Source organism: Oncorhynchus keta, chromosome 35 (genome assembly GCF_023373465.1).
Source record: "Oncorhynchus keta strain PuntledgeMale-10-30-2019 chromosome 35, Oket_V2, whole genome shotgun sequence".
Taxonomy (NCBI): domain Eukaryota; kingdom Metazoa; phylum Chordata; class Actinopteri; order Salmoniformes; family Salmonidae; genus Oncorhynchus; species Oncorhynchus keta.
The window spans coordinates 79591448-79661447 of record NC_068455.1 but is presented as its reverse complement, the minus strand read 5'-3'; the positions used below and the strand labels follow the sequence as shown (position 1 = coordinate 79661447).

Genomic DNA, 70000 nt, shown 5'->3' with positions numbered 1-70000 from the left:
GATGAGAGAGAGAGGAGTCAGGAAGAACAAAGGCGAAGGGAGAAAACAGATTAATTTGGCAGAAAGAACAGAGTCCAGATATCATGTCATTATGTTCCTATCAAACACACGTCTTCATGACCACCATTAGGAACATCCAGGGAGGAACTGATATTCACACCGCCTGGAATACAGACACCAAGCCAAGGAAAAATGACTCAGTCTGTGGTCACATTTGAAAAAGATGACACATACGATTCAAAAATAAAACTTCTCCGCGGGAATGTGACACCTCAGTGACGCTACGAGGCTGGTGTCTCATGAACTACCGAACAACGGATAATGTTGTACTCTCTCTACCTTGTGGTGTCGTGGAGTCAGTCCAAGCTTTTCCAACACTGATATCTGTTGTCTCCCGTTTCCCCTCCAGACTCTGGTTCTCAGGGGGGTTCGTCTGCCTCTCCTGCCCTGCTGAGGAGGCCTCCAGGCTGGGTTGGTCTGCCGGGGTATCAGCCTTCCTCTCTTTCTCCTGGAGGTCTGGGACCGAGGCAGCTGGTTGGGCGTCCACCTCTGAGGTCACAGCGACTTGGAGCAATGAGGAGGGAGCGTCAACAGAAGCTGTGTCAGTGGGAGGAGTCGTATCTGCCCGAGGCTCCTCCTCTTCCTCTTCTTTAACTCTCACCTTCTTCACCTTCACTGGTTTCCTGGCTGTGATGAGAGAAGATGAAGAAATACAGCCGCAACATTATAACTCAAATCCTGTGTGTCTCTGAGTGTGTGTGTCTCTGTGTGTGTGTGTCTGTGTGTGTGTGTCTCTGAGTGTGTGTCTCTGTGTGTGTGTGTCTCTGAGTGTGTGTGTCTCCGAGTGTGTGTGTCTGTGTGTGTGTGTCTCTGAGTGTGTGTCTCTGTGTGTGTGTGTCTCCGAGTGTGTGTTTCTGAGTGTGTGTGTCTCCGAGTGTGTGTGTCTGTGTGTGTGTGTCTCTGAGTGTGTGTCTCTGTGTGTGTGTGTCTCTGAGTGTGTGTGTCTCCGAGTGTGTGTGTCTGTGTGTGTGTGTCTCTGAGTGTGTGTCTCTGTGTGTGTGTGTCTCTGAGTGTGTGTCTCTGTGTGTGTGTGTCTCCGAGTGTGTGTGTCTCTGTGTGTGTGTGTCTCTGTGTGTGTGTGTCTCTGAGTGTGTGTGTCTCCGAGTGTGTGTGTCTCTGTGTGTGTGTCTCTGAGTGTGTGTGTCTCCGAGTGTGTGTGTCTGTGTGTGTGTGTCTCTGAGTGTGTGTCTCTGTGTGTGTGTGTCTGTGTGTGTGTGTCTCCGAGTGTGTGTGTCTGTGTGTGTGTGTCTCTGAGTGTGTGTCTCTGTGTGTGTGTGTCTCTGAGTGTGTGTCTCTGTGTGTGTGTGTCTCCGAGTGTGTGTGTCTCTGAGTGTGTGTCTCTGTGTGTGTGTGTCTCTGAGTGTGTGTGTCTCCGAGTGTGTGTGTCTCTGTGTGTGTGTCTCTGAGTGTGTGTCTCTGAGTGTGTGTGTCTCCGAGTGTGTGTGTCTGTGTGTGTGTGTCTCTGAGTGTGTGTGTCTGTGTGTGTGTGTCTCCGAGTGTGTGTGTCTCTGTGTGTGTGTGTCTGTGTGCGTGTGTCTCCGAGTGTGTGTCTGTGTGTGTGTGTCTCTGAGTGTGTGTCTCTGTGTGTGTGTGTCTCCGAGTGTGTGTCTCTGAGTGTGTGTGTCTCTGAGTGTGTGTGTCTCCGAGTGTGTGTGTCTCCGAGTGTGTGTGTCTCCGAGTGTGTGTGTCTCCGAGTGTGTGTGTCTCCGAGTGTGTGTGTCTCCGAGTGTGTGTGTCTCCGAGTGTGTGTGTCTCTGAGTGTGTGTGTCTCCGAGTGTGTGTGTCTCCGAGTGTGTGTGTCTCTGTGTGTGTGTGTCTCTGAGTGTGTGTGTCTCTGTGTGTGTGTCTCTGAGTGTGTGTGTCTCCGAGTGTGTGTGTCTCCGTGTGTGTGTCTGTGTGTGTGTGTCTCTGAGTGTGTGTCTCTGTGTGTGTGTGTCTCCGAGTGTGTGTCTCTGTGTGTGTGTGTCTCCGAGTGTGTGTCTCTGTGTGTGTGTATGTCTCTGAGTGTGTGTGTGTCTCTGAGTGTGTGTGTCTGTGTGTGTGTGTCTCTGAGTGTGTGTCTCTGTGTGTGTGTGTCTCCGAGTGTGTGTCTCTGTGTGTGTGTGTCTCCGAGTGTGTGTCTCTGTGTGTGTGTATGTCTCTGAGTGTGTGTGTGTCTCTGTGTGTGTGTCTCTGAGTGTGTGTGTCTCCGAGTGTGTGTCTCCGAGTGTGTGTCTCTGAGTGTGTGTGTGTCTCTGAGTGTGTGTGTGTCTCTGAGTGTGTGTGTGTGTGTCTCCGTGTGTGTGTCTCCGAGTGTGTGTGTCTCTGAGTGTGTGTGTCTCTGAGTGTGTGTGTGTGTGTCTCCGAGTGTGTGTGTGTCTCTGAGTGTGTGTGTGTCTCTGAGTGTGTGTGTGTCTCTGAGTGTGTGTGTGTGTCTCTGAGTGTGTGTGTGTGTGTGTGTCTCCGAGTGTGTGTCTCTGTGTGTGTGTATGTCTCTGTGTGTGTGTGTGTGTCTCTGTGTGTGTAGTGTGTGTCTCTGAGTGTGTGTGTGTGTCTCTGAGTGTGTGTGTGTGTCTCTGAGTGTGTGTGTGTCTCTCTGAGTGTGTGTGTGTCTCTGAGTGTGTGTGTGTGTGTGTGTCTCTGAGTGTGTGTCTGTGTGTGTGTCTCTGAGTGGGTGTGTGTCTCCGAGTGTGTGTGTCTCTGAGTGTGTGTGTCTCTGAGTGTGTGTGTGTGTGTCTCCGAGTGTGTGTGTGTCTCTGAGTGTGTGTGTGTCTCTGAGTGTGTGTGTCTCTGAGTGTGTGTGTGTCTCTGAGTGTGTGTGTGTGTGTGTCTCCGAGTGTGTGTGTGTGTCTCCGAGTGTGTGTGTCTCCGAGTGTGTGTGTGTCTCTGAGTGTGAGTGTGAGTGTGTGTATGTGTCTCCGAGTGTGTGTGTGTGTCTACGAGTGCGTGTGTGTGTGTCTCTGAGTGTGTGTGTGTGTGTCCCTCTATCTTACCAGAGGTCTGTCGGGCCCTCTTCCTTCCCCTGGCTCCTTTCCTTGTGGTAACAGCCTCCTCCTCCTCCTCCTCCTCCTCCTCCTCCTCCTCTCCCACTTCATCCACGGTCACAAAGTCCATTCTCCTGATTTCCTCCATGCCCCTGCCGTCGTCCTCTGCACCAGGAGACCCTGTAGCATCAGCTAGAGGAGAGAAATGGTTTAGAGGACAACCCCCATTCTGTCCCGATACACCCCCACCATTCTGTCCCCATACACCCCCCCACCATTCTGTCCCCATACACCCCTCCCATTCTGTCCCGATACACCCCCCCTTCTGTCCCGATACACCCCCCTCCTGTCCCGATACACCCCCCCACCCTCCTGTCCCGATACACCCCCCACCCGTATGTCCCCATACACCCCACCCCCCACTTCTGTCCAGATACACACCCCCCCCCTCTTCCGTCCTGACCCACACCCATTCTCTTCTACTCTGACAGACAGACCTGTGTGGTCAGCTTGCTGGTTCTGCGCTGGTTCAGGACTCTTGTTCTGCTCTTCCTCCTCATCATCCTCCCCATCACCTCCAGCCTCATCCAGGGTTACCAGAGTCTGATAGGAGAGAGGTCAAAGGGTGTGTGACTGAGAAAGGGAGAGGAGAGAGACGACAGAGAAAGGAGAGAGAGAGACGACAGAGAGGAGAGAGAGACGACAGAGAGAGAAGAGAGAGAGACGACAGAGAGAGAAGATGAGAGACGACAGAGAGGAGAGAGAGAGACGACAGAGAGAAAAGACGACAGAGAGAGAAGAGAGACGACAGAGAAGAGAGACGACAGAGAGGAGAGACGACAGAGAGAGAAGAGAGAGACGACAGAGAGGAGAGACAACAGAGAGAGAAGAGAGACGACAGAGAGGAGAGACGACAGAGAGAGAAGAGAGAGACGACAGAGAGAAGAGACGACAGAGAGAGAAGAGAGAGACGACAGAGAGAGAAGAGAGAGACGACAGAGAGAGAAGAGAGAGACGACAGAGAGAGAAGAGAGAGACGACAGAGAGAGAAGAGAGAGACGACAGAGAAGAGAGACGACAGAGAGGAGAGACGACAGAGAGAGAAGAGAGAGACGACAGAGAGAGAAGAGAGAGACGACAGAGAGAGAAGAGAGAGACGACAGAGAGAGAAGAGAGAGACGACAGAGAGAAGAGACGACAGAGAGAGAAGAGAGAGACGACAGAGAGAGAAGAGAGAGACGACAGAGAGAGAAGAGAGAGACGACAGAGAGAGAAGAGAGAGACGACAGAGAGACAAGAGAGAGACGACAGAGAGACAAGAGAGAGACGACAGAGAGAAGAGACGACAGAGAGAAGAGACGACAGAGAGAGAAGAGAGAGACGACAGAGAGAGAAGAGAGAGACGACAGAGAGGAGAGACGACAGAGAGAGAAGAGAGACGGCAGAGAGAGAAGAGAGAGACGACAGAGAGGAGAGACGACAGAGAGGAGAGACGACAGAGAGGAGAGACGACAGAGAGGAGAGACGACAGAGAGAGGAGAGAGACGGCAGAGAGAGAAGAGAGAGACGACAGAGAGAGGAGAGAGAGACGACAGAGAGAGGCGAGAGAGACGACAGAGAGGAGAGACGACAGAGAGAGAAGAGAGAGACGACAGAGAGAGAGGAGAGAGACGACAGAGAGAGAGGAGAGAGACGACAGAGAGAGAGGAGAGAGACGACAGAGAGAGAGGAGAGAGACGACAGAGAGAGGAGAGACGACAGAGAGAGGAGAGAGAGAGAGCGGAGAAAGCAAGCAGCAGATATTTCCTGACCTCTGGGTTGAAGGTGTCTCCTGATTCGTCCTCCTGGCTGAAGGGGTGTGGCTCCAGGCAAGGCCCCTCTGCTCCTTCATCCTCTCCGATCTCATCCAAAGTCACCAAGCCCTCAGTATCCACTCCGACCCTCTCCTCCCTCGTCCGTTCCTTCTCTCTACTCCTCCTCCGCCCTTTCTCTCTCTCCTTCCCTCTGTCCTTCTCTCGCTGCTTCTCCTTCACCAGTTTTTGTTTCTTAATAAGTTCTTCCTCTTCGGCGGCGTCATCTGGGTAATCCTCCTCCTCCTTGCTGACCTCATCCAAGGTGACAAGGTTACTCTTTTTCGGGGTACCCCCCTCGGACTCTCCCGTTGGGGTCTTGGTCACCTCTTGAGTTTTGGATACCTTCTTAATCTCCTTCCTCCCCTTCTTTTGGGGTGTCTTCTTGCCCCCCTTTAGAGGCTTGGAGCCCCCCTGACATATAGAGTCAGTCATATGGTTGTCCAGAACTTGGGTCGTTTCCGTCTGATCGTCGACTGAATCTAGTATCTGGAACCCCTCCATCTCTCTGGGTAGAGAATCTCTTCGGCCTCCTTGGCCTGCGAGAGAGGAGTCGGCCATGTTGTCTTCGGTGTCTTCTAGAGAGTCGAGGATCTGGAAAGCAGATTCTTCTTCTTCGTAGTTGGAGATCTCTTCGTGTTCCTCTAGTGTAGCTTGAGGCACCTGGGACTCTGTAGATCCGGAGGCTGCAGGCGCCTGGTAACCCAGAGATAGAGATCCAGACTGTTCTTGAGTGTCTTGACTGCCCTCTTCTCCGTCTCTAGGTGTGTCATCGTCCACAGCTTCGTCGAGTATCTGGAAATCACCATCATCATCAGGTACTTTATCAATAAGTGATTGGGGCACCTGGTGACCCGACACCGTCTCCACCTCTAGTAGTTGCAGGGCCTTCTGAAGGTTTCGCTCCTTGGCTGAGGCAGACGGATGGGTCAGACCAAGCTCCAGTGGACAGGCTCCATTCTGAGCCTCAGTACCCAGAATCGAGGAACCTTTTTCAGCCTGGGTCGTCTCCTCGCTCCCCTCTAGCTCTGAAAGTTTTTCAGCGGTCGTCTCCATATCGCTTTCTGACACAGCACTTTTCTCTTCCTTGTTGTCGGTCACTGCAGTATCCAACACTGACATCTTGTGGTGGGATGACGGTACTACATCCGCCATGTCACATCCCTTAGTGACCACTACGACTTCCTCTTCCGACTGAGACCGAGTCTCCAAGGGAACAGGCTCCGCCTCCGTATCGGCTATGCTGGTGTTTTCATCGGCAGCTTCCTGGGTTTCTGCGGCTTCGGTTGCTACAACAACAGCTGTTGATGACCTGGTCTTGCGCCCAGAGGTGGCAGGTGGTTGAGATTTAGTTGACGCCTTTTTTGCTGAGGCTTTTCGTGGAGTCTTCTGAGCAGGGGGCGTAGAGGAGGACGTGGGTGTCTCCTTGTGCTCCAAGCTAGATTTCGGAGATGGGGTATCTGGGGTACCCATCTTGCGTTTGGACGATCGTTTTGACCTTTCCGAGGCCTTATCTTGGGTCTTGTGCGACGGAGATGAGGATGACTGCGGTGGGTTGGTGTTCTCAGCCTCATCCCCTTGCACCTCATCCACAGTAACAAACTGGTCCATGTTGAACTGGTCCAGATAGAAGGAGTTGGCTTCACCAGGGATGACGTCAGACGTAAACTCATCTCCCACGTAGAAACTAGCTTGAGGTAAAGAGAGAGAGAAGGATGAATCAAAATAATTAATTCATCCAAATCAAATCTTCCACAAGTTCAACAGAAATCAGATGTATGAGAGTTTGCTACAACAGACTGTAGCGGTTATAGATTCTGTACAGAATGTGGTATTTTGGAAAGCATCGTCGGCTCACCGTGTCTTTAGACCTGCTCCTCGACGAGAGGGTCGTTTTACTGCTGCTACCGAGGCTCTGTGGAACCAACAGAAACATTTACCAGGATCATTTCTCGCTCAGAAATAGAATCAAATCATAAAAAAGATAGAATTGTCATTCAGCATCACGCCTTGCTTTTCTTCTTCTCCTACCTTGCTCCTCTCGTCTTCTTCTTCTTCTTCTTTCCTCCCCTTCTTCCCCTTCTTCTTGGCGGGGCTGCCGTCGTGTCTGCTGCTCCTGCGGGAGCCAGAAGAGGAGCTAGAGGAGTTGCCCTGTCTAGACGTCGAAGGGGAAGGCGCCGGCCTCTCCCTCCGGAAGCCTCGGTCTTCCCCTGGATGAATTCATTTTATGAGACATTTAAACATGTAATGAGTTGCCTCAGTCATTAGAGTACAATACATACATTCCAATATTAGCAGTAGCTACGGTAACAGTATTGCTTCCATCCCTCTCCTCGGCCCTACATGGGCTCCCTCGAAGCAGCCACCCCTGGACGCATCGTTACCCATCGCTCCCCAAAAGCCGCAGCCCTTGCAGAAGGGAACAACTACTCCAAGTCTCAGAGCGAGTGACGTCACCGACTGAAACACTATTAGCGCGCACCACCGTTAACTAGCTAACTAGCTAGCCATTTCACACCGGTTACACTAAGGTGCAATGAATCAGACTGTCAGTGATTCAAATCTGTCAGACTGATTCAAATCTGTCAAGGTTTAAATGATATCTGTCCCTTAAATTCACATTATTATTATGATACGTACATTCTTGTGGTCTGGTTGGCCAGATCCTGAAGGTGTCTTCTTCGTGTCGGTGGTCTTCTTGTCCGGCTGTGACTTCTTCTCTGGTCGTGGCTCCTCTTTCTTCGCCGTCTCTTTCTCCCCAGTCTTCTCTTCTGACTCGGCCGGGGTCTTTCTCTCCGCCGTCTCCCCAGCTGCAGGGCTCTCCTGGTTGGGTAGAGGCTTGGCCTGGATCCCCTCTCCCTGGTTGTGTTCCTGTTTAGCCTGTTCCTCCGCCAGTCTCCCCATACGGTGTTGGTGCACCGCTGCCTCCAGGGCCTTGAGGATCTCCTCGGTGACCGGAGGAAAGTCCTGAGGTTTGTCTTCAACATTTAACTCTACCGGGACAGGAGCCGGTGTTTGTGCCGGTACCAAGGCAGCAACGGTGTCAGAGTCGACGGGATTGGCCACTTTATCAGCTCCCTCCACAGCGGAGATCAGACGAGGTTCTGTTGTGGCCACAGTCGTCACGGTTTCACTAGCCAACGCAATGACATCACTGCCCTGTTGTGGGACCTCAGCTAGAACCTGTTTGGGTCCTGCTGCAATCTCATTGGTCGAGGCAACGCCGTCGGTGCTCTGGGTTTCCATGGCGACCTCTTCCTCGGGAGCGGACACGGCGACCGTAGGTAACGAAGCAGAAACGACGACAGTCGCAGTGTCTTCCTTGTTTCCGTTTGACTCCTCCTCAGTTTTCATCCCTCCATCCTCTTTGGGAGGATGAGCGTTCTTCTTCTTCCCATCTTTAGTCGAGGAAATCCCACCCTCTTTCCCTCCAGACTCCGCCACCGTTGCCTTTCCGTCGGAATTCATCACCACGACGTCACTTCCTGGTTGCTTGACCTCCGCGACAATGACGTCGTCACCCGGTTGCTTGGTCGCCACAGCAACAGGCTGAGAGGATGAGACCGTAGCATTGGTGCTGGTAGTTGTGGGAGTAACAGGTTTAACTGGGGTTGTGACATCTTTAGCTACAGGCTTCTTGCCTTTGATTGGTTTCTTCTTGGCTTTGGTGCTGAAATAACAAACACGTAAAATGATAAAATAAGTGATGTTTACATGCCCAGATCAGTCCGAAAGGTCTCCAGAGGAACACATGGGACAGGGGTTGTTCCCTGACAAGGAAAAACAATGGACTCTAATTGTATCCTGTGTCGTTAGAAAACAGGACGTTAATACAATGATTGGATTGGATGGACTGACGGATCAAATCTAGGAAGTTAATGAAAAGGTTGAGTTAAGATATTTACCTGACAACAGATGTCTTCTGGGCTGGGGGCTGCGGTGCTGGTTTATCCTTGACCAGCAAGGTGAACTTCAGAGGGTTGTTCTGAACTACACTGGGAGACTTCTGGAAATGAAGACACACGGTCATCGCCACCGACGACGACTCCATCTCAAAATAGATCTGAGACAGAGAGAGAAACATATATATTAAACAAACCGATTCATCTGATTTGTTATCCGTGTCGTCTCCTGACGAATCAGAAATGTTTTAAAAAATCCCCTAGACTTAACACATTTTATAAAAATGATTATCGTTTTTTTTTTCAACATCAATCTACAAACGATTTACGATTCACATTTACATAAGTATTCAGACCCTTTACTCAGTACTTTGTTGAAGCACCTTTGGCAGCGATTACATCCTAGAGTCTTCTTGGATATGAAGCTACAAGCTTGGCACACCTGTATTTGGGGAGTTTCTCCATTTCTTCTCTGCAGATCCTCTCAAACTCTGTCAGATTAGATGGGGAGCGTCGCTGCACAGCCATTTTCAGGTCTCTCCAGAGATATTTGATATTCAAGTCGGGGCTCTGGCTGGTCCACTCAAGGACATTCAGAGACTTGTCCCGAAGCCACCCCTGTCTTGTCTGGCTGTATGCTTAGAGTCGTTATCCTTTTGGAAGGTGAAACTTCGCCCCACTGTGAGGTCCTGAGCGCTCTGGAACAGGTTTTCATCAAGGAGTTCTCGGTACTTTGCTCCGTTCATCTTTGCCTCGATCCTGACTAGTCTCCCAGTCCCTGCCACTTAAAAACATCCCCACAGCATGATACTGCCACCACCATGTTTCACCGTAGGGATGGTGCCAGGTTTCCTGCAGACGTTACTCTTGGCATTAAGGACAAAGAGTTGAATATTGGTTTCATCAGACCAGAGAATCTTGTTTCTCATGGTCTGAGAGTTTTTAGGTGCCTTTTGGCAATCTCCAAGCAGGCTGCCATGTGCCTTTCATCGAGTGGTTTCCGTCTGGCCACTCTACCATAAAGGCCTAACTGGTGGAGTGGTGCAGAGATGGTTGTCCTTCTGGAAGGTTCTCCCATCTCCACAGAGGAACTCTAGAGCTCTGTCAGAGTGACCATCAGGTTCTTGGTCACCTCCCGATTGCTCAGTTTGACCGGGCGACCAGCTCAAGGAAGAGTCCTGGTGGTTCCAACCTTCTTCCATTTAGAGCTCAAGGAAGAGTCTTGGTGGTCTTGGTGGTTCCAACCTTCTTCCATTTAGAGCTCAAGGAAGAGTCTTGGTGGTTCCAACCTTCTTCCATTTAGAGCTCAAGGAAGAGTCTTGGTGGTTCCAACCTTCTTCCATTTAGAGCTCAAGGAAGAGTCTTGGTGGTTCCAACCTTCTTCCATTTAGAGCTCAAGGAAGAGTCTTGGTGGTTCCAACCTTCTTCCATTTAGAGCTCAAGGAAGAGTCTTGGTGGTCTTGGTGGTTCCAACCTTCTTCCATTTAGAGCTCAAGGAAGAGTCTTGGTGGTTCCAACCTTCTTCCATTTAGAGCTCAATGAAGAGTCTTTTACAAGTTATTTTACGAATCCAGTTTACGAATCCAGTTTACAAGTTAGTTTACGAATCCAGTTTATGAGTTATTTTACAAATCCAGTTTACGAGTTATTTTACAAATCCAGTCTACAAATCCAGTTTACAAGTTATTTTACGAATCCAGTCTCTTTATGGTCTCGTCTCCTTCTGAGCTGTGTCCACTGTCCGTCGTTTGTGGTACTACGTACAGCTAGCAGCATTCTATCCACATCACGTGCTAGCTGTCTAATCTGTTTGTGATAGGGGGCAGCATTTTCACTTTGGATGAATAGCATGCCCAGAGTAAACTGCCTCCTACTCTGTCCCGAGTGCCCAGATGCTAAAATATGCATATTATTATTAGTATTGGATAGAAAACACTCTGAAGTTTCTAAAAATATTTGAATGATGTCTGTGAGTAATACAGAACTCATATGGAAGGCGATAACCTGAGAAAAATCCAACCAGGAAGTGGGACATCTGAGGTTTGTAGTTTTTCAAAGTTTGGCCTACTGAATACACATTGAGATATGTTATGGATTAAGTTGCACTTCCTATGGCTTCCACTAGATGTCAACCGTCTTTAGAAAACGGGTTTGAGGATTCTAATATAAAGGAGCTCATAAGACCTTTTTGAGTCAATGGTCTGGCAGAGTGCCCCGGTCTCATGACGGGCGCTCCCGACAGAGTTACCTCGCGTTCCAGTGCTTTTCTTCAGACAAAGGAATTCTCCGGTTGGAGCATTATTGATGTTTAATGTTAAAAACATCCTAACGATTGATTCCATAAAACGTTTGACATGTTTCTAAAGGACTGTAACGGAACTTATCGAGTTTTTGTCTGGACGAAGTGCCTGTGCCTCATGAAGATGGATTACTGGGCTGAACACGCTAACAACAAGTGGCTATTTTGACTTAAATGATGGACTTTATGGAACAAATCAGTAATGTATTGTCGAACTGGGATTCCTGGGAGTGCCTTCTGATGGAGATCATCAAAGGTAAGTGAATATTTATGGTGTTATTTCTAACTTTGTTGACTCCAAAATGGCGGATATTCCTCTGGCTGTTTTGGGTTCTGAGCGCCGTTCTCAGATTATGATTTTTCCGTAAATAAAAAAATAAAAAATCTGACACAGCGGTTGCATTAAGGAGAAGTCTATCTTTAACTCTGAATAACACTTGTATCTTTTATCAATGTTTATTATGAGTATTTCTGCAAAATCACTGGATGTTTTTGGAATAAATAAAAAACTACTGCACTTAAGGCGCCAATGTAAACTGAGAGTTTTGCATATAAATGTGCACATTATCGAACAAAACATTAATATATTGTGTAACATGGTGTCCTATGACTGTCATCTGATGAAGATCATCAAAGGTTAGTGATTATTTTTTGTCTATATATCTGCTTTTTTGTGACTCCTATCTTTGGCTGGAAAAATGTCTGTGTGTTTTTTTGACTTGGCGGTGATCTAACATAATCATATGTTGTGCTTTAGCTGTAAAGCATTTTTGAAATCGGACACGATGGGTAGATTAACAAGATGTGTATCTTTAATTTGGTGTTGGTGTTGGACTTGGCTGCAGGGGCACTATTGAGTAGCTGATGAAAGGTGCACAGAGTAAAGTAAATGGCTCCTCAGTCCCAGTTGATGAAGATGTCAACCGTCTTTAGAAATTTGAATGAGGCTTCTGCTGTGTTGTGGGGCTGAATAAGAACAGAATGCATCAGACTACTGGCAGAGAGCCAGTTCCAGCTCACGCGCAAAGCACATGATATCGACCTGCGTTCCGTTCCTCCTCTAGACACAAAGGAATTCTCCGGATGGAACTTTATTGAAGCTATATGTTAAAAACATCCTAATGATTGATTCTGTACTTAGTTTGAAATGTTTCTTCAACCTGTAATATAACTTTTTTTAAAGTTTTTGTCCGAAGAAACTGTCAACCAGCTCCAGCGTTTGGATAGGGAACTTTTTGAACTTTCCGTCCGACGTTCGGCGCGACCTGAATGCGCTTTCGGATTTGTTTACCAAACACGCGAACAAAAGTAGCTAATTGCACATAAATAATGGACATTATCGAACAAATCAAGCATTTATTGTGGACCTGGGAGACTTTCTGATGAAGATCATCAAAGGTAAGGGAATATTTAGTAATTGATGGTTATAGTTGACTCCAACATGGCGGCTATGCGACTATTATTCTGAGCGCCGTCTCAACTAACTGAGCGCCGTCTCAGATTATTGCATGGGTTGCTTTTTCCGTAAAGTTTTTTTAAAATCTGACACAGCGGTTGCATTAAGGAGAGGTATATCTATAATTCCATGTCTAACAATTGTATTTATCAACATTTATAATGAGTATTTCTGTTGAATCGATGTGGCTATGCAAAATCACTGTATATTTTTTGGAACTAGTGAATGTAACGCGCCAATGTAAACTCAGATTTTTTAAATATTTTTAAATATGAACTAACATGTGTTATGTAACATGAAGTCCTATGAGTGTCATCTGATGAAGATCATCAAAGGTTAGTGATTCATTTTTATCTCTTTGTGCTTTTATTCTCTCTCTCTTTGGCTTGAAAAATTGTCTGTGTATTTCTGTGCGTTGTTGGTGACCTAACAAAATCGTTTGTGGTGCTTTCCCCGTAAATCCTATTTGAAATCGGACACTGTGGTGAGATTAACAACAAGACTACCTTGAAAACGATATAAGATACATGTATGTTTGAGGAATTTTAATTATGAGATTTCTGTTCGTTTGAATTTGGCGCCCTGCACTTTCACTGGTTGTTGTCATATCGCTCCTGTTAACGGGATTGCAGCCATAAGAGGTTATTAATGTGTGAAAGTTACATATTTCTAAACAATATTTTTGAATTTCGCGAGCTGCCTTTTCAGCGGAATGTTGTTGAGAATTAATAAAACCAGCATCTTTTGGTTCCACTAGTTAACAAAACCAGCATCTCTTTTGGTTCCACTAGTAAATAAAACCAGCATCTTTCTGTTCCACTAGTTAATAAAACCAGCATCTCTTTTAGTTCCACTAGTTAATAAAACCAGCATCTCTTTTAGTTCCACTAGTTAATAAAACCAGCATCTCTTTTAGTTCCACTAGTTAATAAAACCAGCATCTCTTTTAGTTCCACTAGTTAATAAAACCAGCATATCTCTTTTAGTTCCACTAGTTAATAAAACCAGCATTTTTAGTTCAAGATGTGTATCTTTCATTTGCTGTATTCATTTGCTGTATTCATTTGCTGTATTCATTTGCAAGATGTGTATCTTTCTGTATTAATGATAATGTGTGAAAGTTACATGTTACATATTTCTAAAAAATATGTTTGAATTTCTCTCGCTGCCTTTTCAGCGGAATTTTAATAAACGTGGCAGAAGCAACAACAAACAGGGATCTAATTGGTTATAATCGCATGGTACCACCACAAGCCTAAAGTGGTTGGTTCCAGGGATCTAATTGGTTATAATCACATGGTACCACCACAAGCCTAAAGTGGTTGGTTCCAGGGTCTAATTGGTTATAATCGCATGGTACCACCACAAGCCTAAAGTGGTTGGTTCCAGGGGTCTAATTGGTTATAATCGCATGGTACCACCACAAGCCTAAAGTGGTTGGTTCCAGGGTCTAATTGGTTATAATCACATGGTACCACCACAAGCCTAAAGTGGTTGGTTCCAGGGGTCTAATTGGTTATAATCGCATGGTACCACCACAAGCCTAAAGTGGTTGGTTCCAGGGGTCTAATTGGTTATAATCGCATGGTACCACCACAAGCCTAAAGTGGTTGGTTCCAGGGGTCTAATTGGTTATAATCGCATGGTACCACCACAAGCCTAAAGTGGTTGGTTCCAGGGGTCTAATTGGTTATAATCACATGGTACCACCACAAGCCTAAAGTGGTTGGTTCCAGGGATCTAATTGGTTATAATCACATGGTACCACCACAAGCCTAAAGTGGTTGGTTCCAGGGATCTAATTGGTTATAATCACATGGTACAAGCCTAAAGTGGTTGGTTCCAGGGATCTAATTGGTTATAATCACATGGTACAAGCCTAAAGTGGTTGGTTCCAGGGATCTAATTGGTTATAATCACATGGTACAAGCCTAAAGTGGTTGGTTCCAGGGATCTAATTGGTTATAATCACATGGTACAAGCCTAAAGTGGTTGGTTCCAGGGATCTAATTGGTTATAATCACATGGTACCACTACAAGCCTAAGGTGGTTGGTTCCAGGGATCTAATTGGTTATAATCACATGGTACCACCACAAGCCTAAAGTGGTTGGTTCCAGGGATCTAATTGGTTATAATCACATGGTACCACCACAAGCCTAAAGTGGTTGGTTCCAGGGATCTAATTGGTTATAATCACATGGTACAAGCCTAAAGTGGTTGGTTCCAGGGATCTAATTGGTTATAATCACATGGTACCACTACAAGCCTAAAGTGGTTGGTTCCAGGGATCTAATTGGTTATAATCACATGGTACAAGCCTAAAGTGGTTGGTTCCAGGGATCTAATTGGTTATAATCACATGGTACAAGCCTAAAGTGGTTGGTTCCAGGGATCTAATTGGTTATAATCACCTTGTACAAGCCTAAAGTGGTTGGTTCCAGGGATCTAATTGGTTATAATCACATGGTACAAGCCTAAAGTGGTTGGTTCCAGGGATCTAATTGGTTATAATCACATGGTACAAGCCTAAAGTGGTTGGTTCCAGGGATCTCATTGGTTACAATCACACAGTGTTTTGTATCATTTGTGGCTGTTTACGTGGCAAAAAACAGAGTTTAATGAGTTTAATGAAACTGGCTGGGATTTCTATTCTTCTTCATCACCAATACTCTGAATTTACCACAGGTGGACTATAATGGTGCGGCATGGTAGCCTAGTGGTTAGAACGTTGGACTAGTAACCGAAACGTTGCAAGTTCGAATCCCTGAGCTGACAAGGTACAAATCTGTAGTTCTTTCTAATTCTTCTACGTGTCTTTGTGCAATAAAGCTGTTTAGCGCATATTCCAATCCAGCGCCAAACTGGCGTCCGGGCCGATGCGCCGACCACGGTCTGGAATCCACTTGGACTGTAGATTGCATCCCGATGCGCCGACCACGGTCTTGAATCCACTTGGGACTGCAGATTGCATCCCGATGCGCCGACCACGGTCTGGAATCCACTTGGGACGGTAGATTGCATCCCGATGCGCCGACCACGGTCTGGAATCCACTTGGGACGGTAGATTGCATCCCGATGTGCCGACCACGGTCTGGAATCCACTTGGGACTGTAGATTGCATCCTTTGAGTGGGAGTCAGCCGGACTGTGGGACTCAACACTTCATCCATTCTCTCTGCGACAGTAGATTCGTTCCCATATTATCACTCGCCTGCTGCTGAGGAATCTGTCCGATGGTATAGACCCGTTTCGCTCTGCGGTTGTTGTCGTTTCACACTGCGCTGCCTACTTGGCAATAATAACCGGCTTGTTTGTCAAGGGAAACGTATTGTTGTGGTATTCTGTGTTGTTTTAAATGACGCAATGTGATCGAACTAAAACATGCTAATCTATTTCAAGCTGTGGAGGTTAAACCCACTCCATTTGTATAACAGAACTCATTTATCTAATAAACGTGGCAGAAGCAACAACAAAAAAGACATTTATAAAAAGGAATTGGGTAATTCATTCTCATTCTGAGAAACACGTATCTTTCCAACCCAGGTAGACGACTTGATTTCAACATCGGAAACAAAAGTCAACAGGCTACTTTCAAACAGTTGCCTCAGGCCTCCCGGTGTCTGGCCCTACCCTGTTGATCAGAGACAGCGAGTCGCGGTAGGAGCCGAAGCGTTTGACGAGGTCGTGAACCTCCTGGGCTGCTGCAGTCCCTGCGGGGCGTTACTGACAATCAGAAGACGTTCCTGCAACGTTGGATCCTGTTTAGACAGAGGGTTATAAAGGGGTTATTAACAGGTTACAAAGGGGTTATTAACAGGTTATTAACAGGTTATAAAGGGATCATTAACAGGTTATAAAGGCGTTATTAACGGGTTATTAACAGGTTATAAAGGGGTTATTAACAGGTTATAAAGGGGTTGTTATTAACAGGTTATAAAGGGGTTGTTATTAACAGGTTATAAAGGGATCATTAACAGGTTATAAAGGGGTTATTAACAGGTTATAAAGGGGTTGTTATTAACAGGTTATAAAGGGGTTGTTATTAACAGGTTATAAAGGGGTTATTAACAGGTTATAAAGGGGTTATTAACAGGTTATAAAGGGGTTAACAGGTTATAAAGGGGTTATTAACAGGTTATAAAGGGGTTATTAACAGGTTATGAAGGGGTTATTAACAGGTTATAAAGGGGTTATAAAGGGGTTATTAACAGGTTATAAAGGGGTTATTAACGGGTTATAAAGGGGTTATTAACAGGTTATAAAGGGGTTATTAACAGGTTATAAAGGGTTATTAACAGGTTATAAAGGGGTTATTAACAGGTTATAAAGGGGTTATTAACAGGTTATAAAGGGGTTATAAAGGGGTTATTAACAGGTTATAAAGGGGTTAACAGGTTATAAAGGGGTTATTAACAGGTTATAAAGGGGTTATTAACAGGTTATAAAGGGGTTATTAACAGGTTATAAAGGGGTTATAAAGGGGTTATTAACAGGTTATAAAGGGGTTATTAACAGGTTATAAAGGGGTTATTAACAGGTTATAAAGGGGTTATTAACAGGTTATAAAGGGGTTATTAACAGGTTATAAAGGGGTCATTAACAGGTTATAAAGGGGTTAACAGGTTATAAAGGGGTTAACAGGTTATAAAGGGGTTAACAGGTTATAAAGGGGTTAACAGGTTATAAAGGGGTTATTAACAGGTTATGAAGGGGTTATTAACAGGTTATAAAGGGGTTATAAAGGGGTTATTAACAGGTTATAAAGGGGTTATAAAGGGGTTATTAACAGGTTATAAAGGGGTTATTAACAGGTTATAAAGGGGTTATTAACAGGTTATAAAGGGGTTATTAACAGGTTATAAAGGGGTTATTAACAGGTTATAAAGGGGTTATAAAGGGGTTATTAACAGGTTATAAAGGGGTTATTAACAGGTTATAAAGGGGTTATTAACAGGTTATAAAGGGGTTATTAACAGGTTATAAAGGGGTTATTAACAGGTTATAAAGGGGTTATTAACAGGTTATAAAGGGGTTATAAAGGGGTTATTAACAGGTTACTAATGGGTTATAAAGGGGTTATAAAGGGGTTATAAAGGTGTTATTAACAGGTCATTAACAGGTTATAAAGGGGTTATTAACAGGTTATAAAGGGGTTATTAACAGGTTATAAAGGGGTCATTAACAGGTTATAAAGGGGTCATTAACAGGTTATAAAGGGGTCATTAACAGGTTATAAAGGGGTTATTAACAGGTTATTAAAGCAAGGTCTAATTAAGACATAAGGCCCAAGGGGGTGTGCTATATGGCCAATATACCACAGCTAAGGGCTGTTCTTACGCTCGACGCATCGCCATACACCACAAACCCCCCGAGGTGCCTCAATGCCTTTCTAATCTGGTTACCAACGTACTTAGAGCAGTAAAGATAAATGGTTTGGGGGACACAACAACGTAACCTTTCTAGTTAAATCTATGAACTTACCGTAGTGGTGAGGCCCTTCAGAGTGGTGTACACACCCTCCTGAAACAGAAACAACACACACCTATGATGACTGGACTGGGGGTGTGTGTGTGTGTGTGTGTGCGTGTCTGTGTCTGTGTCTGTGTCTGTGTGTGTGTGCGTGTGTGTGTGTGTGTGTGTGTGTGTGTGTGTGTGTGTGTGTGTTACCTGGAGGAGGTTTGTATCAGGGCGGGTCAGCTTGAAGGTGAGGGGACAGTCTAGTAGTTTAGGAGGGGTCTCTGTGTAGTTGGTCAACATAGCAAAGCTCTTCTGTTCTCTCTCCATACGGATTATGGCCTGTTGGGTCAAATACACTCATTATCACGATGACAACAAACACCCACATTATAGTACTGCATCAACAACAACAACAGACACCCAAGTTAACTTCTTAAGGTATAGGGGGCAGCATTTTCACTTTTGGATAAATAGCGTGTTTCAACTTCAATAGGATAAACATAAACATAAACAACAATAAACAGATGTATTACTGCATTCAGAGTGTTAAATCCAGACAGACGGGAGGGAAGAGAGAGACAGAGAGACACACAGAGACAGACAGACACACAGAGAGAGAGAGAGAGACAGAGAGAGAGACAGAGAGAGAGACAGAGAGAGAGATAGACAGACACACAGAGAGACAGAGACACACAGGGTCAGAGACAGAGAGACAAACAGCCAACCTACCCATCTCTGGTTGGGCAGAATGAAACAGTTGTAGAGTCCAGGTTTATATCCGTAAGGCTTCACCAGAGCCAGAACATCTTCCTCTGTATATCCAGTTTCTGGTAAACCTTCGATCTTCACAAACCGATTATTCGCAATGTCAGGCTAAACACGGAAAAGAGGAGAGGGAGAAAGACGGATCAGTTAGTTTCTGACCCCATAGATACAGGTTCAGAGTCACCGATAATTCATGTTTCTGACCCCATAGATACAGGTTCAGAGTCACCGATAATTCATGTTTCTGACCCCATAGATACAGGTTCAGAGTCACCGATAATTCATGTTTCTGACCCCATAGATACAGGTTCAGAGTCACCGATAATTCATGTTTCTGACCCCATAGATACAGGTTCAGAGTCACCGATAATTCATGTTTCTGACCCCATAGATACAGGTTCAGAGTCACCGATAATTCATGTTTCTGACCCCATAGATACAGGTTCAGAGTCACCGATAATAATAATAATGTTTCTCTGTTTTTAATGTCGTGGAGCCGAAGATATATTTCCTAATTACGTTTTTTCTCATTCTAATTACAGGGACAAATATGACTTTATTTAGGGCCATACGACTGAAAACATACGGCACGTTTCAGATAGAGATCTGGCCCCGGTGCGTGACCTAAACACCTCCTAGGCCCTGCTCCAGTGACCTGGCATATTGCCTCGCTGAACGCGCTCTGACAAAGGCTGCTGGGACTTTGGCTAGTTTACTCCTCCTACCTGCTCGCTACAAGTCCTTCGTGTCTAGAGATCTGGAGCTCACAGACACTCCCTGGAGAGACACCAGTGCTTTTGTGTGTAAAGATTAGAGAAGAAGAAGAAGCCCAAAACGTACCTGCTGAGGACCGAGGGGACTTTTCCCCTTGGACTTGGTATTAGATCCACACACCTTGGGTGCGTTCTTGGTACCGGCAGTTTGCGGTTTAGTTGCGGTCGTTGAAGACTTGGTAGATGTTTTAGTTGACTTGGTGGTGCCGGTCTGGGACTGGGCTGCTGTCGCTTTCCTGAGAGAGAGAGAGAGAGAGAGAGGGGGGGGGGAGGGAGGGAGGGAGGGGAAGAGAGAGAGAGAGGGAGGGAGAGGGAAGAAGAGAGAGAGAGAGAGAGAGAGAGAGAGAGAGAGAGAGAGAGAGAGAGAGAGAGAGAGAGAGAGAGAGAGAGAGAGGGAGGGAGGGAAGAGAGAGAGAGAGGGAGGGAGGGGAAGAGAGAGAGAGAGAGAGAGAGGGAGGGGGAAGAGAGAGAGAGAGAGAGAGGGAGGGGGAGAGAGAGAGGGAGAGGGGAGAGAGGGAGGGGAAGAGAGAGAGAGAGAGAGAGAGAGAGGGAGGGGAAGAGAGAGAGGGAGAGGGAGAGAGGGAGGGGAAGAGAGAGAGAGAGAGAGGGGAAGAGAGAGAGAGAGAGAGGGAGGGAAGAGAGAGAGAGAGAGAGAGAGGGAGGGAAGAGAGAGAGAGAGGGAGGGAGGGGAAGAGAGAGAGAGAGGGAGGGAGGGGAAGAGAGAGAGAGAGAGAGGGAGGGGAGAGAGAGAGAGAGAGAGAGAGAGAGAGGGAGGGGAAGAGAGAGAGGGAGAGGGAGAGAGAGAGAGAGAGAGAGAGAGAGAGAGAGAGAGAGAGAGAGAGAGAGAGGGAGGGAGGGGAAGAGAGAGAGAGAGGGAGGGAGGGGAAGAGAGAGAGAGAGAGGGAGGGAAGAGAGAGAGAGAGAGAGGGAGGGAAGAGAGAGAGGGAGAGGGAGAGAGAGAGAGAGGCAGGGGAAGAGAGAGAGAGAGAGAGAGGGAGGGAGGGGAAGAGAGAGAGAGAGAGAGAGAGGGAGGGGAAGAGAGAGAGAGAGAGAGAGAGAGAGAGGAGGGAAGAAGAGAGAGAGAGAGAGAGAGAGAGAGAGAGAGAGAGAGAGAGGAGGGGAGAGAGAGAGAGAGGAGAGGGAGGGAAGAAGAGAGAGAGAGGGAGGGAGGGGAAAGAGAGAGAGAGAGAGAGAGAGGGGAAGAGAGAGAGAGGGAAGAGAGAGAGGAAAGAGAGAGAGGGGAAAGAGAGAGAGGGGAGGAGAGAGGGGGAAGAGAGAGAGGAAGAGAGAGAGAGGGGAAGAGAGAGAGGGAAAGAGAGAGAGGGGAAAGAGAGAGAGAGGGGAAGAGAGAGTGGGGAAGAGAGAGGGGGAAGAGAGAGGGGGAAGAGAGAGGGGGGAGAGGGAAGAGAGAGAGGAGAGGGAAGAGAGAGGGGGAGGAGGAGAAGAGAGAGGGGGGAAGAGAGAGGGGGGGAAGAGAGAGAGAGATGGAGGGAGGGAGGGAAGAGAGAGAGAGGGAGGGTAAGAGAGAGAGGGAGGGGAAGAGAGAGAGAGAGGGAGGGGAGAGAGAGAGAGAGGAGGGGAAGAGAGAGAGAGAGAGAGAGGGAGGGGAAGAGAGAGAAAGATTGTATTGTATTTTATACCCATTTATTGAATGATCTCACACTGAATATATAGAGTTGATTAATTATATACTGAATATATAGAGTTGATTAACGATCTCACACTGAATATATAGAGTTGATTAACGATCTCACACCGAATATATAGAGTTGATTAATTATATACTGAATATATAGAGTTGATTAACGATCTCACACCGAATATATAGAGTTGATTAATTATATACTGAATATATAGAGTTGATTAACGATCTCACACTGAATATATAGAGTTGACTAACGATCTCACACCGAATATATAGAGTTGATTAATTATATACTGAATATATAGAGTTAATGATCTCACACTGAATATATAGAGTTGATTAACGATCTCACACCGAATATATAGAGTTGATTAATTATATACTGAATATATAGAGTTGATTAATGAAATCACACTGAATATATAGAGTTAATGAAATCACACAAAGTAAACCGCCTATTTCTCAGGCCCAGAAGCTAGGATATGCATATAATGCATATAATTGGTAGATTTGGATAGAAAACACTCACGTTTCTAAAACTGTTAAAATAATGCCTGTGAGTATAACAGAACTGATATGACAGGCGAAACCCCCAAGGACCCCCCAAAAGAAAATGTTCAGCTTAACACTGTTTTCAATGGTTAGCTCAAGTCCTCCCAAATTGCAGTTCCTAGGCTTTCCACTAGATGTCAACATTCTTTAGAAACAGTTTCAGGTTTGTTTTTGGAAAAAATGACCCAGAAGTTGTAGTTTTTCTAGGTGGCTCCCATTTTCGCTGTTGTGTTTCCGTGGAGGAAAGCGAGTTTTTATTTATCTCCGGTAATGAACATACTATTCTCCGTCTTAAATTGTATAGTTTATTTGCGTATTAGGATACCTAAGGTTTGATTATAAACGTTTTTGACTTGTTTGGAAAAGTTTATTAGTAACGTTTGGGATTAATTTTGTATGCATGTTGATGGAGGGAAACTGGGTGGATTATTGACTGAAGTGCGCCAGCTAAACTGAGTTTTTATGGATATAAAGAGGGACATTATCGAACAAAAGGACCATTTGTAATGTAACTGGGACCTTTTGGAATGCCAACAGAAGAAGATCAAAGGTAAGGCATTAATTATATCGCTATTTCTGATATTTGTGTCGCATCTGCCTGGTTGGAAAATGATTTTCATGCGTTTGGATGCGGCGCGCTGATAATCACATGGTTTACTTTCGCCGTAAAGCCTCTTTGAAATCTGACATCCCGGATCCGGGAGAATTGTCATCAACTACGCTAATTAGCATAATGCAACGGACAAAAAAATCTTACTAGAAAATATTAATATTCATGAAATCACAAGTGAAATATAGTGAAACACAGCTTAGGCTTTTGTTAATCCCCCTCTCATTTCAGATTTTGAAATTATTGCTTTACAGCCAAAGCAAGACAAGCATTTGTGTAAGTTTATCGATGGCCTAGCATAGCATTATGTCCGGCTAGCAGCAGGAAGCTTGGTCAAGAAAATCAGAAAAGCAATCAAATTAAATAATTTACCTTTGATGAGCTTCGGATGTTTTCACTCACGAAGACTCCCAGTTAGACAGCCAATGTTCCTTTTGTTCCATAAAGATTATTTTTTATAGCCGAAACAGTTTCTTATCCACGTTTTGTTGAGAAATCCACCAGAAATTGCGGTCATGACAAAAAACTCCAAATTAGATCCATAATATTGACAGAAACATGGCAAACATTTTTTATAATCAATCCTCAAGATGTTTGTCAAATATCTATTCGATAATATATCAACCGGGACAATTGGTTTTTCAGTAGGACCGATTGGAAAAATGGCTACCTCTGTATTTTTACCGAGAATCACTCTGGGAGCATCAGGTGACCATTTGCACAATGTAGCCGGCTTACGGGTATTCTTCAACATAAATGCGTAAAACTACGTCACAATGCTGTAGTCATCTTGGGGAATACGTAGAAAAAGTAATCTGGTTGATAGCCCATTCACTGCTCAATAGGGACGCATCGGAACGCAGCGCTTTCAAAACATGAGTCACTTCCGGAATTGGATTTTTCTCAGGCTTTCACCTGCAATATCAGTTCTGTTATACTCACAATATTTTTACTGTTTTGGAAACTTTAGAGTGTTTTCTATCCTAAGCTGTCAATTATATGCATATTCTAGCATCTTGTCCTGACAAAATATCCTGTTTACTTTGGGAACGTTATTTTATTAATTATTTTCAAAAAATGAAAATACTGCCCCCCAGTCACAAGAGGTTAAGAAATGAGTTGCTACACGGTTGTTACCTTTCAGAAGAAGACTTCTAATGATGTCATAGTGAATATATAGAGTGAATGATGTCATAGTGAATATATAGAGTGAATGATGTCATAGTGAATATATAGAGTGAATGATGTCATAGTGAATATATAGAGTGAATGATGTCATAGTGAATATATAGAGTTAACTAATGATGTCATAGTGAATATATAGAGTGAATGATGTCATAGTGAATATATAGAGTGAATGATGTCATAGTGAATATATAGAGTGAATGATGTCATAGTGAATATATAGAGTTAACTAATGATGTCATAGTGAATGTCATAGTGAATATATAGAGTTAACTAATGATGTCATAGTGAATATATAGAGTTAACTAATGATGTCATAGTGAATATATAGAGTTAACTAATGATGTCATAGTGAATATATAGAGTTAACTAATGATGTCATAGTGAATATATAGAGTTAACTAATGATGTCATAGTGAATGTCATAGTGAATATATAGAGTTAACTAATGATGTCATAGTGAATATATAGAGTTAACTAATGATGTCATAGTGAATATATAGAGTTAACTAATTCTGTTACCTTTCAGAAGAAGACTTCTTGTCCCGGTCCAGTTCCTTTGAGTCCTCCAGCAGAGTCTCTTCCTCCATCCGTACGATAACGACCTGGCCTCTGATGGTCAGGGTCTTACAGCTAGCCAGCAGTCTGGCATCCTCCTCTTTCTCAAACATTACTGATGCCTACGGGGGTGGAGAGAGAGAGGGGGTGGAGAGAGGAGAGAGAGAGAGGGGGTGAGAGAGGGGGGAGAGAGAGAGGAGGGGGATGAGAGAGGGGGTGGAGAGAGAGGGGGTGGAGAGAAAGAGAGAGAGAGGGGTGGAGAGAGAGAGGGAGAGAGAGAGGGGGTGGAGAGAAAGAGAGAGAGAGGGGGTGGAAAGAAAGAGAGAGAGAGGGGGTGGAGAGAAAGAGAGAGAGGGGGTGGAGAGAAAGAGAGAGAGAGGGGGTGGAGAGAAAGAGAGAGAGGGAGGGGGATGAGAGAGGGGGAAGGGGGAGTAGAGAGAGAGAGAGGGGATGGAGAGAGAGAGAGGGAGGGAGGAGAGAGAGAGAGGGGGGTGGAGAGAGAGAGAGAGAGAGAGGGAGGGGGTGGAGGGAGAGAGAGAGGGTGGGGGTGGAGGGAGAGAGAGAGAGTTTCTTAGACAATTTTTTAAAAATAAACAGAAACGAATATGGAGCAAGGAAGGGAGGGACCGGGCCAGAGAGGGAAAGAGAGATGTATTTGTGGTTGATTAGTTGTGTCTATGTAACAGTGTCCAGTTTTAATAACCTCCTCGTGGGGACTAGGTGGGGGTCACCAACAAGGGGAAGGACTGGGGGGCACCAACAAGGGGAAGGACTGGAGGGGGGATCACCAACAAGGGGAAGGACTGGGGGTCACCAACAAGGGGAAGGACTGGGGGGGATCACCAACAAGGGGAAGGACTGGGGGGCACCAACAAGGGGAAGGATTGGGGGGGGTCACCAACAAGGGGAAGGACTGGAGGGGGATCACCAACAAGGGGAAGGACTGGAGGGGATCACCAACAAGGGGAAGGACTGGGGGGTCACCAACAACGGGAAGGACTGGAGGGGGGGATCACCAACAAGGGGAAGGACTGGGGGGCACCAACAAGGGGAAGGATTGGGGGGTCACCAACAAGGGGAAGGATTGGGGGGGATCACCAACAAGGGGAAGGACTGGAGGGGGGATCACCAACAAGGGGAAGGACTGGAGGGGGTCACCTACAAGGGGAAGGACTGGGGGATCACCAACAAGGGGAAGGACTGGGGGGTCACCAACAAGGGGAAGGACTGGGGGGATAACCAACAAGGGGAAGGACTGGGGGGTCACCAACAAGGGGAAGGATTGGGGGGGCACCAACAAGGGGAAGGACTGGAGGGGGGCACCAACAAGGGGAAGGACTGGGGGGCACCAACAAGGGGAAGGATTGGGGGATAACCAACAAGGGGAAGGACTGGGGGGATCACCAACAAGGGGAAGGACTGGGGGGGGTCACCAACAAGGGGACGGACTGGGGGAATCACCAACAAGGGGAAGGACTGGAGGGGGGAGATCACCAACAAGGGGAAGGACTGGGGGGCACCAACAAGGGGAAGGATTGAGGGGGTCACCAACAAGGGGAAGGATTGGGGGGGCACCAACAAGGGGAAGGACTGGAGGGGGCACCAACAAGGGAAGGACTGGAGGGGGGATCACCAACAAGGGGAAGGACTGGAGGGGGGATCACCAACAAGGGGAAGGACTGGAGGGGGGATCACCTACAAGGGGAAGGACTGGGGGTCACCAACAAGGGGAAGGACTGGGGGGGGTCACCAACAAGGGGAAGGATTGGGGGCACCAACAAGGGGAAGGACTGGAGGGGGATCACCAACAGGGGGAAGGACTGGAGGGGGATCACCAACAAGGGGAAGAACTGGAGGGGGATCACCTACAAGGGGAAGGACTGGGGGATCACCAACAAGGGGAAGGACTGGGGGGGGATCACCTACAAGGGGAAGGACTGGGGGATCACCAACAAGGGGAAGGACTGGGGGGTCACCAACAAGGGGAAGGACTGGGGGAATCACCAACAAGGGGAAGGACTGGAGGGGGATCACCAACAAGGGGAAGGACTGGGGGGGCACCAACAAGGGGAAGGACTGGAGGGGGGATCACCAACAAGGGAAGGACTGGAGGGGGATCACCTACAAGGGGAAGGACTGGGGGGATCACCAACAAGGGGAAGGACTGGGGGGGTCACCAACAAGGGGAAGGACTGGGGGGATCACCAACAAGGGGAAGGACTGGAGGGGGGATCACCAACAAGGGAAGGACTGGGGGGCACCAACAAGGGGAAGGATTGGGGGGGTCACCAACAAGGGGAAGGATTGGGGGGCACCAACAAGGGGAAGGACTGGAGGGGGCACCAACAAGGGGAAGGACTGGAGGGGGGATCACCAACAAGGGGAAGGACTGGAGGGGGATCACCAACAAGGGGAAGGACTGGAGGGGGGGATCACCTACAAGGGGAAGGACTGGGGGATCACCAACAAGGGGAAGGACTGGGGGGGGTCACCAACAAGGGGAAGGACTGGGGGGATCACCAACAAGGGGAAGGACTGGGGGGTCACCAACAAGGGGAAGGATTGGGGGGCACCAACAAGGGGAAGGACTGGAGGGGGTGGGGGCACCAACAAGGGGAAGGACTGGGGGGGGCACCAACAAGGGGAAGGATTGGGGGGGATAACCAACAAGGGGAAGGACTGGGGGATCACCAACAAGGGGAAGGACTGGGGGGTCACCAACAAGGGGAAGGACTGGGGGGAATCACCAACAAGGGGAAGGACTGGAGGGGGGATCACCAACAAGGGGAAGGACTGGGGGGGCACCAACAAGGGGAAGGATTGGGGGCACCAACAAGGGGAAGGACTGGAGGGGGCACCAACAAGGGGAAGGACTGGAGGGGGGGATCACCAGCAAGGGGAAGGACTGGAGGGAGGGGGGATCACCAACAAGGGGAAGGACTGGAGGGGGGATCACCTACAAGGGGAAGGACTGGGGGATCACCAACAAGGGGAAGGACTGGGGGGGGAGGGGTCACCAACAAGGGGAAGGACTGGAGGGGGCACCAACAAGGGGAAGGACTGGAGGGGGGATCACCAACAAGGGAAGGACTGGAGGGGGGATCACCTACAAGGGGAAGGACTGGGGGATCACCAACAAGGGGAAGGACTGGGGGGAGGGGTCACCAACAAGGGAAGGACTGGGGGATCACCAACAAGGGGAAGGACTGGGGGGTCACCAACAAGGGGAAGGATTGGGGGCACCAACAGGGGAAGGACTGGGGGGGGCACCAACAGGGGAAGGACTGGGGGTCACCAACAAGGGGAAGGATTGGGGGGGGCACCAACAAGGGGAAGGATTGGGGGATAACCAACAAGGGGAAGGACTGGGGGCACCAACAAGGGGAAGGATTGGGGGGGTCACCAACAAGGGGAAGGATTGGGGGGTCACCAACAAGGGGAAGGATTGGGGGCACCAACAAGGGGAAGGACTGGAGGGGGGCACCAACAAGGGGAAGGACTGGAGGGGGATCACCAACAAGGGGAAGGACTGGAGGGGGATCACCAACAAGGGGAAGGACTGGGGGGGGGCACCAACAAGGGGAAGGATTGGGGGGGCACCAACAAGGGGAAGGACTGGAGGGGGGCACCAACAAGGGGAAGGACTGGAGGGGGGATCACCAACAAGGGGAAGGACTGGAGGGGGGATCACCAACAAGGGGAAGGACTGGAGGGGGATCACCTACAAGGGGAAGGACTGGGGGGGATCACCAACAAGGGGAAGGACTGGGGGGGGGGGGTCACCAACAAGGGGAAGGACTGGGGGATCACCAACAAGGGGAAGGACTGGGGGTCACCAACAAGGGGAAGGATTGGGGGGCACCAACAAGGGGAAGGACTGGAGGGGGCACCAACAAGGGGAAGGACTGGGGGGGTCACCAACAAGGGGAAGGATTGGGGGCACCAACAAGGGGAAGGATTGGGGGATAACCAACAAGGGGAAGGACTGGGGGGCACCAACAAGGGCAAGGATTGGGGGTCACCAACAAGGGGAAGGATTGGGGGTCACCAACAAGGGGAAGGATTGGGGGGAACCAACAAGGGGAAGGACTGGAGGGGGGCACCAACAAGGGAAGGACTGGAGGGGGATCACCAACAAGGGGAAGGACTGGAGGGGGGGATCACCTACAAGGGGAAGGACTGGGGGATCACCAACAAGGGGAAGGACTGGGGGGTCACCAACAAGGGGAAGGACTGGGGGGGTCACCAACAAGGGAAGGATTGGGGGGCACCAACAAGGGGAAGGACTGGAGGGGGGCACCAACAAGGGGAAGGACTGGAGGGGAGGGGGATCACCAACAAGGGGAAGGACTGGAGGGGGGGATCACCTACAAGGGGAAGGACTGGGGGATCACCAACAAGGGGAAGGACTGGGGGGGTCACCAACAAGGGGAAGGACTGGGGGGGATCACCAACAAGGGGAAGGACTGGGGGGTCACCAACAAGGGGAAGGATTGGGGGGGCACCAACAAGGGGAAGGACTGGAGGGGGGCACCAACAAGGGGAAGGACTGGGGGGGTCACCAACAAGGGGAAGGATTGGGGGGCACCAACAAGGGGAAGGATTGGGGGGGGTCACCAACAAGGGGAAGGATTGGGGGTCACCAACAAGGGAAGGATTGGGGGGCACCAACAAAGGGAAGGACTGGAGGGGGGCACCAACAAGGGGAAGGACTGGGGGGGGGGGGCACCAACAAGGGGAAGGACTGGGGGGGGTACTCTACATTGAAATAGAGACTATAAGGGGTACTCTACACTGAAATAGAGACTATAAGGGGTACTCTACATCTAATGTACCTGCTGTATGGACTTGAGCAGGATGATGTAGTTGATCTTTCCGAAGGGTTCTACGGCCTTCATCACCTCATCATGAGCTGTGCGCGGAGGGATATTCATCAGTTTTAACAGAGCTGAGGTCCCTGGGCCTTGTTTCTTCTTAGTTTAGAGGACAGGAGGAGAGAGAGAGAGAGGTACTGTTAGTCAGCTGTGTGTAGGGTATATTCTTTAGTCTTAACAGAGCTGAGGTCCCTGGGCCTCATTTCTTCTTAGTCTAGAGAAAACAGGAGGAGAGAGAGGTATTGTTAGTGAGCTGGTAGGAAAACCCCGCCCCCTAGGTAGTAAAACCCCGCCCCACAGGTAGAAAAACCCCGCCCCCCAGGTAGAAAAACCCCGGTTTGGGGAAGGGAAGACAATACTGGTCATTCTATGGTTTGGGGAAGACAATACTGGTCATTCTATCGTTTGGGGAAGACAATACTGGTCATTCTATAGTTTAGGGGAGGGAAGACAATACTGGTCATTCTATGGTTTAGGGGAGGGAAGACAATACTGGTCATTCTATGGTTTGGGGAAGACAATACTGGTCATTCTATGGTTTGGGGAAGGGAAGACAATACTGGTCATTCTATGGTTTGGGGAAGACAATACTGGTCATTCTATGGTTTGGGGAAGGGAAGACAATACTGGTCATTCTATGGTTTGGGGAAGGGAAGACAATACTGGTCATTCTATGGTTTGGGGAAGACAATACTGGTTATTCTATGGTTTGGGGGAGGGAAGACAATACTGGTCATTCTATGGTTTGGGGAAGACAATACTGGTCATTCTATGGTTTGGGGAAGGGAAGACAATACTGGTCATTCTATGGTTTGGGGAAGACAATACTGGTCATTCTATGGTTTGGGGAAGGGAAGACAATACTGGTCATTCTATGGTTTGGGGAAGACAATACTGGTTATTCTATGGTTTGGGGGAGGGAAGACAATACTGGTCATTCTATGGTTTGGGGAAGACAATACTGGTCATTCTATGGTTTAGGGGAGGGAAGACAATACTGGTCATTCTATGGTTTGGGGAAGACAATACTGGTCATTCTATGGTTTGGGGAAGGGAAGACAATACTGGTCATTCTATGGTTTGGGGAAGACAATACTGGTTATTCTATGGTTTGGGGGAGGGAAGACAATACTGGTCATTCTATGGTTTGGGGAAGACAATACTGGTCATTCTATGGTTTGGGGAGGGAAGACAATACTGGTCATTCTATGGTTTAGGGGAGGGAAGACAATACTGGTCATTCTATGGTTTGGGGAAGACAATACTGGTCATTCTATGGTTTGGGGGAGGGAAGACAATACTGGTCATTCTATGGTTTGGGGGAGGGAAGACAATACTGGTCATTCTATGGTTTGGGGGAGGGAAGACAATACTGGTCATTCTATGGTTTGGGGAAGGAAGACAATACTGGTCATTCTATGGTTTGGGGAAGACAATACTGGTCATTCTATGGTTTGGGGAAGACAATACTGGTCATTCTATGGTTTGGGGAAGACAATACTGGTCATTCAATAGTTTAGGGGAGGGAAGACAATACTGGTCATTCTATGGTTTAGGGGAGGGAAGACAATACTGGTCATTCTATGGTTTGGGGAAGACAATACTGGTTATTCTATGGTTTGGGGAAGAGAAGACAATACTGGTCATTCTATGGTTTGGGGAAGGGAAGACAATACTGGTCATTCTATGGTTTGGGGAAGACAATACTGGTTATTCTATGGTTTGGGGAAGGGAAGACAATACTGGTCATTCTATGGTTTGGGGGAGGGAAGACAATACTGGTCATTCTATGGTTTGGGGGAGGGAAGACAATACTGGTCATTCTATGGTTTGGGGAAGGGAAGACAATACTTGTCATTCTATGGTTTGGGGAAGACAATACTGGTCATTCTATGGTTTGGGGAAGACAATACTGGTCATTCTATGGTTTATGGGAGGGGAGGGAAGACAATACTGGTCATTCTATGGTTTGGGGGAGGGAAGACAATACTGGTCATTCTATGGTTTGGGGAAGACAATACTGGTCATTCTATGGTTTAGGGGAGGGAAGACAATACTGGTCATTCTATGGTTTAGGGAGGGAAGACAATACTGGTCATTCTATGGTTTGGGGAAGACAATACTGGTCATTCTATGGTTTGGGGAAGGGAAGACAATACTGGTCATTCTATGGTTTGGGGAAGACAATACTGGTTATTCTATGGTTTGGGGAAGGGAAGACAATACTGGTCATTCTATGGTTTGGGGAAGGAAGACAATACTGGTCATTCTATGGTTTGGGGAAGACAATACTGGTCATTCTATGGTTTGGGGAAGACAATACTGGTCATTCTATGGTTTGGGGGAGGGAAGACAATACTGGTCATTCTATGGTTTGGGGAAGACAATACTGGTCATTCTATGGTTTGGGGGAGGGAAGACAATACTGGTCATTCTATGGTTTGGGGAAGGGAAGACAATACTGGTCATTCTATGGTTTGGGGAAGACAATACTGGTCATTCTATGGTTTGGGGAAGGGAAGACAATACTGGTCATTCTATGGTTTAGGGAAGACAATACTGGTCATTCTATGGTTTGGGGAAGACAATACTGGTCATTCTATGGTTTGGGGAAGACAATACTGGTCATTCTATGGTTTGGGGGAGGGAAGACAATACTGGTCATTCTATGGTTTGGGGAAGACAATACTGGTCATTCTATGGTTTGGGGAAGACAATACTGGTCATTCTATGGTTTGGGGAAGACAATACTGGTCATTCTATGGTTTAGGGGAGGGGAGGGAAGACAATACTGGTCATTCTATGGTTTGGGGAAGACAATACTGGTCATTCTATGGTTTAGGGGAGGGGAGGGAAGACAACACTGGTCATTCTATGGTTTGGGGAAGACAATACTGGTCATTCTATGGTTTGGGGAAGACAATACTGGTCATTCTATGGTTTGGGGAAGACAATACTGGTCATTCTATGGTTTGGGGGAGGGAAGACAATACTGGTCATTCTATGGTTTAGGGGAGGGAAGACAATACTGGTCATTCTATGGTTTGGGGAAGACAATACTGGTCATTCTATGGTTTAGGGAAGACAATACTGGTCATTCTATGGTTTAGGGAAGACAATACTGGTCATTCTATGGTTTGGGGAAGACAATACTGGTCATTCTATGGTTTGGGGGAGGGAAGACAATACTGGTCATTCTATGGTTTGGGGGAGGGAAGACAATAATGGTCATTCTATGGTTTGGGGAAGACAATACTGGTCATTCTATGGTTTGGGGAAGACAATACTGGTCATTCTATGGTTTGGGGGAGGGAAGACAATACTGGTCATTCTATGGTTTGGGGAAGACAATACTGGTCATTCTATGGTTTGGGGGAGGGAAGACAATACTGGTCATTCTATGGTTTGGGGAAGGGAAGACAATACTGGTCATTCTATGGTTTGGGGAAGACAATACTGGTCATTCTATGGTTTGGGGGAGGGAAGACAATACTGGTCATTCTATGGTTTGGGGGAGCGAACGTAGCAGATTATCATCAGCTCTCTACTGTCCCTGCCAGTGTTCTTAACTTCTTGACGCTACCCAACCCTGTCGCGGGATCATTTTCGTCAGCAACCGCTGAATAGCTGAGCGCAACAGTCAAATAATATTACTAGAAAAATATTAATATAATATAATATTACTATTACATCTGGTCCTGAGAAATAGGCAGTTTACTTTGGGAACGTTATTTTTCCAAACATAAAAATAGTGCCCCCTAGCTTCGAGAGGTTTTAACAGTTTCATTTAAACGTCTGGAAGACAAAATACACACCTTGGTAGAAGTGGAGCTGGATGACTTGGAGGGAGAGGACGATTTCCTGGTTGATGACCTTCCAGAGGCACCTCCCTTCGAGGAGGAAGAGGAGGAGGCGGCGGCTCCCTTCTTCTTGGCGAGCTCTGCCAGGAGCGCGGGGGCGAGGGACTGCATCATAACTTCTAGACTGGTGTTCTCCGTCAGAGAGAGGCCAGCTGGAAGGGGAGACATGGGTTACAGAGAGAGGCCAGCTGGAAGGGGAGACATGGGTTATAGAGAGGCCAGCTGGAAGGGGAGACATGGGTTATAGAGAGAGGCCAGCTGGAAGGGGAGACATGGGTTACAGAGAGGCCAGCTGGAAGGGGAGACATGGGTTATAGAGAGGCCAGCTGGAAGGGGAGACATGGGTTACAGAGAGAGGCCAGCTGGAAGGGGAGACATGGGTTACAGAGAGGCCAGCTGGAAGGGGAGACATCGGTTATAGAGAGGCCAGCTGGAAGGGGAGACATGGGTTATAGAGATGCCAGCTGGAAGGGGAGACATGGGTTACAGAGAGGCCAGCTGGAAGGGGAGACATCGGTTATAGAGAGGCCAGCTGGAAGGGGAGACATGGGTTATAGAGAGGCCAGCTGGAAGGGGAGACATGGGTTACAGAGAGAGGCCAGCTGGAAGGGGAGACATGGGTTACAGAGAGAGGCCAGCTGGAAGGGGAGGGGGAGACATGGGTTATAGAGAGAGGCCAGCTGGAGGGGGAGACATGGGTTATAGAGAGAGGCCAGCTGGAAGGGGAGGGGGAGACATGGGTAACAGAGAGAGGCCAGCTGGAAGGGGAGACATGGGTTACAGAGACGCCAGCTGGAAGGGGAGGGGAGACATGGGTAACAGAGAGAGGCCAGCTGGAAGGGGAGGGGAGACATGGGTTATAGAGAGGCCAGCTGGAAGGGGAGACATGGGTTATAGAGAGGCCAGCTGGAAGGGGAGACATGGGTTATAGAGAGAGGCCAGCTGGAAGGGGAGACATGGGTTACAGAGAGGCCAGCTGGAAGGGGAGACATGGGTTATAGAGAGAGGCCAGCTGGAAGGGGAGACATGGGTTATAGAGAGAGGCCAGCTGGAAGGGGAGACATGGGTTATAGAGAGAGGCCAGCTGGAAGGGGAGACATGGGTTATAGAGAGGCCAGCTGGAAGGGGAGACATGGGTTACAGAGAGAGGCCAGCTGGAAGGGGAGACATGGGTTATAGAGAGAGGCCAGCTGGAAGGGGAGACATGGGTTACAGAGACGCCAGCTAGAAGGGGAGGGGGAGACATGGGTAACAGAGAGAGGCCAGCTGGAAGGGGAGACATGGGTTACAGAGACGCCAGCTGGAAGGGGAGGGGGAGACAGGGGTAACAGAGAGAGGCCAGCTGGAAGGGGAGACATGGGTTACAGAGACGCCAGCTGGAAGGGGAGACATGGGTTACAGAGACGCCAGCTGGAAGGGGAGACATGGGTTATAGAGAAAGGCCAGCTGGATGGGGAGACATGGGTTACAGAGAGAGGCCAGCTGGAAGGGGAGACATGGGTTATAGAGAGAGGCCAGCTGGAAGGGGAGACATGGGTTACAGAGAGGCCAGCTGGAAGGGGAGACATGGGTTACAGAGAGGCCAGCTGGAAGGGGAGACATGGGTTATAGAGAGAGGCCAGCTGGAAGGGGAGACATGGGTTAGAGAGAGGCCAGCTGGAAGGGGAGACATGGGTTATAGAGAGAGGCCAGCTGGAAGGGGAGACATGGGTTACAGAGAGAGAAGCCAGCTGGAAGGGGAGACATGGGTAACAGAGAGGCCAGCTGGAAGGGGAGACATGGGTTACAGAGAGAGGCCAGCTGGAAGGGGAGGGGGAGACATGGGTTACAGAGAAAGGCCAGTAAGGTCTACTACACCTGTTGTATTCAGCATTTCACTGTGAGGTCTACTACACCTGTTGTATTCAGCATTTCACTGTTAGGTCTACTCCACCTGTTGTATTCAGCATTTCACTGTGAGGTCTACTACACCTGTTGTATTCAGCATTTCACTGTAAGGTCTACTACACCTGTTGTATTCAGCATTTCACTGTAAGGTCTACTACACCTGTTGTATTCAGCATTTCACTGTAAGGTCTACCACACCTGTTGTATTCAGCATTTCACTGTATGGTCTACTACACCTGTTGTATTCAGCATTTCACTGTAAGGTCTACCACACCTGTTGTATTCAGCATTTCACTGTAATGTCTACTACACCTGTTGTATTCAGCATTTCACTGTAAGGTCTACTACACCTGTTGTATTCAGCATTTCACTGTAAGGTCTACTACACCTGTTGTATTCAGCATTTCACTGTAATGTCTACTACACCTGTTGTATTCAGCATTTCACTGTAAGGTCTACTACACCTGTTGTATTCAGCATTTCACTGTGAGGTCTACTACACCTGTTGTATTCAGCATTTCACTGTGAGGTATACTACACCTGTTGTATTCAGCATTTCACTGTGAGGTCTACTACACCTGTTGTATTCAGCATTTCACTGTTAGGTCTACTACACCTGTTGTATTCAGCATTTCACTGTGAGGTCTACTACACCTGTTGTATTCAGCATTTCACTGTATGGTCTACTACACCTGTTGTATTCAGCATTTCACTGTAAGGTCTACTACACCTGTTGTATTCAGCATTTCACTGTGAGGTCTAACTACACCTGTTGTATTCAGCATTTCACTGTGAGCTCTACTACACCTGTTGTATTCAGCATTTCACTGTGAGGTCTACTACACCTGTTGTATTCAGCATTTCACTGTGAGGTCTACTACACCTGTTGTATTCAGCATTTCACTGTAAGGTCTACTACGCCTGTTGTATTCAGCATTTCACTGTAAGGTCTACTACACCTGTTGTATTCAGCATTTCACTGTAAGGTCTACTACACCTGTTGTATTCAGCATTTCACTGTGAGGTCTACTACACCTGTTGTATTCAGCATTTCACTGTGAGGTCTACTACACCTGTTGTATTCAGCATTTCACTGTAAGGTCTACTACACCTGTTGTATTCAGCATTTCACTGTAAGGTCTACTACACCTGTTGTATTCAGCATTTCACTGTAAGGTCTACTACACCTGTTGTATTTCACTGTAAGGTCTACTACACCTGTTGTATTCAGCATTTCACTGTGAGGTCTACTACACCTGTTGTATTCAGTATTTCACTGTGTGGTCTACTACACCTGTTGTATTCAGCATTTCACTGTGAGGTCTACTACACCTGTTGTATTCAGCATTTCACTGTAAGGTCTACTACACCTGTTGTATTCAGTATTTCACTGTGAGGTCTACTACACCTGTTGTATTCAGCATTTCACTGTAAGGTCTACTACACCTGTTGTATTCAGCATTTCACTGTGAGGTCTACTACACCTGTTGTATTCAGCATTTCACTGTGAGGTCTACTACACCTGTTGTATTCAGCATTTCACTGTGAGGTCTAACTACACCTGTTGTATTCAGCATTTCACTGTAAGGTCTACTACACCTGTTGTATTCAGCATTTCACTGTAAGGTCTACTACACCTGTTGTATTCAGCATTTCACTGTAAGGTCTACTACACCTGTTGTATTCAGCATTTCACTGTGAGGTCTACTACACCTGTTGTATTCAGTATTTCACTGTGTGGTCTACTACACCTGTTGTATTCAGCATTTCACTGTAAGGTCTACTACACCTGTTGTATTCAGCATTTCACTGTAAGGTCTACTACACCTGTTGTATTCAGTATTTCACTGTGAGGTCTACTACACCTGTTGTATTCAGCATTTCACTGTAAGGTCTACTACACCTGTTGTATTCAGCCACCAGACAGACAGAACCGTACACTAGGTCTATCTATCAGTATAGGCAGGTCAGACACCAGACAGAACCGTGCACTGGTGTGTGTGTGTCTCACCAGATGACTCCAGTGTGTGTGTGTGTGTGTCTCACCAGATGACTCCAGTGTGTGTGTGTGTGTGTCTCACCAGATGACTCCAGTGTGTGTGTGTGTGTGTCTCACCAGATGACTCCAGTGTGTGTGTGTGTGTATGTGTGTCTCACCAGATGACTCCAGTGTGTGTGTGTGTGTGTGTGTGTGTGTGTGTGTGTGTGTGTGTGTGTGTGTGTGTGTGTGTGTGTGTGTGTGTGTGTGTGTGTGTGTGTGTGTGTGTGTGTGTCTCACCAGATGACTCCAGTAGTTTCTTGGCCAGTCTCTCAGCACTGTTTGACTTCGGCAGGCTCCTCCTCCTCGTTGTCTCCCGACGGTCCCTCGCTCTCTCCCGCTCATAGCTCCTCGAGCGCGACCTGGTTGAAGGAATAGGATTATTAACTCATTAACATATTAACAATATTAAAAGAGGAATATTAATACATATTAACTCATTAAAGAGAGGAATATTCATACATATTAACTCATTAAAGAGAGGAATATTCATACATATTAACTCATTAAAGAGAGGAATATTCATACATATTAACTCATTAAAGAGAGGAATATTCATACATATTAACTCATTAAAGAGATGAATATTCATACATATTAACTCATTAAAGAGAGGAATATTCATACATATTAACTCATTAAAGAGATGAATATTCATACATATTAACTCATTAACCTCTTACTCCTACCCCCTACTTTTTCGAACATTCTGTTAATAATCGCGCAACATTTCAGCGCCCTGCTACTCATGCCAGGAATATAGTATATGCATATGATTAGTATGTGTGGATAGAAAACACTCTGACGTTTCTAAAACTGGTTAAATCACGGCTGTGACTATAACAGAACGTGTGTTTCATCGAAAAGCGCATGAAAATCTGATCACTGAAAACTGGAAAAAGTATCACTGCGCCACTTGCATGTATTGTTGATGGGAATCCAAATTAAAAATGGCTGAGATTGCAATTCCTACAGCTTCCACACGATGTCGCCAGTCTTGTCATTTGGCTTGGCTTTGTTTCTTGGTCAAACGAGTAAGAGAGAGTCCATTACTTCCGGTCTCCGACAGGATGTTTTGGATGGGACATTTCTGAACATGATTTCAAGACATGAAGCTATTGAATAGACTTCGCCCCGTGATCATTTTGATAGATTATTAACGTTTACTAATACCTAAAGTTGCATTACAAAAGTATTTCGAAGTGTTTTGTGAAAGTTTATCGTCGACTTTTTTAATTTTAAAAAATGACACACACAGTCTTCATAAATCGATATCTAGGCTATATATGGACCGATTTAATCGATAAAAAGACCCAATAGTGTCTATGGGACATCTAGGAGTGCCAACAAAGAAGATCGTCAAAGGTAATGAATGTTTTATATTTTATTTCTGCGTTTTGTGTAGCGCCGGCTACGCTAATTATTTTGTTTGGGTCGCCTTCAGGTATTTCGGGGTGTTGCATGCTATCAGGTAATAGCTTCTCATGCTTTCGTCGAAAAGCATTTTAAAAATCTGACTTGTTGGCTGGATTCACAACGAGTGTAGCTTTAATTCAGTACCCTGCATGTGTGTTTTAATGAACGTTTGAGTTTTAATGAGTGCTATTAGCATTTAGCGTAGCGCATTTGCATTTCCAGATGTCTAAATGGGACGCAAGCGTGCCGGGTCGACGTAAGAGGTTAAAGAGAGGAATATTCATACATATTAACTCTTTAAAGAGAGGAATATTCATACATATTAACTCATTAAAGAGAGGAATATTCATACATATTAACTCATTTAAAGAGAGGAATATTCATACATATTAACTCATTAAAGAGAGGAATATTCATACATATTAACTCATTAAAGAGAGGAATATTCATACATATTAACTCATTTTAAAGAGAGGAATATTCATACATATTAACTCATTTAAGAGAGGAATATTCATACATATTAACTCATTTAAGAGAGGAATATTCATACATATTAACTCATTTAAAGAGAGGAATATTCATACATATTAACTCATTTAAGAGAGGAATATTCATACATATTAACTCATTAAAGAGAGGAATATTCATACATGTTAACTCATTAAAGAGAGGAATATTCATACATATTAACTCATTTAAAGAGAGGAATATTCATACATATTAACTCATTTAAGAGAGGAATATTCATACATATTAACTCATTTAAGAGAGGAATATTCATACATATTAACTCATTTAAAAGTCTTACCTCCGGGATGAAGAGGCTGTCTGAGGTCGACGTTCCTGATCCCGTTGGGAAGACGACGAGGCCGGAGGGTCACGTTCTCTCTCCCTGCCCCGAAGTGAACCCGGAGACCGGGAACGCCGGGTGGTGGTGTTGTGTCGACGTTCGCGGGATCGTTCCCTGGATCGAGGTCGGCGAGTAGAGGAGGAAGGGGTGTGGTAGGAGAAGGGGCGAGGAGGAGGAGAAGGAGAGCGAGACCAGGATGAAGAACGGGAGGCGGAGCGTGTTCTCCGACGGCGCCTGGAGGACAACTGGATGCTTTCATTTCTACTCGGAGCAGGGGAGGAAAGGGGAGAAAGAGGGGGAGGAAAGGAGAGAGAGGGGGAGGAAAGGAGGGGGAGGAAAGGAGAGAGAGGGGGAGGAAAGGGGAGAGAAAGAGAGAGAGAGGAAAGGGGAGAGAGGAAAGGAGAGAGAGAGGGAGGAAAGGAGAGAGAGGAAAGGAGAGAGCGAGAGAGAGAGGAAAGGGGAGAGGAGGAGGGTGAGAGAAGGAAGAGGTGGTCAGGCTGATGAAGTTATTCTGGTTGGTAACGTAAAGGATGAAAAGAGGAGTGTTTATATACTTCCAACAGACGCCAAGACTCAACTTGCTAAACCATTCAGTCAGCAGTGACCTAAATCGAAGGGACATTTAATGACCTTCTATTATAGAGCACAGTACAGGTCTGGGACTCACCGTGAAACAGAGACAGTTTCCACCTTCCAGTCGGGATACCTGGAAGGAGGAAATGGATCAGGTGACTGGCACAAGCTACAACGTGTGGTCATCAGTGGACGTAGATTTCAATTCCTATTTCCGCGATTTTCCTCGCATCCAAATCTCCGCTCATTATTCTCAACTGTATTGGACAAGATATCAACGCCCCACTCAAGACTTTTTCCTCCAGTGGGTCTTTTGAGGAGGAGATGAGGGGGGAGGATACAAGGGATTGGGGGGCTGAGAAAAGAGAGAAGTGATATATAAACGAGAGAGAAGAAGAAGAAGACTCACGATTTCCCGAGTAGACGGCAATTCTCAACGTGGAGACCGGTGTTTTGATGCTCGATCCAGTTCTGTTAATCAAAACAGCAAACAGAGACAATCAGTCTGGGTCTTCATCATCATCCTCCTCCTCACCTCTCAACATCACCAATAACCCCCAAACTCCTCTAAATCAAGCACTTTCAATACATTTGTTCGTTTTTTTCTCAACAGAGTCCAATTTCCTTCTGCTTTCATAGCAGGAGTTGATTTATACAATGTTGGGGGAAAAAATAACATGGTAAATATAGGCTCTCTGTTCTACCAAGAAAAAGATTAACGACAAAAGTCTGATGCTGGAGAAGAAAAAAAAAATGGCAGCATCTGGAATCTTCCGGGGTTCTTCTCTGGAACGGATCCTCTCAGCAGCCATCTTCTTCCCCAAAAAAAACACTGTACTTCCCAAAGTGACTAAATCAATTGTATATTTAAAGAAAATTAAAAGGCAGTAAGTAGTGTGTTGTGTCACTGGTTTAAACACAAGAGTATAAAACAATGATATCAGGGTTTGAGTTAAAAAAAACATTAAGATTAAATAGTCCATTAATTCACAACGGTCGATGTCTAAGAGATGGAGCCTAAACTTCCTGGTTTCTGGACAGCACTGTGACATCAGCAGATTAATGAAGGGCTTTAAAAATACATTTGATTGGTTGGTTGGTTGATTGATGGTTGTTCTCTGGCAGCTTCTCATCTTGTCGTTGGTTGTATCGTCTTCGAGCACTCGTCTTCCTCATGGCAAATCACGGTCATCAAAAGTCACAAATAAAACTGAATTTTATAACGGAATGTCTTAATTTAATCTTTACACTCAAATAAAATTACAATATTTCAAGGAGGTTTAAAAAATTACAATTAAAAAACATCTAATTTTTTTTTAAATATCTCATGACAATTTTCAATAACGACAATAGAATAATGTTGAATTCAGTCCAGGATTCGATGTCTTCATATTCCCCGAGGAGAAAACATTTTTTTATACAAAAAAAAAAAGCTTTTCTGTTTTATTTAAAAAATGTCATCCATTTTAGAACGTCTGTGAAATACATGACAAAATCGCACAAAAATGGATTCAACAAGAAGCAAAAGTCTTGAGTTACAACATGAGGTTCAACAATATATATATATATATTTCTTTTAAAAAGGCACACAATCAGTCTGGAGAGGTTCAGAACTGGGTTCAAATACTATTTGAGATTTCAAATACTTTATATGTACTTGATTGAACCCCTGAAACGGAAACAGCTGGAGGCGTTTCTGGAGGGCTAAAACACCTGGTCTATTATCCGGGACTGAAACAGACATGGGATACCAGGTCAAAACATAAAAATAAAAATTGTATTTTGGCCTTCGAGGAAAGAAAAACCAACCAGTGCTCAAAGTATAACAATCTCAAACAGTATTTAGAATCCAGGTAAAGACAGGAATGGCAAAAAAAACTCACCTTTAGATGGGCACATTCTATGTTACAGAGAGAACAGGTATGAGGAAAGAATCTGGGAGAAGCTGCGGAGTAATCGCTCATCATGGTTGGGGTCGGTAACCTCTTCGTCATCATCATCATCGGGGGAGGTAGGTTCATCTGCTGGTGCATGGAAGGCATAGGACCAATCCGGGGCAGAGGAAAAGTCACCGGGACATGACCAGGAGGTGGGATTGACGGGTTCATGATGGGGAATATGGAAGGCCAAATGGGGGGTGTCGTGGAAGGAGGAACCCCGACCGGGACACCTCCAACCCCGAGTCCTGGAATTCCGACCCCAGCTCCACCTCCACCACCATGAACCACCAGGCCGGACCGGGGCTGAGCGTGGCCCCGAGCGTTGCCTTGATTCTGGGACGCCAGGAGTCGGTTGAGTCCTTGGTCTCCGCTGCGGACAGGGATGGTCATGGGCTTAGATGTTGTTTTAGAGGATGAGCCGTGGGGTTTGAGGGTCTGCTGGGGTTGGCTGGAAGGCAGAGGAAGGCCGATGCGAGAGCCTGTGTCTGTCATGGGGATGGGGCTCTGGACCGCAGGTCTGTGGATGTGCTGCTGTTGAGTACGCTGCTTGGAAAGGTCGGAGGTCATGGAATGGCCGGCGTACCCGCTCAGCGAGTCTCTGACCATGTCATATTTTGGCTTCTCTTTCGGGAGCGGATTGCGCGAGCTGTAATTATCGGGTTGGCTATTATCGCCATCATCATAACTGTCATATTTAGTACCACGAGAATGTTCGTAATCGATCACTTTGCTCTGTCCTCCACCACCGTGGTCGGACCCTGGGCCAGGTCCACCGCCTACCTTGGGCCGAGGGTCCACATCCATAGTTCTATTGGCCTTACGGATGCGGATGTCTCTGAGGATGAAGGGCAGGTTGTCTGGGGTCAGATGATCGTCTGGGTAGTGGCTGAGGAGCTCCAGGTCTTCGTTGGACAAGCCGAAACTCGCCAGGATGCTGCTGGCGGACTTGGACGTGTACCGGGCTGGACGAGAGGCTGCGGACGAGGCGCTCATGGGAGCCTCGGAACCTCTTGAGGTGGACCCCAGCACTCCCGCACCTCCAAACCCAGAGGTTTGGCTTTGGTACTGAGGAAGGGTGGAGGAGAAGAGTTTGGAGGAAGCAGACTGGGTCAGGAAGCCAGACCAGGGGTCCATGGAACTTTGCTGGTCGCTGGAGGTCCGGCCAGGGGTGTAACCTCCCAGCCCTCCCCCAGACGAGAGCTCGTCCATGGGGTCGCGACTTAGGCAAAGGTCTTGGGCGTCCAGTGAGACCTGCTGGTTCTTATTCTGCTGCATCAACTGGCTGAGCAGCCTCACCTCCTCTCTGGCCCCGCGGATGTGGTGGTCTATGGAGGTCTCCATCTCCGGGGTCATCCCGGTCGATCTCTGCCCCGGGTCATACCCCCTCTGCTGGGCCACCATCGAGGACATCATGCCTCCCTGGCCGGAGGAACCACCACCACCACCACCAGACCCCAGACCAAGGCGGGAGGCCCCCAAAGGGTCCCTTCCGGCCTGGGATTGTGTGAGTCCGTACTGCCCCATCTGGGCGGCAGATCTCTGGGCCTGTGAAGAGTACTGATCCCCTAAGGGGTTATATAGGGGACGGGACATGTTATTGACGGTAGCTGCTGCTGTGAGGAGGTTGATGGGGGCGAGAGGAGGTGAGTGGAGGGTGGTGGGGGGGGTTGGCGGCAGAAGTGGAGGTTGCAGCGGTAACGAGCTGGGCCAGCTGCAGGGAGGCGTGGCCTAAGAGGAGCTGCAGGGGCGGGATCCCAACTCCCAGCCCTCCAATCGGATTCAGCGGGCTGGAAAGGGGAGCAGCGCAACGATCCAATAGCAACGCAAAGCTGAAAGAGTTGGAGAGGAGAAACACACAGGAGGGTTACTGGTTGGTCTTCTCTCTGGCTCGCCCTGGGACAGGTCTATGGACAGTAGTAATCAAACTGGAAAGCAGACTGGATTTCTGCGATTGATCGGTTTGGTCAGTTTCCAGTCTATTCCACACTGAAACACTTTTCACATCAGTTGTGTGTCAAACTGTTCTAGAACAGCTTCTAGAACATCATCAGGGTTCTGTTGGTGAGGTCAGAGCAGAAGAAGACAGTTCCTGCATCTTCACTGGAGGAAAGAAAAACAGCAAGCAAACAGGGAACAGACAGGAGGGGGAGAAGTAGTCATCGTGAAAAACATACAACATTATTTTACAAACTCCATGCACTGCTTTAGTGAAATTTGCAAGATTGCAAGCAGCTTTTTTTTATACAAAAGGTTTAGTCATACTTTTAAGATAATAGACTGCCAAGGGAAATAGTTTATTCAGTAATGAAACGGGGCTTACTAGTTTAGCTAAAGATCAGATTTAGTAGGGTTAAGTGGAAGCTATTGATTATCGAATGAAGACGGAATCAAAATGTGAAAGGTTTCGTGGATGCATAAATCAATAAACGGTGTCAGGGTTCGTTCCCAAGACAACGATCTGAAAGTCGTATAACCAAACACAACACTGCACCTTGAGAGTCAACTAAACCAATTCATGTCTCTAACTAATACACTAATACACTTTCCGATAATATTGACGAGATAATATTCTTAACAGCGTGTTTATTTTCAAAGTGGTTAACGTCATGGTGGCAAAGCGTTGAGACATGAAAGCTGAACTTCAAAACCTGCTTCATAAAAACCAGTTTTGAGAGAAGGGAACCCATCACCACCAGAGACAGTACCCGAAAGTAGGTACCCGTACCCGAGCCTGGATTTCAAACAGTTTACTACTGTGTAGTATCTATGTTCATGTATCTTTGCATCAGGATTTTCTATACTGATAGGAAGGCTGTAGAGTTTTCACATGTGATTAAACACAGAGAGATCAACTGATAACAGAGCTGACCACGTGCCCCAAACTACTGCATTTGACCAAAAACAAGTCCAAAACTGGCATAACAATGTAAAAAAAAAAAAAAAAATGTTGCAGTTAATGTCAATACATTATTCTATAATGTTGCAGTGATCTCGAATGGAACAAGGCCTATAAGACCTGATGGAAAACCTAAATATTTCAGCAGCAAACATTTTATTATTATCGCCATCATCATCACCATTAAGCAATGAAACCAACAACTTCTATATTAAAATGTTGGAAAACACATTCCGTCAAACTTCCAACGAAACGCAGATAGATCTCTTAAATAGATCTCTTAAATAGATCTCTTAAATAGATCTCTTAAATAGCCACCTTTTAATAGCTGGGTAAGAGCAAACATTTCAAACACCTGGTCTAAATGGATTGTCTGCGAGGTTACCACGGGGACGGGGACTAACGCCATGTTACCACGGGGACGGGGACTAACGACATGTTACCACGGGGACGGGGACTAACGCCATGTCACCACGGGGACTAACGCCATGTTACCACGGGGACGGGGACTAACGCCATGTTACCACGGGGACTAACGCCATGTTACCACGGGACGGGGACTAACACCATGTTACCACGGGGACTAACGCCATGTTACCACGGGGACGGGAATAACACCATGTTACCACGGGGACGGGAATAACGCCATGTTACCACGGGACGGGAATAGCGCCATGTTACCACGGGGACGAACATTGAATTGTTTACTAAATATAAAAAGGCAAAACAACAAACAAACGTGGAGCTAAAAGAGTTGATAAATGTTCTTAGGAGGAAAAAACAGTGTTTGGACTTGGTCGTCCAGGTGACAGATTTGTATTTTTATAGAATTTTTTTATTTGACCTTTATTTAACCAGGCAGGTCAGCTAAGAACAAATTCTTATTTTCAATTGCAGCCTAGGAACAGTGGGTTAACTGCCTGTTTAGGGGCAGAACGACATATTTGTACCTTGTCAGCTTGGGGATTTGAACATGCAACCATTTCAGTTACTAGTCCAACGCTCTAACCACTAGGCTACCTGCCGCCTCTACGCTCTAACCACTAGGCTACCTGCCGCCTCTACGCTCTAACCACTAGGCTACCTGCCGCCTCTACGCTCTAACCACTAGGCTACCTGCCGCCTCTACGCTCTAACCACTAGGCTACCTGCCGCCTCTACGCTCTAACCACTAGGCTACCTGCCGCCTCTACACTCTAACCACTAGGCTACCTGCCGCCTCTACGCTCTAACCACTAGGCTACCTGCCGCCTCTACGCTCTAACCACTAGGCTACCTGCCGCCTCTACGCTCTAACCACTAGGCTACCTGCCGCCTCTACGCTCTAACCACTAGGCTACCTGCCGCCTCTACGCTCTAACCACTAGGCTACCTGCCGCCTCTACACTCTAACCACTAGGCTACCTGCCGCCTCTACGCTCTAACCACTAGGCTACCTGCCGCCTCTACGCTCTAACCACTAGGCTACCTACCACCTCTACGCTCTAACCACTAGGCTACCCTGCCGCCCCGGTTGCAGTATCCGGGTAAAGACTCGGCCAGCATGCGCCGCCTGGCCCGGAAACCTCACATTGAATTTCATTTCAATTCTCTACGTCGGGAACAAATTGTCATTTGGATCAGGAAAGTTTCCTCATGCGACTTCTACACGGCAGAATGTTGGAACTTGCTGAACCGGTTGTCCACGCGGTTGATTGACATTTATTTTTTTTGCAGGTAGGAATGTCAAGTTTTCAAGACGATGATACAGGAAATCCATAATTGCATCAACCTTTTCAAATTGATAATAGCTGGGTAAACCATAAGAGCAAACCATACCCAAACAGTTCGAACTACTAATTTAAAAAATTACTCTCTCCAGAAATAAGTCTCTCACTGTTGCCGCCTGGTACCGACCCCCCTCAGCTCCCAGCTGTGCCCTGGACACCATTTGTGAATTGATCGCCCCCCATCTAGCTTCAGAGTTTGTTCTGTTAGGTGACCTAAACTGGGATATGCTTAACACCCCGGCAGTCCTACAATCTAAGCTAGATGCCCTCAATCTCACACAAATCATCAAGGAACCCACCAGGTACAACCCTAAATCTGTAAACAAGGGCACCCTCATAGACGTCATCCTGACCAACTGGCCCTCCAAATACACCTGCGCTGTCTTCAACCAGGATCTCAGCGATCACTGCCTCATTGCCTGTATCCGCTACGGGTCCGCGGTCAAACGACCACCCCTCATCACTGTCAAACGCTCCCTAAAACACTTCTGCGAGCAGGCCTTTCTAATCGACCAGGCACGGGTATCCTGGAAGGATATTGACCTCATCCAGTCAGTTGAGGATGCCTGGTCATTCTTTAAAAGTGACTTCCTCACCATTTTAGATAAGCATGCTCCGTTCAAAAAATGCAGATCTAAGAACAGATATAGCCCTTGGTTCACTCCAGACCTGACTGCCCTCGACCAGCACAAAAACATCCTGTGGCGGATTGCAATAGCATCGAATAGTCCCCGCGATATGCAACTGTTCAGGGAAGTCAGGAACCAATACACGCAGTCAGTCGGGAAAGCAAAGGCCAGCTTCTTCAGGCAGAAATTAACTCCAAAAAGTTCTGGGACACTGTAAAGTCCATGGACAACAAGAGCACCTCCTCCCAGCTGCCCACTGCACTGAGGCAAGGTAACACGGTCACCACCTATAAATGATTATCGAAAACTGCAACAAGCATTTCTCAATGGCTGGCCATGCCTTCCGCCTGGCTACTCCAACCTCGGCCAACAGCTCCGCCCCCCCGCACCTACTCGCCCAAGCCTCTCCAGGTTCTCCTTTACCCAAATCCAGATAGCAGATGTTCTGAAAGAGCTGCAAAACCTGGACCCGTACAAATCAGCTGGGCTTGACAATCTGGACCCTCTATTTCTGAAACTATCCGCCGCCATTGTCGCAACCCCCTATTACCAGCCTGTTCAACCTCTCTTTCATATCGTCTGAGATCCCCAAGGATTGGAAAGCTGCCGCAGTCATCCCCCTCTTCAAAGGGGGAAACACCCTGGACCCAAACGGTTACAGACCTATATCCATCCTGCCCTGCCGATCTAAGGTCTTCGAAAGCCAAGTCAACAAACAGATCACTGACCATCTCGAATCTCATCGTACCTTCGCCGCTGTGCAATCTGGTTTCCGAGCCGGTCACACCTCAGCCACACTCAAGGTACTAAACGATATCATAACCGCCATCGATAAAAGACAGTACTGTGCAGCCGTCTTCATCGACCTGGCCAAGGGTTTTGACTCTGTCAATCACCACATTCTTATCGGCAGACTCAATAGCCTCGGTTTTTCTGACGACTGCCTTGCCTGGTTCACCAACTACTTTGCAGACAGAGTTCAGTGTGTGAAATCGGAGGGCATGCTGTCCAGTCCTCTGGCAGTCTCTATGGGGGTGCCACAGCGTTCAATTCTCGTATCTCGTATATATATATATCAATGATGTTGCTCTTGCTGCGGGCGATTCCCTGATCCACCTCTACGCAGACGACACCATTCTGTATACTTCCGGCCCATCCTTGGACACTGTGCTATCTAACCTCCAAACGAGCTTCAATGCCACACAACTCCTTCCGTGGCCTCCAACTGCTCCTAAACGCTAGTAAAACCAAATGCATGCTTTTCAACCGTTCGCTGCCTGCACCCGCACGCCCGACTAGCATCACCACCCTGGATGGTTCCGACCTAGAATATGTGAACATCTATAAGTACCTAGGTGTCTGGCTAGGCTGTAAACTCTCCTTCCAGACTCATATCAAACATCTCCAATCTAAAATCAAATCTAGAGTCGGCTTTCTATTCCGCAATAAAGCCTCCTTCACTCACGCCGCCAAACTTACCCTAGTAAAACTAATTATCCTACCGATCACCACTGTGACCTGTATGAGCGAGTCGGCTGGCCCTCGCTACATATTCGTCGCCAGACCCACTGGCTCCAGGTCATCTACAAGTCCATGCTAGGTAAAGCTCCGCCTTATCTCAGTTCACTGGTCACGATGGCAACACCCATCCGTAGCACGCGCTCCAGCAGGTGTATCTCACTGATCATCCCTAATGACAACACCTCATTTGGCCGCCTTTCGTTCCAGTTCTCTGCTGCCTGTGACTGGAACAAATTGCAAAAATCGCTGAAGTTGGAGACTTTTATCTCCCTCACCAACTTCAAACATCTGCTATCTGAGCAGCTAACCGATCGCTGCAGCTGTACATAGTCTATCGGTAAATAGCCCACCCAATTTTACCTACCTCATCCCCATACTGTTTTTATTTATTTACTTTTCTGCTCTTTTGCACACCAGTATCTCTACCTGTACATGACCATCTGATCATTTATCAATCCAGTGTTAATCTGCAAAATTGTAATTATTCGCCTACCTCCTTATGCATTTTGCACACAATGTATATAGACTCTCTTTTTTTTCTACTGTGTTATTGACTTGTTAATTGTTTACTCCATGTGTAACTCTGTGTTGTCTATTCACACTGCTATGCTTTATCTTGGCCAGGTCGCAGTTGTAAATGAGAACTTGTTCTCAACTAGCCTACCTGGTTAAATAAAGGTGAAATAAAAGATAAATAAAGTGCTGGTTAGTGGGTTCATATTTCAATCACCCGAAACACCGCGGCAGAACCACGTGCACCAGCTCGGCTAGTATGCATGCTTCTCGTGCACGCCTTTACGTGGAACTGCTGCGGTGCTTCGGGTGATATGAAATATGAACACACTGAACAGCACTTTGAAAAGGTTGATGCAATTATGGATATCATGTGGGTACACGGTCTCATTCCTACCTGCAAAAAAGGGACCAACGGCACAGACAACCGGTAAAGTACATTTCATTCTGATTCATGGCTTGTAGAGGTCGTGTGAGGTAACTTTCCTGATGCAAAACGCTCATTTATGCCCGATGTTCCAGGCTAGCCTGAGCAGTGTCCTCGTTTGACCTAAACAGCATCTGCTCATTCATTGGTCATGTGCACACCACAAGGTGCAAGGAGCTAGCCACCGAACCAGATGGCTGATTAGCTCGTGTTACAACTCACTACTTAGAGGATATCAATACAAATTCACAAATAATTAGAAAACTCTGACATATGCAAACTATTAGCTAGCTAACAGAAATGTAGTGGCTAGTCCCACACTTTACAGGCTGTAAACTATTAGCTAGCTAACAGAAATGTAGTGGCTAGTCCCACACTTTAAAGGCTGTAAACTATTAGCTAGCTAACAGAAATGTAGTGGCTAGTCCCACACTTTACAGGCTGTAAACTATTAGCTAGCTAACAGAAATGTAGTGGCTAGTCCCACACTTTACAGGCTGTAAACTATTAGCTAGCTAACAGAAATGTAGTGGCTAGTCCCACACTTTACAGGCTGTAAACTATTAGCTAGCTAACCGAAATGTAGTGGCTAGTCCCACACTTTACAGGCTGTAAACTATTAGCTAGCTAACAGAAATGTAGTGGCTAGTCCCACACTTTACAGGCTGTAAACTATTAGCTAGCTAACCGAAATGTAGTGGCTAGTCCCACACTTTACAGGCTGTAAACTATTAGCTAGCTAACCGAAATGTAGTGGCTAGTCCCACACTTTACAGGCTGTAAACTATTAGCTAGCTAACAGAAATGTAGTGGCTAGTCCCACACTTTACAGGCTGTAAACTATTAGCTAGCTAACCGAAATGTAGTGGCTAGTCCCACACTTTACAGGCTGTGAACTATTAGCTAGCTAACAGAAATGTAGTGGCTAGTCCCACACTTTACAGGCTGTAAACTATTAGCTAGCTAACAGAAATGTAGTGGCTAGTCCCACACTTTACAGGCTGTAAACTATTAGCTAGCTAACAGAAATGTAGTGGCTAGTCCCACACTTTACAGGCTGTAAACTATTAGCTAGCTAACAGAAATGTAGTAGCTTGTCCCACACTTTACAGGCTGTAAAATATTAGCTAGCTAACAGAAATGTAGTAGCTAGTGCCACACTTTACAGGCCACAATATAGTAGCTAGCTAACAGAAATGTAGTAGCTAGTGCCACACTTTACAGACTGCAAAATATTAGCTAGCTAACAGAAATGTAGTAGCTAGTGCCACACTTTACAGGCTGCAAACTATTAGCTAGCTAACAGAAATGTAGTAGCTAGTCCCACACTTTACAGGCTGCAAACTATTAGCTAGCTAACAGAAATGTAGTGGCTAGTCCCACACTTTACAGGCTGTAAACTATTAGCTCGCTAGCATTGCTAGCCAAACAATCATGTGCACACAACAGCCAGTCCCCCATCCAGAAGGACGTTTTGTAATGCATGTTAAAAAATCATACAGATTTCACAGAAAACGGGAAGATTGGTTTTTGGTTAGGCTGTGATAAGGGTGATCACTGGGATCCCGAGACGTGCAGCTGTCTAAGGCACTGCGTCTCAGTGCTAGAGGAGTCACTACAGACCCTGGTTCGAATCCTGGGCTGTAATCACAACATTGTTGTGATTGGGAGTCCCATAAAGTTAGATCAAAGCTGAATAAATGTCTTGGAAGATCACATAATGCTAAAATGAGTAACATTTCAACATTACAGATCCAAATTGAATCCTGATTTCCCACTGCCTTTCGTTTCAAATGGAAACAAATTAGTCATTGTGGGCAGAACAAGCTCAAGATCCTATTGGCTCATTCCAGCTCATTCCCCGTTAGGGAACGCCTACTCTGAGGTGCAATAACTCAAAACACTCAAACAATCAAACAAAAGTTTTTTTTTTTTAAACGTCTACAAAACGTAGTCTGTTCGTAACAGAAAACTGTGTTGAGATTAAATGTTTCATCGATGCCAAAATGTGCAGAATATCGGCCCAAATCCATCTGGTTCCTTCGGCCCAAATCCACCTGGTTCCTTCTTCTCCCACTGCGGGGTCACTGGGCTTCCTCTCACTACCATATTTGGTAAGAGTGAAAAAACGCCAAGCGGAAGCTTCACATTTATACAACTTCACATTACATCCGGTGAAATATCTGTCTCGTTCTTCTATCTGTGGAGAAACATCTCGCTTCACCTCTTTCCCTTGAATTACACCATGAGCAGGGGCTGTGTTTTGGAGGGGGAGGGGTGCTGCACACAAAATATATATACATCTGTATCTAGGCTACACTGTCCTACGGAACATCCGAGCATGCGCAGACCAGCTGGCTGGTGTGTTTACGGACATATTCAATCAATCCCTATCCCAGTCTGCTATTCTCACATGCTTCAAGAGGGCCACCATTGTTCCTGTTCCCAAGAAAGCTAAGGTAACTGAGCTAAACGACGAGCACTCACTTCCGTCATCATGAAGTGCTTTGAGAGACTAGTCAAGGACCATATCACCTCCACCCTACCTGACACCCTAGACCCACTCCAATTTGCTTACCGCCCAAATAGGTCCACAGACGATGCAATCTCAACCACACTGCCCTAACCCATCTGGACAAGAGGAATACCTATGTTAGAATGCTGTTCATCGACTACAGCTCGGCATTTAACACCATAGTACCCTCCAAGCTCGTCATCAAGCTCGAGACCCTGGGTCTCGACCCCGCCCTGTGCAACTGGGTACTGGACTTACTGACGGGCCGCCCCCAGGTGGTGAGGGAAGGCAACAACATCTCCACCCCGCTGATCCTCAACACTGGGGCCCCACAAGGGTGCGTTCTGAGCCCTCTCCTGTACTCCCTGTTCAACCACGACTGCGTGGCCACGCAAGCCTCCAACTCAATCATCAAGTTTGCGGACGACACAACAGTGGTAGGCTTGATTACCAACAACGACGAGACGGCCTACAGGGAGGAGGTGAGGGCCCACGGAGTGTGGTGTCAGGAAAATAACCTCACACTCAACGTCAACAAAACTAAGGAGACGATTGTGGACTTCAGGAAACAGCAGAGGGAGCACCCCCCTATCCACATCGATGGAACAGTAGTGGAGAGGGTAGTAAGTTTTAAGTTCCTCGGTGTACACATCACAGACAAACTGAATTGGTCCACCCACACAGACAGCATCGTGAAGAAGGCGCAGCAGCGCCTCATCAACCTCAGGAGGCTGAAGAAATTCGGCTTGTCACCAAAAGCATTCACAAACTTCTACAGATGCACAACCGAGAGCATCCTGGCGGGCTGTATCACCACCTGGTACGGCAACTGCTCCGCCCACAACCGTAAGGCTCTCCAGAGAGTAGTGAGGTCTGCACAATGCATCACCGGGGGCAAACTACCTGCCCTCCAGGACACCTACACCACCCGATGTCACAGGAAGGCCATAAAGATCATCAAGGACATCAACCACCCGAGCCACTGCCTGTTCACCCCGCTATCATCCAGAAGGCGAGGTCAGTACAGGTGCATCAAAGCTGGGAACGAGAGACTGAAAAACTGCTTCTATCTCAAGGCCATCAGACTGTTAAACAGCCACCACTAACATTGAGTGGCTGCTGCCCACACACTGACTCAACTCCAGCCACTTTAATAATGGGAATTGATGGGAAATTATGTAAAATATATCACTCGCCACTTTCAACAATGCTACCTAATATAATGTTTACATACCCTACATCATTAATCTCATATGTATACGTATATACTGTACTCTATATCATCTACTGCATCTTTATGTAATACATGTATCACTAGCCACTTTAACTATGTCACTTTGTTTACATACTCATCTCATATGTATATACTGTACTCGATACCATCTACTGTATCTTGCCTATGCCGCTCTGTACCATCACTCATTCATATATCTTTATGTGCATATTCTTTATCCCCTTACACTGTGTATAAGACAGTAGTTTTGGAATTGTTAGCTAGATTACTTGTTGGTTATTACTGCATTGTCGGAACTAGAAGCACAAGCATTTCGCTACACTTGCATTAACATCTGCTAACCATGTGTATGTGACAAATACATTTGATTTGATTTATAAAACTTCACATTATATCCGGTGAAATATCTGTATGTGCTGTATTTTGGGGGGAGGGGGGCTGTATTTTATTGGGGGCTGTATTTTTTTTTGGGGGGCTGTGTTTTTGGGGGGGATACTGCACACGAAATATCTGTATCTAGGCTACACTGTCCGACGAATGTCCCGTATTTGGGCATTTAAAATGTGGTCACCCTAAGACGTGATTGATCACAGCTGCCTTTCGCGTCTTAGACTTTCATAAAAACATCAGCCCTCCATTTGGTATTTCCTGTATCGTGTTGCATTAAGCGCCGCATGCGACAGAGGACACAAACCCGAGTTTCTACTTCCAGCCAGCGGTATTGTCCGTTTTAAATCACATACGAACAACAACTCATCTCTTCTGTCTTGTGAAATAGGGTTTTTGTTACATACCTTCTATTATTTTCGGTTATTTTCTATGGAGAAATCTCGTACTTGTCTTTCTCTCCAAGCCGCTCCACAGGACGCTCAAGGTTTTGCGCATGCGCATTCGCCTATCTCATCCGAACAACGTCATAGACCCACTGAAAACAGAGTCGTTGATTGGAGGAACTTGTAGTAACTATTTTTCGCCAGGTGGGGGAACCCAAGCCCAACATCAACACCAAATTCACAGAATAATTTACCAAGTTTATCATTTATTTATTTATTTAATGTTTATAGGCACGTCAGTTAAGAACTAATTCTCAGTTACAATGATGGTGTATGAAGAGTGGGTTAACTGCCTTGTTCAGGGGCAGAACGACAGATTTGTACCTTGGCAGGTCAGGGATTTGAACTTGCCACCTTTCGGTTACTAGTCCAACGTTCTAACCACTAGGCTACCCTGAGTTGGACACCTGTACATTAGAGCATTGCCAAAGTGAGACAATATCAGCCTTAGATTGGTTGAGTCTGTGCTCGCCCCATTATCATGGAGGAGCTGAGGAATTTGTCAAATTATCCTGTTGGCGGATTAATGTGCTGAAGGCTACTGCCCTCGGATGCCCCATGTGTCACTATACTACCCACTACCCCCATCACAGGGTAAAGACAGGCATACTGTCCCACTACCCCCCATCACAGGGTAAAGACAGGCATACTGTCCCACTACCCCCCATCACAGGGTAAAGACAGGCATACTGTCCCACTACCCCCATCACAGGGTAAAGACAGGCATACTGTCCCACTACCCCCATCACAGGGTAAAGACAGGCATACTGTCCCACTACCCCCATCACAGGGTAAAGACAGGCATACTGTCCCACTACCCCCATCACAGGGTAAAGACAGGCATACTGTCCCACTACCCCCATCACAGGGTAAAGACAGGCATACTGTCCCACTATCCCCCTCACAGGGTAAAGACAGGCATACTGTCCCACTACCCCCATCACAGGGTAAAGACAGGCATACTGTCCCACTACCCCCCTCACAGGGTAAAGACAGGCATACTGTCCCACTACCCCCATCACAGGGTAAAGACAGGCATACTGTCCCACTACCCCCCATCACAGGGTAAAGACAGGCATACTGTCCCACTACCCCCATCACAGGGTAAAGACAGGCATACTGTCCCACTACCTACCATCACAGGGTAAAGACAGGCATACTGTCCCACTACCCCCATCACAGGGTAAAGACAGGCATACTGTCCCACTACCCCCATCACAGGGTAAAGACAGGCATACTGTCCCACTACCCCCATCACAGGGTAAAGACAGGCATACTGTCCCACTACCCCCATCACAGGGTAAAGACAGGCATACTGTCCCACTACCCCCATCACAGGGTAAAGACAGGCATACTGTCCCACTACCCCCTCACAGGGTAAAGACAGGCATACTGTCCCACTACCCCCCATCACAGGGTAAAGACAGGCATACTGTCCCACTACCCCCCATCACAGGGTAAAGACAGGCATACTGTCCCACTACCCCCATCACAGGGTAAAGACAGGCATACTGTCCCACTACCCCCCATCACAGGGTAAAGACAGGCATACTGTCCCACTACCCCCATCACAGGGTAAAGACAGGCATACTGTCCCACTACCCCCCATCACAGGGTAAAGACAGGCATACTGTCCCACTACCTACCATCACAGGGTAAAGACAGGCATACTGTCCCACTACCCCATCAAATCAAATCAAATCAAATCAGATCAAATTTATTTATATAGCCCTTCGTACATCAGCTGATATCTCAAAGTGCTGTACAGAAACCCAGCCTAAAACCCCAAACAGCAAACAATGCAGGTGTAAAAGCACGGTGGCTAGGAAAAACTCCCTAGAAAGGCCAAAACCTAGGAAGAAACCTAGAGAGGAACCGGGCTATGTGGGGTGGCCAGTCCTCTTCTGGCTGTGCCGGGTAGAGATTATAACAGAACATGACCAAGATGTTCAAATGTTCATAAATGACCAGCATGGTCGAATAATAATAAGGCAGAACAGTTGAAACTGGAGCAGCAGCACAGTCAGGTGGACTGGGGACAGCAAGGAGCCATCATGTCAGGTAGTCCTGGGGCACGGTCCTAGGGCTCAGGTCCTCCGAGAGAGAGAAAGAAAGAGAGAATTAGAGAGCATATGTGGGGTGGCCAGTCCTCTTCTGGCTGTGCCGGGTGGAGATTATAACAGAACGTGGCCAAGATGTTCAAATGTTCATAAATGACCAGCATGGTTGAATCACAGGGTAAAGACAGGCATACTGTCCCACTACCTACCATCACAGGGTAAAGACAGTCATACTGTCCCACTACCCCCATCACAGGGTAAAGACAGGCATACTGTCCCACTACCCCCATCACAGGGTAAAGACAGGCATACTGTCCCACTACCCCCATCACAGGGTAAAGACAGGCATACTGTCCCACTACCCCCATCACAGGGTAAAGACAGGCATACTGTCCCACTACCCCCATCACAGGGTAAAGACAGGCAAACAGTCCCACTTCCACTGAAACTAGAGAAACAACGCTTCTAAACTCCCATCTCGGCTCCTTTGCTTCTGCGTCTGAGCCTCATCACCTTGTCAGTGTCAGAGTTGACTGGTTGTGGCCTTATTGGCAGATATCCTGGGGGTTGATAGAAGCAAATCTCTTCCAGTCCAAACTGGTAGAGATCATGATTCATTGATCACTAGGAGACTTTGGGCAGAGGTGAAGGAGAAGGTCTGAGGTGACCATATGGCACAGAGGCATAACACAGCTGGTCTTCAGTCTGCCTGGCTGGCATTGACTGGCACGGGCCAGAGTGACTGAAGGAGAGGACACCTTGCTCTATCCTGCTGCACTTACAGTACAGAGATTTATGTCCCATCCTGTCATGGGGTGTGTGTGTGTGTGTGTGTGTGTGTGTGTGTGTGTGTGTGTGTGTGTGTGTGTGTGTGTGTGTGTGTGTGTGTGTGTGTGTGTGTGTGTGTGTGTGTGTGTGTGTGTGTGTGTGTGTGTGTGTGTGTGTGTGTGTGTGTTTTGAATTGCCACACTGCTCCAAGATGCACAGGCCAACTGACCCTGCAGTCCTGCTGGGTTGTTGCTAGGCAACGTGGAGCAGAGATTGTTCATTAGCCAATCAGGATCAGAGTTGAGAGGTTCTAGGAACACTCTGATGACCAATTAAAACATGATTATTTACTGATTTAGGCCACATTAATAATAATACGATTATCAAATCACTATGTATGTATTAGACAATGGGCACTGCAATATGATACAACATTAAGCACTAATATGATAGTATGGGAATTAGTATTAATTAGTATTTAGTAGTATATGGGAATTGGAACTTTCCTCTTAGGTTGTAATGACTTGTAATAGACAGACAGACAGACAGACGGACGGACGGACGGACAGACAGACAGACAGAGACACAGACAGACAGACTCTCCTCTCCTCTCCTCTCCTCCTCTCCTCCTCTCCTCTCCTCCTCTCCTCTCCTCCTCTCCTCCTCTCCTCCTCTCTCTCTCTCTCCTCTCCTCTCCTCTCCTCCTCCCCTCCTCCTCCTCTCCTCTCCTCCTCCTCTCCTCTCCTCCTCCTCTCCTCCTCTCATCCTCTCCTCCTCCTCTCCTCTACTCCTCTCCTCCTCTCCCCCTCTCCTCCTCTCCTAGCTCACTCTATTCACTGTGAATACCATTACTGAACTCGCTCTAGCTAAGGCAATCTAAAGTGACAGGTCTGTCACTTTCTTCCTACTGCCCTCTCTCTCCAGGCTGTATAACCCCAGTGAAGGAAAGGAGGCTACATTAATCAGTGAAGGAAAGGAGGTCACATTAACCAGTGAAGGAAAGGAGGTCACATTAATTAGTGAAGGAAAGGAGGTCACATTAATCAGTGAAGGAAAGGAGGCCACATTAATTAGTGAAGGAAAGGAGGTCACATTAATCAGTGAAGGAAAGGAGGCCACATTAATCAGTGAAGGAAAGGAGGCCACATTAATCAGTGAAGGAAAGGAGGTCACATTAATTAGTGAAGGAAAGGAGGCCACATTAATCAGTGAAGGAAAGGAGGCCACATTAATCAGTGAAGGAAAGGAGGTCACATTAATCAGTGAAGGAAAGGAGGTCACATTAATCAGTGAAGGAAAGGAGGTCACATTAATCAGTGAAGGAAGGGAGGTCACATTAATCAGTGAAGGAAAGGAGGTCACATTAATTAGTGAAGGAAAGGAGGTCACATTAACCAGTGAAGGAAAGGAGGTCACATTAACCAGTGAAGGAAAGGAGGTCACATTAACCAGTGAAGGAAAGGAGGTCACATTAACCAGTGAAGGAAAGGAGGCCACATTAATCAGTGAAGGAAAGGAGGTCACATTAATTAGTGAAGGAAAGGAGGCCACATTAACCAGTGAAGGAAAGGAGGTCACATTAATCAGTGAAGGAAAGGAGGCCACATTAATCAGTGAAGGAAAGGAGGTCACATTAATTAGTGAAGGAAAGGAGGTCACATTAATCAGTGAAGGAAAGGAGGTCACATTAATTAGTGAAGGAAAGGAGGTCACATTAATCAGTGAAGGAAAGGAGGCCACATTAACCAGTGAAGGAAAGGAGGTCACATTAATTAGTGAAGGAAAGGAGGTCACATTAATCAGTGAAGGAAAGGAGGTCACATTAATTAGTGAAGGAAAGGAGGCCACATTAATCAGTGAAGGAAGGGAGGCCACATTAATTAGTGAAGGAAAGGAGGCCACATTAATTAGTGAAGGAAAGGAGGTCAAATTAATCAGTGAAGGAAAGGAGGCCACATTAATTAGTGAAGGAAAGGAGGCCACATTAATCAGTGAAGGAAGGGAGGCCACATTAATTAGTGAAGGAAAGGAGGCCACATTAATCAGTGAAGGAAAGGAGGTCACATTAATCAGTGAAGGAAAGGAGGTCACATTAATCAGTGAAGGAAAGGAGGTCACATTAATCAGTGAAGGAAAGGAGGCCACATTAATCAGTGAAGGAAAGGAGGCCACATTAATTAGTGAAGGAAAGGAGGCCACATTAATCAGTGAAGGAAAGGAGGTCACATTAATCAGTGAAGGAAAGGAGGTCACATTAATCAGTGAAGGAAAGGAGGTCACATTAACCAGTGAAGGAAAGGAGGTCACATTAATTAGTGAAGGAAAGGAGGTCACATTAATCAGTGAAGGAAAGGAGGTCACATTAATCAGTGAAGGAAAGGAGGCCACATTAATCAGTGAAGGAAAGGAGGTCACATTAATCAGTGAAGGAAAGGAGGCCACATTAATCAGTGAAGGAAAGGAGGCCACATTAATCAGTGAAGGAAAGGAGGCCACATTAATCAGTGAAGGAAAGGAGGTCACATTAATCAGTGAAGGAAAGGAGGTCACATTAATCAGTGAAGGAAAGCGCCATCATCCCTGAGGGTTGCTCAGCGGTCAGTGGATGATACTTACCTGTTGGGTCACTGTCCTCAGATCATACTTACCAGTTGGGTCACTGTCCTCAGATCATACTTACCGGTTGGGTCACTGTCCTCAGATCATACTTACCGGTTGGGTCACTGTCCTCAGATCATACTTACCGGTTGGGTCGCTGTCCTCAGATCATACTTACCGGTTGGGTCACTGTCCTCAGATCATACTTACCGGTTGGGTCGCTGTCCTCAGATCATACTTACCGGTTGGGTCGCTGTCCTCAGATCATACTTACCGGTTGGGTCACTGTCCTCAGATCATACTTACCGGTTGGGTCGCTGTCCTCAGATCATACTTACCGGTTGGGTCACTGTCCTCAGATCATACTTACCGGTTGGGTCTCTGTCCTCAGATCATACTTACCATTTGGGTCACTGTCCTCAGATCATACTTACCGGTTGGGTCGCTGTCCTCAGATCATACTTACCGGTTGGGTCACTGTCCTCAGATCATACTTACCGGTTTGGTCGCTGTCCTCAGATCATACTTACCGGTTGGGTCACTGTCCTCAGATCATACTTACCGGTTGGGTCACTGTCCTTAGCCATAAGAATAAGAGATATAAAAGTAACAAGTAATTAAAAAACAGCAGTAAAAAAAGAACAATATATACAGGGGGGTGTGGAGACTATATACAGGGTATTACGGTACAGAGTCAATGTGGAGACTATATACAGGGTATTACGGTACAGAGTCAATGTGGAGACTATATACAGGGTATTACGGTACAGAGTCAATGTGGAGGCTATATACAGGGTGTTACGGTACAAAGTTAATGTGGAGGCTATATACAGGGTATTACGGTACAGAGTCAATGTGGAGACTATATACAGGGTATTACGGTACAGAGTCAATGTGGAGACTATATACAGGGTATTACGGTACAGAGTCAATGTGGAGACTATATACAGGGTATTACGGTACAGAGTCAATGTGGAGGCTATATACAGGGTGTTACGGTACAAAGTTAATGTGGAGGCTATATACAGGGTATTACGGTACAGAGTCAATGTGGAGACTATATACAGGGTATTACGGTACAGAGTCAATGTGGAGACTATATACAGGGTATTACGGTACAGAGTCAATGTGGAGGCTATATACAGGGTGTTACGGTACAAAGTTAATGTGGAGGCTATATACAGGGTATTACAGTACACAGTCAATGGGGAGGCTATATACAGGGGGTACCGGTACAGAGACAATGTGGAGGCTATATACAGGGTATTACGGTACAGAGTCAATGTGGAGGCTATATACAGGGTATTATGGTACAGAGTCAATGTGGAGGCTATATACAGGGTATTATGGTACAGAGTCAATGTGGAGGCTATATACAGGGGGTACCGGTACCGTGTCAGTGTGGAGGCAATATACATTTGGTACCGGTACAGAGTCAATGTGGAGGCTATATACAGGGTGTTACGGTACAAAGTTAATGTGGAGGCTATATACAGGGTATTATGGTACAGAGTCAATGTGGAGGCTATATACAGGGTATTACGGTACAGAGTCAATGTGCCGGTTCGTTGAGGTAGTGAAGTTGAGGTAGTAGTGTTCCTGTAGGTAGAGTTAATTAAAGTGACTATGCAAAGATGACAGCAGAGAGTGGCAGTGATGTGGAGAGGGGGGGGGGTCAATGTGAATAGTCTGGGTATCCACTTTGACTAGATGTTCAGGAGTCTTATGTCTTGGGGGTGGAAGCTGTTTAGAAGCCTCTTGGACCTAGACTTGGCGCTCCGGTACCGCTTGCCTAATCATAGAGAACAGTCTATGATTAGGGTGGCTGGAGTCTTTGACAATTCTTTAGGTTCTTCCTCTGACACCGCCTGGTATAGAGGTCCTGGATGGCAGGAAGCTTGGCCCTAGTGATGTACTGGGCCGTTCACACCACCCTCTGTACTGCCTTGTGGTCGGAGGCTGAGCAGTTGCCGTACCAGGCGGTGATGCAACCAGTCAGGACGCTCTCATCTCCTTTGTCTCTCTCTCTCTGTGTGTGTGTCTCTCAATCTCAGTCTATCTCTCTCTCTCTCTCTCTCTGTCTCTCTGTCTCTGTCTCTGTCTCTCTCTCTCTCTGTTTCTCTCTCTGTTTCTCTCTCTCTGTCTCTCTCTCTCTCTCTCTCTCTCTCAATTCAATTTCAATTCAATTCAATTCAAGGGCTTTATTGGCATGGGAAACATGTGTTAACATTGCCAAAGCAAGTGAGGTAGACAACATACAAAGTGAATATATAAAGTGAAAAACAACAAAAATTAACAGTAAACATTACACATACAACAGTTTCAAAACAGTAAAGACATTACAAATGTCATATTATAAATATATATATATATACACAATGTACAAATAGTTAAAGGACACAAGATAAAATAAATAAGCATAAATATGGGTTGTATTTACAATGGTGTTTGTTCTTCACTGGTTGCCCTTTTCTCGTGGCAACAGGTCACAAATCTTGCTGCTGTGATGGCACACTGTGGAATTTCACCCAGTAGATATGGGAGTTTTTCAAAATTGGATATGTTTTCGAATTCTTTGTGGATCTGTGTGATCTGGGGGAAATATGTCTCTCTAATATGGTCATACATTGGGCAGGAGGTTAGGAAGTGCAGCTCAGTTTCCACCTCTCTCTCTCTGTCTCTGTCTCTCTCTCTCTCTCTCTGTTTCTCTCTCTGTCTCTCTCTCTCTCTCTCTCTCTCTCTCTCTCTCTCTCTCTCTCTCTCTCTCTCTCTGTTTCTCTCTCTCTGTCTCACTCTCTGTTTCTCTCTGTCTCTGTCTCTCTCTCTCTGTTTCTCTCTGTCTCTCTCTCTCTGTTTCTCTCTCTCTCTGTTTCTCTCTGTCTCTATCTCTCTCTGTCTCTCTCTCTGTCTCTCTCTGTTTTTCTCTGTCTGTCTGTTTCTCGCTCTGTTTCTCTCTCTGTTTCTCTCTCTGTCTCTCTCTGTTTCTCTCTCTCTGTCTCTCTGTTTCTCTCTCTGTCTCTCTCTGTTTCTCTCTCTCTGTCTCTCTCTGTTTCTCTCTGTCTCTGTCTATCTCTCTCTGCTTCTCTCTCTCTGTCTATCTCGGTTTCTCTCTCTCTCTGTATCTCTCTCTCCCTCTGTCTCTCTCTCTGTGTTTCTCTCTCTCTCTGTCTCTCTCTGTCTCTCTCTCTCTGTTTCTCTCTGTCTCTCTATCTCTCTGTTTCTCTCTCTCTGTTTCTCTCTCTGTCTCTCTCTCTCTGTCTCTCTTTCTCTCTGTTTCTCTCTCTCTGTCTTTCTCTGTTTCTCTCTCTGTCTCTCTGTTTCTCTTTCTCTCTGTCTGTCTCTCTCTCTCTGTTTCTCTCTCTGTCTCTTTCTCTCTGTCTGTTTCTCTCTCCCTCTGTCTCTCTGTTTCTCTCTCTGTCTCTCTCTCTCTGTCTCTCTCTCTGTCTCTCTGTCTCTCTCTCTGTCTCTCTGTCTCTCTCTCTGTCTCTCTGTTTCTCTCTCTGTCTCTCTCTCTCTGTCTCTCTCTCTGTCTCTCTGTCTCTCTCTCTGTCTCTCTGTCTCTCTCTCTCTGTTTCTCTCTCTCTGTTTCTCTCTCTGTCTCTCTCTCTCTGTCTCTCTATCTCTCTGTTTCTCTCTCTCTGTCTTTCTCTGTTTCTCTCTCTGTCTCTCTGTTTCTCTTTCTCTCTGTCTGTCTCTCTCTCTCTGTTTCTCTCTCTGTCTCTTTCTCTCTGTCTGTTTCTCTCTCCCTCTGTCTCTCTGTTTCTCTCTCTGTCTCTCTCTCTCTGTCTCTCTCTCTGTCTCTCTGTCTCTCTCTCTGTCTCTCTGTCTCTCTCTCTGTCTCTCTGTTTCTCTCTCTGTCTCTCTCTCTCTGTCTCTCTCTCTGTCTCTCTGTCTCTCTCTCTGTCTCTCTGTCTCTCTCTCTCTGTTTCTCTCTCTGTCTCTTTCTCTCTGTCTGTTTCTCTCTCTGTCTCTCTCTCTGTTTCTCTCTCTCTTTAAGAGATGCTGCAGTTACACACCCTCTCTTATCTCTCTATTAGAACATTCAGCAAATTAAAATATAGTCTTGTCTATTTTATATTTTATATTTTAATATACTGGATGGAAAAGGCTTGCTTGATAAGAGTGGAATCGAAATTAAATCACAATGCAATCACATGCACGCCTCTGCTGTGTCCAATGTAAAGTTACAGGAGAGATTTATTTTAGATTTATGATTTATTAGACGGTGAAGTTCAAACTTGAATACTTTATTTTGTCAAACATATAAAATATGAACACAATAGTGACCTGTGTGAGACCGATGGCCAAGCTCCTGGGTCACGCTTGGTGTCATGTCACACCCTGCAATCTGCTAGTGACACACCGTAAGGCAAGGACATCTCACCTTCCTTCCTGACTGTCACACACACACACAGAGCAAACTCACACACGCAGACACACACACACACACACACACACACACACACACACACACACACACACACACACACACACACACACACACACACACACACACACACACACACACACACACACACACACACACACAGAGCAAACTCACACACACACACACACACACACACACACACACACTCACACACACAGACACACACATGAACGTGAGTGCATGAAAACGCTGTGACCCCCTAACTTCTGTCAGTACAGTCTCACTCCTTGAGAATGAAGGCAAGTAGGAGGGGAGGTGTGAAAGGAGGAGAGACGGGAAGTAGAGTAGAGAGAGGGAGAGAGGGAGAGAGAGAGAGGCTATGTGCACACTGCCCACAAAATGAGGTGGAAACTGAGCTGCACTTCCTAACCTCCTGCCCAATGTATGAACATATTAGAGACACATATTTCCCTCACATTACACAGATCCACAAAGAATTCGAAAATAAACCAAATTTTGATAAACTCCCATATCTACTGGGTGAAACTCCACAGTGTTCCATCACAGCAGCAAGATTTGTGACCTGTTGCCACGAGAAAAGGGCAACCAGTGAAGAACAAACACCATTGTAACTACAAACAATATTTATGTTTATTTATTTTCCCTGTACTTTAACCATTTGTACACCGTTACAACACTGTGTATATCCATCATACTTTATTATTTTGGAACTTCTGTGAGTGTAATGTTTACTGTTCATTTTTATTGTTTATTTCACTTTTGTATATTATCTACTTCACTTGCTTTGGCAATGTTAACATATGTTTCCCATGCCAATAAAGCCCCTGAATTGAATTGAGAGAGTTTTTTTTGTTGAGTTTTGTAATATGTCAATTGTGCAGAGTTGAGGACGGTGTCAAGCGCAGGACACAGAACTGAGTAAAAATAACGTACTTTACTCTGAAAAATAAATCAGCCAAAATAATCCAAGCAGGGACAATAAACACGACGAACACAAACCAGGAATAATCAAAGCATAATGGGAACCAGAGGGTTAAATAGGGAAATAATAAATGGGAACCAGGTGTGAATAATCAAGACAAAACAAATGGAAAACAGAAACATGGATCGGTGGCAGCGAGAAAGCCTGTGACGACGAGCGCCGAACGCCAGCAACTTAGGCGGAAGTCGTGACAAGTTTTTTATAAAACCTGTATTTTATACTCAAGTATTAACACAAATAAATGGCACACTATGCCTTTTCAGAAATTAAACAACAAATGTGTCATTCTTAAATAAACATTGAATCATTAAAAAAATACAAAAATAGTTTCCCCTCAAAACAAACCGCTCCTTCGTAAGTCCACTTCTCCTCAAACAATGGGAGATCTTTTACAGCCCGAGAAGAACTCAAAATCCACTTTTATTCTCACTTTGACAAATCCTTTAAAAACATCCTGCCCATATCCCGTGTCTATCTTATGTTTCCGACAAGCTGAAATTGAACTGTTGACAGTTACTCTTCTGTTACTTACTGTGTTGAAACCCTAAAGTAAAAACAGTGTTATAGAGAATCCCCCCTACAGCTGGTAACAAACACTCCACTACTTCAAAGAGGGGCTTTATCCTCTCACACTCCATAAAACAGTGAAAAAATGTTTCTCTTATGTTACATAAAGAACATCCATCTCCGACATCTGAGTTAATGACAGAAACAAAAGCATTAACTGTAATGATGCCATGTATCACCCCCCATTACATATCACCAGTCCCCTGTACAGTGTTCTCCATGCTGGCTTTACCTTGTCATCAACACCCCCCATTACATATCACCAGTCCCCTGTACAGTGTTCTCCATGCTGGCTTTACCTTGTCATCAACACCCTCCATTACATATCACCAGTCCCCTGTACAGTGTTCTCCATGCTGGCTTTACCTTGTCATCAAGGCCCAGTTTTACCCTCCAATAAGAGTATTTTCTATTTTTCAACGTATCTTTATATAAAACCTTGACACACCCCCTATATAACTCCTCCCCATTCACCTCATCCAAACCCACCACTTCCAACCCTCTCAGATGCAGTAATGAAGTCTTTCTGTCTGACTGAGAAACATACCGGGTGTAATCCCTAGTCTGTCTGACTCTGGGGTATTGGGTGTAATCCCTAGTCTGTCTGACTCTGGGGTATTGGGTGTAATCCCTAGTCTGTCTGACTCTGGGATATTGGGTGTAATCCCTAGTGTGTCTGACTCTGGGATATTGGGTGTAATCCCTAGTCTGTCTGACTCTGGGATATTGGGTGTAATCCCTAGTCTGTCTGACTCTGGGATATTGGGTGTAATCCCTAGTCTGTCTGACTCTGGGATATTGGGTGTAATCCCTAGTCTGTCTGACTCTGGGATATTGGGTGTAATCCCTAGTCTGTCTGACTCTGGGATATTGGGTGTAATCCCTAGTCTGTCTGACTCTGGGATATTGGGTGTAATCCCTAGTCTGTCTGACTCTGGGATATTGGGTGTAATCCCTAGTCTGTCTGACTCTGGGATATTGGGTCTAATCCCTAGTCTGTCTGACTCTGGGATATTGGGTCTAATCCCTAGTCTGTCTGACTCTGGGATATTGGGTGTAATCCCTAGTCTGTCTGACTCTGGGATATTGGGTGTAATCCCTAGTCTGTCTGACTCTGGGATATTGGGTCTAATCCCTAGTCTGTCTGACTCTGGGATATTGGGTCTAATCCCTAGTCTGTCTGACTCTGGGATATTGGGTGTAATCCCTAGTCTTGGAAATGGGGCGCCTTATTCTTGTAACTATTGAGCATAATCCACTCTTCTGCTGACAGAGCCTTCCTGCAACTTCTCAGCAGTTGTCCAACAATCCTTTCCGGCCACAGATGCATTGTATTTATCATCATTAGTCATTTAGGTCAACATTGGATCATTCAGAGATCCTCACTGAACTTCTGGAGAGAGTTTGCTGCACTGAAAGTAAAGGGCCTGAATAATTTTGCACGCCCAATTTTTCAGTTTTTGATTTGTTAAAAAAGTTTGAAATATCCAATAAATGCCGTTCCACTTCATGATTGTGTCCCACTTGTTGTTGATTCTTCACAAAAAATACAGTTTTATATCTTTATGTTTGAAGCCTGAAATGTGGCAAAAGGTTGCAAAGTTCAAGGGGGCCGAATACTTTCGCAAGGCACTGTACCTGAAACCTCCCTTACACCATCTCAACCACCAGTGTTTTTCCATAGTCCCCTCGTCCCCTAGGTACTTGAAACCTCCCTTACACCATTCCAACCACCCAATTCCAATGTTTTTCCATAGTCCCCTCGTCCCATAGGTACTTGAAACCTCCCTTACACCATTCCAACCCCGCTGGCAAAGCCACGATCCCCCCCCAGACCATTTCCCAATTCTGTAAAGCATACTCCCCCCCCCCCCAATTTACCTGTGCAGAGGATATTCCCTTTATTAAACCAATCAACCACAAGACTCAAACTATCCATCTTCACTTGATTTTTCACTAAAATAACTACATCATCAGCATAGGCTGAGAGACGAATAGGAGGAATATCCTCTGAAAGGTTCACCCCTTCAATGCAACTTCTAATGCTATTTGGTAGTGACTCTATAGCGAATGGCATATAACATTCCCGACAATGAACACCCCTGTCTAGTTCCTCTACACACTTCCTGACAAAGAACAGCCCTGCCTAGTTCCTCTACACACTTCCTGACAAAGAACATCCCTGCCTAGTTCCTCTACACACTTTAAAAAGGAGCACTCAAGCCACCGTTAACTTTCAATACACTTTCAATGTCACCATGTATCACCCTGATCATGGAAATACAACCAGAGCTGAAACCAAATGCCTTAAACGTGCAACGTAATTATTGATGTTCAACTGGATCACATTTTACTGATCAATTAAATTTAGACAAGCATCCAAACCAATAGCCCTAGAGATGTCCAAAAAAATCCAGAATCAGGTTAAATGTTATCCCCTATCTGCCCGGCCGGGAACACAGCAGGACTGGTCCGTATGATTTGCCCCATCACCTCCCTCAACATCACCTCCCTCAGCCTGATGGACAAAGCCTTGGACAGGATCTTATAATCAGTGCACATTAGGGCCACCGGCCTCCAGTTCTTCAACTCCATAGGGTCACCCGTTTTTGGCAGTAGGGTGAGGACAGCCCTCCCACATCTCATTGGTAGTAACCCTCCGGTCAAAACTATCGTTAACTACTGCTAGCCAATCCTCTCCCAATATAGCTCAAAAAAGACTAAAAAAAAGTAAACAGGAAGCCCATCAAAGTGCCCTTCTATGCCTTTTTATGCAGCTCCTGCAAAGACAATGGTTAATCTAGTTAACTACTGCTTGCCAATCCTCTCCCAATATAGCTAAAAAAAGACTCAAAAAAAGTAAACGGGAAGCCCATCAATGCCTGGTGCCCTTCTATTTTCCATGCCTTTTTATGCAGTGTATAGCTCCTGCAAAGACAATGGTTAATCTAGCTCAACCTGAAAAATTTGGATGAGGCATTCATTTCAGAGATTATCTTCTGCTCTGATACCCAGCAGGTCTGCCAACGCCCCCTGTGCTCTGATACCCAGCAGGTCTGCCAACGCCCCCTGTGCTCTGATACCCAGCAGGTCTGCCAACGCCCCCTGTGCTCTGATACCCAGCAGGTCTGCCAACGCCCCCTGTGCTCTGATACCCAGCAGGTCTGCCAACGCCCCCTGTGCTCTGATACCCAGCAGGTCTGCCAACGCCCCTGTGCTCTGATACCCAGCAGGTCTGCCAACGCCCCCTGTGCTCTGATACCCAGCAGGTCTGCCAACGCCCCTGTGCTCTGATACCCAGCAGGTCTGCCAACGCCCCCTGTGCTCTGATACCCAGCAGGTCTGCCAACGCCCCCCTGTGCTCTGATACCCAGCAGGTCTGCCAACGCCCCCTGTGCTCTGATACCCAGCAGGTCTGCCAACGCCCCTGTGCTCTGATACCCAGCAGGTCTGCCAACGCCCCCTGTGCTCTGATACCCAGCAGGTCTGCCAACGCCCCTGTGCTCTGATACCCAGCAGGTCTGCCAACGCCCCTGTGCTCTGATACCCAGCAGGTCTGCCAACGCCCCTGTGCTCTGATACCCAGCAGGTCTGCCAACGCCCCCTGTGCTCTGATACCCAGCAGGTCTGCCAACGCCCCTGTGCTCTGATACCCAGCAGGTCTGCCAACGCCCCCTGTGCTCTGATACCCAGCAGGTCTGCCAACGCCCCTGTGCTCTGATACCCAGCAGGTCTGCCAACGCCCCCTGTGCTCTGATACCCAGCAGGTCTGCCAACGCCCCTGTGCTCTGATACCCAGCAGGTCTGCCAACGCCCCCTGTGCTCTGATACCCAGCAGGTCTGCCAACCCCTGTGCTCTGATACCCAGCAGGTCTGCCAACGCCCCTGTGCTCTGATACCCAGCACCCACGCCCCTGTGTCTGATACCCAGCACGCCCCCTGTGCTCTGATACCCAGCAGGTCTGCCAACGCCCCCTGTGCTCTGATACCCAGCAGGTCTGCCAACGCCCCTGTGCTCTGATACCCAGCAGGTCTGCCAACGCCCCTGTGCTCTGATACCCAGCAGGTCTGCCAACGCCCCCTGTGCTCTGATACCCAGCAGCAGGTCTGATACCCAGCAGGTCGCCAACCCCTGTGCTCTGATACCCAGCAGGTCTGCCAACGCCCCCTGTGCTCTGATACCCAGCAGGTCTGCCAACGCCCCCTGTGCTCTGATACCCAGCAGGTCTGCCAACGCCCCCTGTGCTCTGATACCCAGCAGGTCTGCCAACGCCCCCTGTGCTCTGATACCCAGCAGGTCTGCCAACGCCCCCTGTGCTCTGATACCCAGCAGGTCTGCCAACGCCCCCTGTGCTCTGATACCCAGCAGGTCTGCCAACGCCCCCTGTGCTCTGATACCCAGCAGGTCTGCCAACGCCCCCTGTGCTCTGATACCCAGCAGGTCTGCCAACGCCCCTGTGCTCTGATACCCAGCAGGTCTGCCAACGCCCCTGTGCTCTGATACCCAGCAGGTCTGCCAACGCCCCTGTGCTCTGATACCCAGCAGGTCTGCCAACGCCCCTGTGCTCTGATACCCAGCAGGTCTGCCAACGCCCCCTGTGCTCTGATACCCAGCAGGTCTGCCAACGCCCCCTGTGCTCTGATACCCAGCAGGTCTGCCAACGCCCCCTGTGCTCTGATACCCAGCAGGTCTGCCAACGCCCCCTGTGCTCTGATACCCAGCAGGTCTGCCAACGCCCCCTTGCTCTGATACCCAGCAGGTCT

The 70000-nt window shown here is 46.8% G+C and overlaps 2 protein-coding genes and 1 long non-coding RNA gene across 4 annotated transcripts in view; all 3 read right to left on the bottom strand.

The window, feature by feature from the left end:
- Positions 1 to 16282, bottom strand: part of LOC127916322 (A-kinase anchor protein 12-like) — a 23274-nt gene extending 6992 nt beyond the window's left edge. For both annotated transcript variants that reach the window (XM_052497969.1, XM_052497970.1), the window contains exons 1-9: positions 16161 to 16282; positions 8779 to 8936; positions 7514 to 8543; positions 6905 to 7083; positions 6732 to 6788; positions 4835 to 6560; positions 3521 to 3626; positions 3033 to 3215; positions 340 to 687 (exon numbers count right to left, since the gene is read on the bottom strand). In XM_052497969.1, the coding sequence (XP_052353929.1) occupies positions 340 to 687; positions 3033 to 3215; positions 3521 to 3626; positions 4835 to 6560; positions 6732 to 6788; positions 6905 to 7083; positions 7514 to 8543; positions 8779 to 8924 (3775 nt within the window). In that variant the 5' untranslated portion in view covers positions 8925 to 8936; positions 16161 to 16282. The remainder of the gene's footprint in view (positions 1 to 339; positions 688 to 3032; positions 3216 to 3520; positions 3627 to 4834; positions 6561 to 6731; positions 6789 to 6904; positions 7084 to 7513; positions 8544 to 8778; positions 8937 to 16160) is intronic.
- Positions 16283 to 34653: 18371 nt separating this feature from the next.
- Positions 34654 to 36607, bottom strand: LOC127916325 (uncharacterized). The gene is made up of 3 exons (XR_008094365.1): positions 35732 to 36607; positions 35237 to 35350; positions 34654 to 34856 (listed from the first exon to the last, which is right to left on the bottom strand). It is a non-coding gene; the product is annotated as an uncharacterized LOC127916325 (long non-coding RNA).
- A 2608-nt stretch (positions 36608 to 39215) lies between these two features.
- On the bottom strand, positions 39216 to 44627 carry LOC127916323 (zinc finger protein 638-like). Its single transcript, XM_052497971.1, has 3 exons — positions 39986 to 44627; positions 39671 to 39709; positions 39216 to 39264 (listed from the first exon to the last, which is right to left on the bottom strand). The coding sequence occupies exon 1, from the start codon at positions 43107 to 43109 to the stop codon at positions 41298 to 41300; it is 1812 nt and encodes a 603-aa protein (XP_052353931.1). The 5' UTR covers positions 43110 to 44627; the 3' UTR covers positions 39216 to 39264; positions 39671 to 39709; positions 39986 to 41297.
- Between the last annotated feature and the right edge of the window lie 25373 nt (positions 44628 to 70000).

Excerpts from the sequence above, each read along its gene's own strand:
- LOC127916323 (XM_052497971.1), bottom strand. The coding sequence starts at position 43,109 with ATGTCCCGTCCCCTATATAACCCCTTAGGGGATCAGTACTCTTCACAG.